The 72089-nt window shown below is 39.7% G+C and overlaps 1 protein-coding gene and 1 long non-coding RNA gene across 2 annotated transcripts; one reads left to right on the forward strand and one right to left on the reverse strand.

Moving 5' to 3' along the window:
• The first annotated feature begins 3106 nt into the window (after positions 1-3106).
• On the forward strand, positions 3107-21713 carry KCTD7 (potassium channel tetramerization domain containing 7). Its single transcript, XM_075198077.1, has 4 exons — positions 3107-3552; positions 12186-12355; positions 17013-17191; positions 20917-21713. Exons 1-4 carry the CDS (start codon positions 3403-3405, stop codon positions 21291-21293), a joined length of 876 nt encoding a protein of 291 aa, XP_075054178.1. The 5' UTR covers positions 3107-3402; the 3' UTR covers positions 21294-21713.
• A 33905-nt stretch (positions 21714-55618) lies between these two features.
• Positions 55619-63894, reverse strand: LOC142140254 (uncharacterized). The gene is made up of 3 exons (XR_012688358.1): positions 63706-63894; positions 58141-58252; positions 55619-56094 (listed from the first exon to the last, which is right to left on the reverse strand). It is a non-coding gene; the product is annotated as an uncharacterized LOC142140254 (long non-coding RNA).
• Between the last annotated feature and the right edge of the window lie 8195 nt (positions 63895-72089).

Here is a 72089-nt window from a genome sequence, read left to right on the forward strand (position 1 = left end):
GATGAACATATGTAAGGGCTATGCTTACATGCGTTCACATGATATAATTGTTTTGAGGGGTTTTGGGAGGTAAGGGAGAAAAATGGTTTAAAAAGGGAGTGAAATATGTTGTAAATTTAAATTTTTGTGATCAGTCTGCTACTGAGAAATTATGCAAACCGTTAGGCCTTCTCCTAGGCTGCAGATAATGCAAACAGGGTACTGAAAATGGCAAAGAGGTGTCACTAGAGATAATGCCCCAGTTAGATCTGATTATCTGCTGAATGGCACAGAGTGACAGGTGAAAGGTAGATTTGAAAAAAACTGACTGGTTTGGAGGCTGGTGAAGGCTTCTGTAAACTAATCTCTTATACCGCTTTCATACTGCCGCCCTGGCAATATCCCGGGTTTTTCAAGCCGGGTTTTTGCCGGGGCTCGGAGCGTCCCGGCTCAGAAACACCATTCATACTGCACCTCGGACCCGGAAATTTTCCGGGTTGACCCCATTCATACTGCACAAGTCTGTGCCCTGGCAATTTGTGGGAGTCATCACCAGAGCAGTTTTCATTGGCTGAAAAATGGTGATGTCATTGAAAGGTGACTGGTTTTTTGACGCATAAAGATGATGCAAAAGTGGGTGGTGATTGTTCGAATCTTCCACGGGCTCCCACTGATGACATCATCCTCCAGAGACAGGCAGACAGCCAATCAGCTTGTTTTCTGTGCAACCCGGGTTGAAAAACCCGGGTTGCACCATTCATAGTGCAAGCAACCCGGGTCCGACCCGGGAATTACCCCTCGATAAATCCCGGGTTGAAGACCCGGATTTTTAGACCCGGGATTTTTGACTTGTACCATCCATACTGCACCAAGACCCGGGTCGTTTGAGCTCACCCCGGCAAAAACCCGGGATTTTGGTGCAGTATGAATGGGGTATTATTTTATCCAGGGCCTGGAGTAAGTGGTGCTATATAATAAGAGTTTAAATAGCCTTTTTCTTTAAAAGGCTACACCATGCCTCCCATTTGAGATTTAGCTTTGCTCAGGTCAGGTATACATACTCAGCAGTTGGCATATAGCATGCCTTAAGAAGGTGCACAAGGTGGAAACTGGCAGTATGAGGTCTTGCAGTCAGTGTCACTGTGAATGTTGCCGCCATTATACCCCATTCAGAGATATAACTAGCTCGGTACAGTTTGGGCTATTTGATCAAATTGACTCTTAGGGGCATATTCAATTCCAATCCGAACGCGCGTTACCGCGGAAAATGCGCAGTAGTGCCGGTAATATGGTACCGCAATAACGCGGATTTTCGTACGCAGCCCTATGGGCCGCGAACGAAAATCCACGTTATTGCGGATTAGGTTTGCGGCCGTTCCGGCGCGATACCGCGGATCGGAATTGAATATGCCCCTTATAGTGTATCTCACTGATGTACATTTTTTAAGTGTACATATCTATAAATTAACGGGGTCAGTGGTGGATCTACCATTGGTGCAGCAGGTGCGGTGCACCGGGGCCCTTGAAGATAATAGGGCCAGTTGCACAGGGAACTAGCGAGCTGTGGGTCCCGTTTCCTTCCTCCTCACTTCTCTGCACCAGGGCCCACAGCTCGCTAGCTAACACAAGTTTTAAATACACATAAGTTGGATATTTCTTTACATAGTATTTGTATTTTTAAAACAAAAATATCTTCTCTTCTTTTAAACATAATATGAAACGAGTACAAAATTAATACAGATTTACAAAATTGTGTTTGCTTTGGTCATTATATTAGAAAAAGTGCATAAGACTACTCCTTCTTTTGTGGAAGGACAAACGAATTAAGTAATACATTTAGGGGTGAATTTTATTGACCGCGTTACTGTAACAAGTAACGCGGCCTGTGCACTATTACTAATGTTACTGTAACAGTGCGCGTAATTACAGTTAATACGGTAATCTTCGATGCTGGTTTTTGCTTGCAGCTCACAGAGCTGCAGACAGAAATCAGGGTTAAAATTACTGTATTAATGGTAACAGATTTAGCGCTGCGTTACTCGCGGCAGAATTATATTCCCCTCTTAGCATACTAAAAGACAAGAGAGCAATATAAACATAAAAATAGTAACAAATGGTATCAACATTTCCCCTCGTCAAAATAATGTACATAACTAAAGAAGCATTGAAAAATGTTGGAATAAAAAAATGGGAACAAGGTTGAAAGGGTATACGAGAAGAGATAACTGCGTTATTCTGGGAATAACGCGGCCTGCACACTATTACCATTACTACGGTAAAAGTGCGCAGTATTACCATTAGTTCGGTAATTTTAACGCTGATTTTTGCTCGCAGCTGCGAACAAAGATCCGGGTCAAAATTACTGTATTATCGGTAATACTTTCAGCGCTGCGCTATTCCTAGAATAACGTAGCCAAATTGAATCAGCCCCACAGAATAATAGTTTTATAGGCTTTAATATATATCATACTTGCCAACTCTCCCGGAATGTCCGGGAGACTCCCGCATTTCGGGTTGGTCTCCCGGGAGAGTGTGGCATACTTCCGCATCTGCCCGAATTAGTGCCAAAATGCCGCGATTCTCCGGGAATCGCGGCATTTGGCCCCGGCCCTGCTGTCAAATGACGCGATTTGCATCATTACGTCACTGGGACGGGGCCAAAATGACGTGATTTTGGCGCCCCGCCCCCACCTGCCACAGAGAGTCTCCCGGACACCAACTGAAAAAAGTTGGTAAGTATGATATATATGTATAAATTATGAATTTTTTACATATATAAATGTATATCATCAGCAATTTATATAGCGCCACTAATTCCGCAGCACTGTCTAGAACTCACTAACATCACTCCCTGTTTATTGGAGCTTACAGTCTAAATTCCCTAACATACATACGAAGTCAGAATAAGGTACATTTTTAATAGCAGCCAATTAACCGACTAGTATGTTTTGTTGTAGAGTGGGAGGAAACCAAAGCACCGGAGCACTCAGAAGAAACCCACACAAACACATGGAGAACGTACAAACTCCACATAGCTAAGGATATGCTCAGGAATAGAACTCATGACACAGTGACAATGCCACAGAGAAATAAATAAGTGCCACGTGATTTACAGGGGAGAATGAGATCCCACCCCTGTGATGTCACATCAGTTTTGAAGCTGGGAACCTCTGGGATGATGTGACAGATGCAATTGGATAATAGCACAGAGAGGTAACTTGCCTGCAAACAAAGTGTACATTATTTATCTCGACACTCCACCATACAAATCCTCCCTCTTCCTGGACTCATTGCAGTAGCTGCACACACACACACATACATACACCATGAGTCTATGGTAGCTGTGACCTAGCAGTGTCCGGATCACTGCACAGCCCTTCCCATCTCTGGCAAGTGCGGTCCCTGGCAGAGACACTCAGAGGTATGGTGGTAGTCTCGGTGCCGTTTGAAGACAGAGGGAACGCGGATGATGCCATGTCGAGCTCTGATGCTGAAGATGAGCTGATCGAGCCAGCCACGCCCACCCCGAGCAACGCCACTTTCTCCCTGCACGGCAGTCTGCACCCGCTGCAGGTAGGTGCTGTGCCAGCAGTGTGCGCAGGGCAGCCGTCCTCTGTGTGCAACCTGGCCCGTTACTATTTCAGGTGGAGAAGAGTAAACGTCAGGTCTCCCCCAGCAGCCTCCTCCAGCCCTCCTACTGCTTGCACTCATTGGTTGTAGACATTGTTTGCATACAGGGATTGGTGCGTTTGTCTGCCCATCAGCTAGTCTCCTGAAGGACATTGTGCATAGAGCGATGTGCCACTGCCACTTGTTACTGCAAGGACGGTGCACATACATAGTATTATTATATATGTCCTGGTGATTGTGCATAGAGTGATGTGCCACTGCCACTTGTTACTGCAAGGACGGTGCACATACATAGTATTATTATATATGTCCTGGTGATTGTGCATAGAGTGATGTGCCACTGCCACTTGTTACTGCAAGGACGGTGCACATACATAGTATTATTATATATGTCCTGGTGATTGTGCATAGAGTGATGTGCCACTGCCACTTGTTACTGCAAGGACGGTGCACATACATAGTATTATTATATATGTCCTGGTGATTGTGCATAGAGTGATGTGCCACTGCCACTTGTTACTGAAGGACGGTGCACATACATAGTATTATTATATATGTCCTGGTGATTGTGCATAGAGTGATGTGCCACTGCCACTTGTTACTGAAGGACGGTGCACATACATAGTATTATTATATATGTCCTGGTGATTGTGCATAGAGTGATGTGCCACTGCCACTTGTTACTGCAAGGACGGTGCACATACATACTATTATTATATATGTTCTGGTGATTGTGCATAGAGCGATGTGCCTCTGCCACTTGTTACTGCAAGGACGGTGCACATACATAGTATTATTATATATGTTCTGGTGACTACAGACATGTGTATATGCGGGTTGTGTGGTTTACTAAACACTGATTATTGAACATTTGTTGCACTACATTTAAAAACCAAAAATACAGCTCTCTATGTGAACACACTGACCATTCTCGTTTGTTTCTTATAAATACATTATTACCTTAGGGTGGGGACTTTTTTTTTTGGATGGGTTGAAAATCACATTGATTAGTTCTAGTTAAGTTTTCAATTAATAATTTGCTTTTGATTATTGCTCTCTACATAGTAAGTATATTAGGCTACATATGCAACAAATAGGAAGATAGGGACATGTAGAAAATAAAAATAAAACAATAATGTCATTCATAAAATTGTAATAGTGCACAATAGATTTTTAAAGAAAGAATCAACAGCTTCAAATGCAACAATGGTAGGGTTAGATCCTGTACCTACTGGCCTTAAATGTTGCATTTGATTTATGTTTTTGTCTTGACCAACATTCTTATTATTGTAAGACAGATAAAAGATTACACGTCTTACAAGTTTTGTGTTCATAAACTTTCAACAGAATTCACAAAAGTGGATAAACTAATATTGACAGGGAGAGGGGAGAGAAAAGAAGGGGATGGGTATCCTTGAGTATTTTGGAAGGCAAAATCCTTATTAACTGAAATCAAAAGGACATTGACATGAATTGACCATTGACATGATTGTTAATTGTTTTCCCCCCAATATCAATTAATATATATTTATGTATTATCAAAGCAGGGAGTCTCTAGGACTCCCCTCATCGTCAACCAATCACACAGCAGCTAGCATAGAAAGCGTTTTTTGAATGGTTGAGTTGCTTAAAAGAGTCTAGGACAATTCTGATCTGTTTAGCTTGAGACTGGTTTCCATTCAAGCGAGGGATCACTCCAGATCTTGTCCTTCTGTTTTAGTGGAAACCAGTCCAAGGGGTAGTAGGAGCTGTTCTGTACGTTTTGTTTTGTTTTATGTGTGGAGAGTCTCACATTCATTTCTATAGCCCTTTCATTTTGATGGAGTTTTTATATGTAGGGCAAATACTGGCAACAACCTTGAAATTAATGGGCAATTGAATTGAATGGACAAAGCGTACTACTTGCGTTCTAGACACGTTCACAAATGCATGTGCACATGTCCAGCCCATTTTAACTGCATGTAAACATATCTGTAGGAAAATGTAGATTTTTGTTTAAGTAGGTCTATTGCAAGTTGAGTAAAGTGCATCCATGTTGCAGATTATTTTTTATTAACTAGATCTGTGAACCTGTATATGCTGCTGTATTATTATTATTATTATTATTATTATTATTATTATTTTATACATGCTGATATACATATATTTAATTCTATGATTTTGTTATTTTATAAATAGAAATATGTATTTGTTATTACAGTGCATCTGTGCTTTTTACCATTATGATGGATTACTTATGTAACTCCATTCCTCTCTTTGGATAGAAATATTAGGAGTACTTTTACTCCACCGAAAAAAATATAATGGGACCACTGCTCTGTGGGATATTATAAGTGCCACATTTTATAATGTCTCCCCCTGTTTGGTGCTTTTCAACAATTGCTTTTCTATAACTGATTTTTATTATGACTTTGTATGACTTTATCTTCTTGATAAAGTTTATTATTGGAACTGTGTTAACCAACTGTGGGTTATTTTTCAAACAATTGAAACGCCTTGGTTCAATGCAGGTCAACTCCAATCAATGAATTATGCGAACTCAAGAGAGCTGATTTGACTAGGACTTATTAAATGTATCTTAACAAAAGGGGTAAATACTTATGTAATCCATTATTGTCTATTTTCATTTGCAGTTAATTCAGGAAATGCTTTAGACTTGTTATTTTATTTTTTTGCAGAATATTTTGTTTTGATCATGTATAAAAATTACTAAATAAATTTTGATTCCATGATGTAAGAAGAAGAGTATAGAATGTAATAACATGTCAGATGTGGAGAAAACTTGTTTATAGCCACAGTATACTGAGCTGTACAGGTAATTGCAATTTTATATGTGTATGTGGATATTACACATATGCTGTGTAAATATAAAAAATGTAATGTGATAGTTGTGAGAAAGCAAGGATGGAATCATGTCAAATAAATCCCATTTAATGTATGCCTTTTATGTAATACATTCAGCAATCCCTCCTAACAGTGTGCATGGCAAGGGATCATTATTGTATTTTTATATGCCATATAATTCTTATTAATAAATATATAGGAATAGCAATATATTTCTTAGTCTAGTGTCCCTGACTCTACTAAAAACTATCATACATCGTCCACCGCATTCTCACCATCGCCAGACGTATATGCACAGGATGTCCTGGAAGCTCAGCCTGTGGAATTCATTCCAATAAAAACAGGCAGGAACAATATTCCTGGCCTTCTACTGATAACGTTTTCACAGACAGCTGTAGTTACAGGGCATCTTCCAGGCTGCTGACCTGGATGAAAGATGCACTGCTAGGCATTTCTCTTCACTCGATGAAGAGATATTACATTTAAAATGGAAAATATTGAAGGTGACATTAGAAATGCAAAGTGGTTAGCTTCCTGTAAATGTCAGTAATGTTTTTTTAATACTACCTTGCAATTCAGCAAGACTTTTCTGTACTCGGTACATAGCTAAAAATTTAAATGCTTAATGCTTCAGACAACAGAAGTGTATTGAATTAGTATGTTTATTGAATGCAAATGGTAGCATTAAAATTAATATAATTTTGGGGGTATGTTTACTAAACTGCAGGTTCGAGAAAGTGGAGATGTTGCCTATAGAAATCAATCAGATTCTAGCTGTCATCTTGTAGACTGTACTAAATAAGTGAAAACTAGAATCTGATTGGTTGCTATAGGCAACATCTCCACTTTTTCAAACCCGAAGTTTAATAAATATACCCCTTGGTCTCTTTAATAGACACGTTTTCAGTGCTATTTCATTAAAGGCTTAATAAAAATCAATTTACTAAAACATATATATGGCCTGCCCAAACAAGCACCTTTTTCACCATTGTGGCAACCAGGGTAAGGCTGGGCCGGTCAGCAAATTTTTTATTTTGGGCCAGTGGACTGACCGGCCCATCTCGCTAATACTTGGTGGCTGACGCCTCCTCCGGTGGGACCAACCACCTTCCATATTGACCACGGATCCTCCTGATCCGTCCCCCCTCCCCTGCATGTGGCCTATCAGTGAGAGCCCAGCTGTCACATGGGACATGCACCACATGACAGGTGCTGTCCAATGTGTGAAGTGCTGCAGACAGGAGTGCGGAGGGAACAAGGTGAGCGTTGGAGGCATAGTTGCCAATTCCGCTTATAACAAGCGGAATTGGGCTTCTTTTTTTCCCGAGTTGCAGGTTTTTTTAGGCTGCCGCTTGTTGCTTCTTTTTGGGCTTGGACACACTACCTACACATGGTCTCCTCAGACTGCATATTTTTTTTTATTCTTTGGTCTGTTTACATTTAGTGATTGGGGCAATCACTAAATGTTTTGTTTTATGGGCAAGTGTAGCGATATTCCTCCAATAAAGTGGCATTTTTGTTTGTTGGTGGACGGAGTCAGAGGAGGACATGGAATAAATCACAGGAAGACAGATCTGCAACAACCTGCTGAGATAAGTGCTATGTCTGTACTATTGCTGCACTTATAGCAGTTAACACTGCTATATACCACCCCCTCCCATTCAGTAAGCTGCTCATGTCATATGACTGCTTTCAGAGCATTATTTTATACTGTTACATCAGTTCTTGTATATGTTGTGAATCTTGCCTTTTTCACTTGCCGGGCGATGCTGTGGTGTAATTATGGTTAATAAGAATCTGTGTGTATTTGGGGATGATTAATGAATCTGCAGCCATGTCAGTTTCCCCCATTTCAGAAGGGTAATTTACTGCATTTGCTTCTTGTTTTGCCATATCAGTGTAGAAATGTGTCCTCTTGTGTTTATAAAGGTTTACTAAATGGAGATTGAGTGTAGAAATTAGTGTTCTAGAAAAGGACGATCCCTTGTAAGTTGGGCTTCTTTTTGGGCTTTTTAGGATTGGTTTGGGCTTGTTTTGGGCTTGTTTTTCACTAAACGGTTGCTTGTTTTTCATTTCAGAGTTGGCAACCCTGGTTGGAGGGGATGTTAATATATAGTGTGTATGTAGTATGTTAATATTGTGTGTGCAGTATGTTAATATAGTGTGAGTGGGGGCCAGTGTGTTAATATAGTGTGTGAGTGGGGGCCAGTGTGTTAATATAGTGTGTGAGTGGGGACCAGTGTGCTAATATAGTGTGTGTGTGAGTGGGGGCCAGTGTGTTAATATCGTGTGTGAGTGGGGGCTAGTGTGTTAATATAGTGTCTGTGTTAGTGCGGGCCAGTGTGTTAACTTAGTGTGTGTGTGTGTGTGTGGGTGGGTGGGTGGTGTGAGGGCCAGTGTGTTAATATAATATGTGAGGGAAGGGGGGTCTTAATATAGTGTAGGAGGAAGGCTATTTGAGTGCAGGTGGGGGCTAATTTTTTGTGGGGTGATGGGGCTATTTAATTTAATAGTGGGGCCTATTAATTTAAGGTTAGGTGATGGGACCTTTAATTTAATGCTAGGGTGGTTTGGCGATATTAATTGAATATGGGGCTGATTTTGGGGAGGAGGGTTATTTATTAAATGCGAATATAAATTATTTAATGTCGGGTAGGTTAGAGGAAAATAGATCTATTTAGCAAATGTGAATATTATCATTGTAATGCTGGGGCTAGAGGGAGGCCTAATTATAAAACATGGGAGCTATTGATTTAACACAGGGACTGGTTGGAGTTATCTACATTTTATGTACTCATTTTTTTTTACAAATAGGGCATCCAATATTCCAGGATCCAGACAACCAGCAAATGAGCTAAAGAAAGCAGCAGCCACAAGTGGTGACAAGAACAAGTAAGAGAGAGCAGGACAGTCTTCCAACTGTCCTTAATCTGGTGGGACAGTCCTGAATTGGGTGACTCTTTCGCTTAGGACAGTTGGGAGGTATGTCCTGCTTCACAGTGTACTGTGAAGGCAGAACTGTGTGCACCTAACAGTAGTGCACACAGTATAGCCTGTGCATATGTCTAAAATGATAACCATGTTACATCATAGAGGGTTACCCTGTCTAAAGTGCCCTAGGCCCCCCAGAACCTTAACCCAGCTCTGGGCCAGGGTGTCAGATTGACACTTAGTGCTCTACTCCTCCCAGTACCAGCCCTAATATTATTTGGTTTATGCAACCCTAAAACAATTAATAACCCTGTTAGTATATAGGGCAATGCAAAAGCAAGCCCTTTTGCTGGCAAACCATCAGGTTTTTAAAGCAAACAGGTTTTTTGCCTTTTGAGAAATCCCGTTATAATTATCCAGGTATGTAAAAAAAGAAAAAAAAAAAACCTGTATGGAATAGGATCATATAAAATAAAATGTAATATAAAGTGAAGTTTGCTTTTTTGTTGCATTATTTATTTTTATAATTTAAGATTTATCATTTATAATTCTTAAGTATCGCTGAATTAAGCAACACTAAAATAGCCTCTTTTTATATTGATAAATATATATTGTACCGAAAACCACTCTTTAAGAATGGGACGCTACTTATGGGCCAGTGCTGTGTGCTTGCCCCCTGGGCTAAAGTCTGCCAGCCAACCCCTGGTGGCAACAACTGCTAGTCTATAGTGTATGACACAAATGTTCCTATGCCAGGTGTGCACCTCTGTAGTGGGGCTTCTGCCAAATTGAGAGGAAGCAAAGCTGAAGAAACTGTAAATGATTAAAGTTCATACTTCAAACTATTGTAGACAGGCAGTGACTGTTGTCCTTAAGTGTCAATCTGTGCATTTTTGATTTGCACGTATGCATTATATATATATATGGCGCTGCATCAAAGATAAGCTCTGGCATATAGGTGTGGCTGTAGTAAAGATATGCCATTTATCATCCACTTGATCCTGATAAATGCCATATCTTTGGTGTTAAAAAGCCCCTATAACTTAAAAAATGTAAAAACTGGCACCTCGCCCCACCCCTAAATGAGTAGCCAACACCAGTGCTATAGCTGGGGCTGTTTACCCCTAAATCAGGAGAACAACAAGAGTGCAGACCTCCTGCAAAAACAGTAAGCAGTGCCAGGTAGCCAGAGCCCGCTGGTACATATAGTTCCATAATAGTATCTAATACACACACTATGAATAAAACATTTTAATTACAATAAAAACATCCCCAAACCACTTGTTTACTTTTTTATTATGCACTTAATTCCAAAGGGAATCTTTTTATAGAAAATAAAATAGCATGTAAGATTGCAACTTGCAACAAAAATGAATTAATTTAATTGGCCTTGAGGGTTCAATACATGCAGCTAATCAAAGTGGTTTTATCATGCTCCATCCAATCAGATGTAAGCCGCTCTATTTGGTTGAGTGTGTATCGACCACTTCATTCATTCATTCTGCTCGCAGCTTCGCTACAAGCAAGTTGCAGTCATCCTACATGGTTTTATATTTAATTTCCCTATGGAGGAAAACAAGAATTATTGTTATTAAAATGTTTTTTACTACAGTGTCTTTTTTGCTATTAAATACTAATGTGCCACTACATTTCCCAGTGAACCCTGGCTACCATGGCATGCTAGTGCTTGTAGTTCCACAAGCTAAAGCATACTCTGGCAGCCATTGGCATGTTGGCACTTGTAGTTCCACATGCACCAGCAGTCAGTTCCCTATTACAATGGAACACACTGTACAGGGGGTGTCAAGAATAGCCCCACTACTATTCAGTATGATATATCGAGATGGGAGAGTGGCCACATCCAGGGGGCATGTCTAGCAAGCGCTAGTCTGCTCAGTGCACACGGCATCTGTTCACTGCTGCTCTGCAGTCATGGACAGAATGCCTTCAAGACTTCCCACCAATCAGGACAAAACTGATAGTGGGGCAGAGCCCTCATATCAGGCATCCCTGCCCACATCGGGTTGCTTGGAAGCTATGGTATAAAATAACCATATTAGAAGTCACTCAGGAGTTCCGTGACCATAGAATAGTGCATTTATACAGCACTTCTGATATATTTAATATTTATGGTAGGGATTATATTATTCCTTATAATACATAACTTTTAGTTACAAAAATCAGCTATGTTACACCCCTGTACATGCTGACTCTGGCACACTGTGACCGACTGATACGCAGACGACCCACAATAACAGACTGACACACCCAGACTCAAACTGACATACAGATCCACAATGGCAGTGACTGCCACACAACAGTAGTGACTAACACACAGCATGCCCTTACAGAGAAGACTGTACGTAGACAATTGAGGACCAAGAAGGCCTATGTAGTATCTTCCAATGAGGCCAGTAGGGTAAAGTAGATTGGCCTCCTGTTCACAAATTACTGGTTAATTTGTTAAGAATTATTTATTAGTTATTGTTAAAGTTCAAACTAGGCTGCTTTAAAACTTGATAGTTTTAGTCAATTTTGCTTTAATTGTTATATCATTTAAAATGAAAAGCAATGCACTCGCACACAGTCGGCTCCCTCTGTTTTTATGTAATTGTGGCTGAAAGTCTGAACGCTGCTCAAGTGTAAAGCAGACACACATATGTGTATTAACTATATACTTTCAGAGTTCCATAGTTATTTTATTATTGCTTAAGTTCAAAACATTCTCATAAAAATGCTTCATTTTAAACCTCAGTGCAATTAGTGGTTGAAGAAGTACAGTATTGTTTATGCTTCCGCAGCTTCCTGAAGTAATTCCACTTAATGTGGGTGGGATGTACTTCACCACCAGACTGTCAACACTTCAGAGGTATGAGGACACCATGTTGGCTGCCATGTTTAGCGGACGTCATAACATTCCAACAGATGCCGAGGGGAGATACTTCATTGACAGAGATGGAACATACTTTGGGTAAGACCAAACAGCCCAATAGGCAGGGTGCCATTTTGGGGCCCCCACTTGTGATCTCCTTACTACCTCCGTACTTCATCATGCCAGCACTGTGCCCTTATGATTATTCCACTGTGATTACACAGGCCAATTCGCGTTGAAAGCAGGTTTACCATCTCAAGAACCAGTTTGAAGAAACTACTGTTCTATGGCTAAATATGAATAACGTATAGGTCACATGAACCCTTTTTAATAACTTTGTAATAAATATTCAATTAATGCAAAAATACACAGCTAATTACAATTGACACATCATATTTAGCATATTAGGTATATTACAATCATCATAGAAAATACCATTTAATTTAAGATATTGTAAAGTATCTTTTTACAAAATGTATGTTTAGCTCCCTCTTCTGTTCCTGCTCAGAAGAGAAGAGCGAGGGCCTCTGGGAGTTTATCCAGCAATGCAGTGCCCCATTTACCTCCTGTCCTCTTAGCGGTTGCACCCCCTGCAGGGGATGTAGTTCTGCCATTGGTGCTGAATCAATAAGCCATGTTGCACAGAACAACATTGTCATCCATCCACTTTGCACAAATCCCATTGCACAGACATTCTTCACAGACCTTTATAGACCATATTGCCTGCTACTTTGTCCAGACCCTTATTCATTGGAAGACATTTTTTGAAAGGCTGTATCTCAGAAATGCTTGTATTTTCAGAAGTGATTCCTTTGTAAAGCAGTACAGTTAAAAAAAAAAATCCCTTTTAATGGCTCAAATCAATGACCCAGGTTTGGAACAGAGTTGTCTGAGCTCAGATTTCATGCGTTCATGGATAAAGGTACTGTTATTAACAAGGCTAATAAAAAGCTAACAACACATAATTTCGTGACTCCCATGATACTTTGCACCAGTGTGTGCATGTTTTATGGAGTAAAAGCTATGACTATTTGAAGGGCTGTCAGTTATCATGCAAGTATCAAACGATCATGTTTTTTCGTGTGATAGCAAATACTATCATCACACACACACACACCTATGTATATTTAGAGGATAATGTACTTTCATCAATTACGAGCTTTATTTTTAAGTTGTTTCTGATAAAGTGTTTAGTTTTGGTGCAATTCTCCCAGGCCAGCTTTATTCTTAATTGTTACATAGTTACAGGAATAAACAGACCTGTCAGGACTTGCAGATGTTTCTTTAGCAGTTCATAATCTCTGGGGCCTATAGAGCAGGCAAATTCAAGTTCAGGTGATGCCGAGAGTCAAACTGACTGCAGGAAGACTCGCACACCACTTGGACCTGTTACCATCTATTTCTGGTGACGTGCACTAATTTTTTGTTGACCAGCTCAGCTGACAACTATTTGAAATCATTCTATTATTTATGTCTTCCAAGAGGAAAACAAACAACACAGTAGAAGAATGAAAAGTTAGAAAAAAACTACTACATATTTTAAATTACACATGTTCTCTTTTCTGACTTCCTGACCATTTTTGTTGAACAAAACAATAATGTATTACTTGTAGGGCTAAAAACAGCATATTTGAATAAACAGTAAAACAAATTACAGTGTTTAATGCTCTGAGTTCCATAGACTTAATATTTATATTTCTGCTCCTCCACTTTCAGAAGGCTGCAAAAATCAATTTCACAGCATTGTAGCCCCTCGGGCCATACATTTAAACAGTATTATTTAAGAACATTGGTGAGCCGGGAAGATTACATGCATCATACGATTGGGTGTCCCACTTGATCCTTATAAGATTCCCCTCTTCTGTAACACCAAAGGCACTTTTTGGAGCTGTTTGAAACACTTAGAGATTTGTGGTCTTTGACATTGCTCCGTGTGTGGTACCATGCTATAACATAGAATGTGGAGGTCTTGGACATATGTCCTGGTTTTTATATGCTATTGTAAAACTTAAATGAATACAAATTAAAAAAAGTCTTTGCCTATAGTGGATCAAATCATAAAGTAAAATAAAATTAGAAAACGCACAGATAAAATGATAAACTTCAATTAATATGAGTTATTTTCCAAACAGTACTGGTGGTCAAGAGATTGGACAGCAGGACATAGTGCAATAATGTTTATTATTGATAAATGGAAGTATATATATATATATATATATATATATATATATATATATATATATATATATATATGAAAATATATAAGATCTTATGCAATCAATATACACTTGGCACCATCACACAAAACATATATTGGCTAAAAACAAATCAACAATTATTATCCAAGGAAGTCCATAACTATAACTCTCAATAAAGATAAAAGGGTGGCAGACATCTAAAAGTCCTGTTGCTATCCTGATAAGGTACTTGATAATAGCTTATCAAATAACAGCTAGAGTGTTTTTTCTTGATTTCTGGGTAGTGGACATATCTGATTGCTGAACTGTTTCTAAGGTGGTGATGTAGGACAATTTTTCATTACCCCCACACTCATGAATGAATAAGAGTAATTAACCTCAGGTATATAAGGAACATGTAAAGTAACACACAATAGTGTAGTCTACTATATAAATGCCTAGTGGCGTGTGTGGGGAAAAAAAACCAAGCTGCAGCGCCACCTGCTGGGCAGAGTTATACACTGACCTATATATTTCTTGAAGGAGAAGTGACAGTTGGGAGTGGTTGGTGGTTGCCGGGGGTGACAGTGGGGAGTTTTTAACACCTTAAGTAGCTTGATGAAGGATGTGGCGATGAAGATGAAGGATGAGGTGATGGAGAAAAATGATGAGGTGGTGACATGTGGACAAAACCACGTTAAAAAAGGGCGCTTGCATCGGGAAGTAACGCTCTTCCCCTGAGGAGGCCTGGGCTAGGCCCAAATGCATGACAAGAACCTTTTTAACACCTTAAGTAGCTTGATTTGACTAGAATGCATGAGTATCATGCACGGGTTAACTTGTATTTATATAAAATGAATACATTTAATACGGTATTAATTGGCTTATATATGATTTTAATCCTGTCACAATAATGCTCTCGCAAAAACTGTCATGCTCCCAGCTAATTCCATTCCCCAAAACGGTAAAAATCACCTTTGCAGGAATCAAACCAGTGAAATCTGAATTGCAGCAGTGAAGTCTTAGTGCAGTGAACCATAGCTCAATTCGTAACCTGTGCATTACATCTTGCTAAACTGTATCAGAGACGATCTAATGACCTCTTACTGATGATCAATTATTAACACCTAAGGCTAGTTGCCACAGGCCTATATAAACAGCTTCCTGAAACCAACAAACTGGGAGCTTATTGAACTAGTCTTCTTTGAACCTGTGCTTGTGGAATATATCATGGATTAATTTAATGTGCATGACTCTGGCTCTGGACAACAAACCTTTCTTTCACCAGATAATAACTATTCTCAACTCAATTACATAATTTCCAGTCCAACACTCCAGGTTTTGCCTTTGATAACATTACCATTTTAAATCCTGTGACAAAAATCAAAGAAAATCTGCAATTTAAAAAAATAATGATGCTTGATAATTGATGTTCCATGTCTGCTGGTAAATTTGCACACCTCAGTTCTGATAGCAGCACATCCCCCCTTCTAACAACGAAATGGGAGGTGAGGTTTGCTGCTATCCTATATGTATTATTGGTACTAAGACTTATCATGCACTGACTTTCAGATACCTTTTTAGAGTGGTGCATTTTGGGCAAGAAAACTATCACTATACGAAAGAATCTAAACTTGGACCTTTACCAGAATCGCAGATGAGTCTTTGTTTTTTTTACAATTAATATATGCATTTTTATACTGGGTCAAATACATTTTGAATTGTAAAAAATACTACACTATCATGTGCTACATTACATGTTCATAATATATTTGAGGTTAACTATGCTTACTCATGTGTTAGTTTGTGTGGATTGAAGAATTGTGAATGTTCTACAGCACTTATCAAGGGCCACCTTAGATGTAGTTGAGTAATCAGCTGATATATCCTCTACCCAGGATTCAAGGAAGAACACGCTACATCAGGATATTTGAAAAGCTATTATCCAGTACCCTAGTCGGTACGTAGTTTATTTGTCTTAATTCATCACAGGGTGCCTCCTGTTTCTCTTTATTCATCACAAAGTAATACCTTTATTTACCTGTTTATTTTGCTTGGTTTTTTTTTATCAAGCAGTGGTTTAATTCATTTAACAAAGCAGTGGACTGATCATTACTGGAGATCTATATTTTTACCAAACACAATTACAATAAGCGTTCAGCAGTGTTTGTGTTTTGTTTGTTTCATTATTATTTATGACCCACACTTTTACATCAAGTAGCTAATAAAGCACACATATTTAGTATGGCTATAACCTTTACAAGTTACAGAATAAAATCGGGATATTGTGTCCCATTTTTCCTATATAAAGCCCAGAAATTAAAAATATATATATTTCCTCAACAATCTGTCCTGGAAATAAAACCCAATATGAAATTCATTTGGGTGGAGAAAAAAATTCCATAGGTCAAAAGAAGAATAACTTCAGACACCGCATTGTGCTAATAAAAACAAAATTCAAAAAAGTTTTAAAAGTAACTTTTAGTGCAGGTGTTTCTCCTTCAATTAGTAATATTTTTAAGAAATTGTGATCAGACATTTGTGTTATCATTAATATTAATGAATGTTTGTGTTTTCAGGGACATTCTAAACTTTTTGCGCTGTAGTGAACTTCCTTCACGAGATCGTGTGAAAATGGTGCACAAGGAGGCTCAGTACTACTCAATTGGGCCTCTGCTTGACCTTTTAGACAAAATGCAGCCTCTTACTGGAGAAAAAGTGAGGCAAGCTTTTCTGGACTTAATGCCTTATTATAAAGGTAAGGAAAGCTATAGATCCTCATAGGCAATATTGCATTTTCAGCTGTCACGTTGACATTTTCCACACTGTTCCCTGTGATTTCAGTCTCTTATATACATTTTACATGTGAAATATTTTACTTTTATTTACTAAATGCAAATCATGCCTCTTTTGCTCCTAATCTTTAATGATCTTTTGTACTCCAGAACAAGGCCATCTCCACTTCTTTCTCTTGTTTTGTGATGGAATGTGTATTTGAATATGGCTTGTACCTCAATAGCTACAGCTATTGTCTCTTAAAAAATCTATTAAGCTGAACCTTCAATATATTTGTTTTGCAGTACAATCCCACTCTTTTACCTACCAGATTCCCATAATTAGATGACACGAGGAGGTTGTGGTACAACTACACTTTCAGCAGTCACACCACTCTAAAGACACACCACTCTGCTCCGCTGAGCGACTGTGACTGATAATGCATAAAGAGAGTGGGTGGCAGATGCGACAGTGAATTGACTGCATCTTCTATCCATCCCTTTCATGTAGTAACAGTCACAGTGGAGGTTGGAGATAAAATGAGTGAAGGAACAGGTTGAGAACCCTTAGGCTGCCCTCAAGGGCCAGTCACTCCAAGGCATAGAACTAATTCTGCATAAATTATCCTTATAAGTAACTTTGGAGATCTGACATCGGCAAAACTGGAAAAGCCTAATTTTAGTGGATAGTGATTTTATATTAACATTTTGCAGTTAGTGTTGAAGCAGTACTTCCATGTTCCATAGGTCAGAAGACCTTTGGGTCTTGTGACATCCCAGCATGTATACAAATGGTAATATTAACATTTGATGTGCATAAAACAAAGATGAAGCTGGATAGGAAGGAATGAAACTGCATATAATTGTCAAATAGAAATCAATTGTCTATTTCTTTTAGCCTGGCCAATGCAAAATAATCACCAAGAGGTGGTTCACTCAGTCTAGGTTGTCTATTTACTAAGCGGCGCTTTTGACAAACTCAGCGGTTTGCTGTTGGGTTTTGTCTTTAATAAAATTGGTGTTCATTAATGTCGTAACCAAAGCTTAGTAAATATGTCCCATAGATTTCTTTGCTGCATGTGAATTTCTTCCTGCACCACAATGTGGCTCAATGGGCAGCACGGTGGCTCAGTGGTTAGCACTTCTGCCTCACAGCACTGGGGTCATGAGTTCAATTCCCGACCATGGCCTTATCTGTGTGGAGTTTGTATGTTCTCCCCATGTTTGCGTGGGTTTCCTCCGAGTGCTCCGGTTTCCTCCCACACTCCAAAAACATACTAGTAGGTTAATTGGCTGCTATCAAAATTGACCCTAGTCTCTCTCTCTCTCTCTCTCTCTCTCTCTCTCTCTGTCTGTGTGTGTGTATGTTAGGGAATTTAGACTGTAAGCTCCAATGGGACTGATGTGAGTGAGTTCTCTGTACAGCACTGCGGAATTAGTGGCGCTATATAAATAAATGATGATGATGAATGTGCAAGCTATATAATAGGTCCTTCAACATACAGCACACCCCACCAATAGCTAAATCGTATAATGTCATAAGCTATTTTTCTCTAGAATGCGACAGATGTAGCAAGCATTAAATTGTCTCCTAACACCAGGTGGTTTTGTTAATCATTGCATTGCCTCAAGTATGTTTCCCAAAGCATGATATTGAAATTTCCTGCATTACATTTCTCTACCACCAGATGGCACCTTGACAAAATTGTGCTATGTATGTCCGATGAATGAAAACTGTGCAGTGCTTTCATACTGTGCATTGTGAATCAAATTAGTATGTTCACTTAACAGCTTAAATTAATGCATGGGCAGTATCTGGAGTCTGAATGCAGGAAAATGCGCAGATGAGCATCAGAGAATTGGAAGTATTCCTAAGACACCTGCCCATTATACCAAGAGTAAAAAAATAGCACACACAATTTTAAAACAAGGTTTAAGTGAATAAAGAATCCTCAAAACTCTCTCTCGTCGCTTTATTAAATATAAAATAAAAATTTAGTAAACATTTCTTTCTTCATCTAATGTAGTTCAAAACTAAAAAAATGCAAACTCATAAAAATCAACATTAAAATAATAACCCACCCACTCACTTACAAAGGACTGTTGCTCAAGTGATTACAGCCGTGGTTTCACAGGACTTCTCTTCACCACCAACGAAGCAGCCAGAATGGGAAACCACTGAGAGTCCCCATTATTCATGATCATAGTCATTTCACATCTTTTCTTGGCTCTGAGCATGAGTCATTTTCTATGTTGTTGTTTTTGTCAATTCCATTGCATTAAGAAAAAGATTGTATTTTATATTTAATAACGTTTCTAAAAGGATATTGGAGAGTTCTTATTCAATTAAACTTTATTTTAAAATTGTTATTTATTAGTGCTTTTTTGGGGTATAATGAACAGGGGTCTTAGGGACTCCTATCCCATATATGTTAATTTCCCCAGCCCCCACAGCCAATGTGGGTCAGGATGAGTCTCACTGCCTTTTATCGCTGAGTCAGTAACCTCTTCTCCATATAATCACCAACTCTGCACTTACCAGCCTGAGGCAGTTTTTCACAATGACAGTCCCCATCATGTTTGTGGTCTCCCTCTTGTAGAGCAAACCAGACCAGTCTATTTTGTACTGCTGCCCATTTTTATTTTTTATTACATTGTGCAGCATCTGTGGTCTAAGCAGAGGTACAGTAAATGTCCATCACTTGCAGTCCACCACTATTCAGCAACGTGCGCTTAGTTTTATTGACTGCTTTTTAAAACTTTGCTGTTTATTATGGTACAGAAAATACATTATTTTCAAAACAGCTGTTACACATAGAATTGCTGCTTTAAGCAGTCTGGTAGCTGAAGGTATTCAGTCAGGTGCTATTAGTAAACATTGACAATGTGCTGGTAAGTTACTGTTAGACAAAATAATAACAAAACAAGGCTCAGCTAGAAGAGAAATATAGCATTCTATGGATGTGTCATGCTCATTAAAGGTTTATAATAAAAGTTCATCTGGTGTGTCTGATCCCTCCAAGCTACAATATACCAGCCTATGGTCCGTTTAATCTGCCAGTTCTGCATCTTCCAGCAGCTTGTGCAACACAGGCATCATCAATGTCGCTCACACCAAAGACGCTGCCGATTCATTCATTTAAAATTAAATTAAGTGTTTTTATTATTTACAGCATCTGTCATTTAGTCATTATTATTATTATTATCATTTATTTGTTAGGCGCCACAAGATTTCCGCAGCGCCGTACACAGTACAAACAGTAGACTATACAGGGTGAAACAGTACAGAACAATAAACAAAAATACCAATACTTCAGAACTCCAGTCATCAGTGCAACCTCATTAATTTATAATGATTCAACTATGAACCATATGGTATTGTTAGTAAAAGTTTTCAATGGTTTGATGTTTTACGTTAATATGAGGAGTGAAATTGTACTTCATCAGCTACGGGTTGGCAACAGAATAACCAAGCATTAGAAGACAATTTGATGCATGCTACATCTGTTGGTATGGTTTTGTTTTTTTTGTTTTTTTTTTAAAAAAAACCCAACACATTTCAATTAGGTTTTACAATTAGATTTTCCAGATCTGCACAACAGGTGCACTTTAAAAAAAATGCTTAGTTAATGTGCTCAAAGCTGAGTGATAAATATACAAATGTCAATTAATTTTTCTCTACCATTTTCACCACAACTGTTCTTTAAAGATCACCTGGAGCGCATTATTGAGATTGGGAAACTTCGGGCGATCCAGAGGAAGGCACGCTTTGCCAAATTGAAGGTATGTGTCTTCAAGGAAGAGATGCCCATCACTCCCTATGAGTGCCCACAATTCAACACACTACGTTTTGAAAGGAGTGAAAATGAATCCAAGCAATTTGAGCACCACTGCGAGGTGGATGTGTCTTTTGGACCCTGGGAAGCAGTGGCTGATGTGTACGATCTTCTGCACTGCATAGTTACCGATCTGTCAGAGAGAGGCATCACTGTGGAGCACCAGTGCATCGGAGTGTGTGACAAACATCTTGTAAATCACTATTATTGCAAGCGCCCTATTTATGAATTCAAGATCACTTGGTGGTGACATGCTGCTGACACTAACAGGAAAGAAACAGGACCAAGTTAGTATTAAAATGTTATGAAGACCAAAAAATGTCTGAAGTGCACTGGAAGTGCAGCTCACAGACTGTTAAAAGTGCCAACACTCAATCATGGCATAAGAACAAGGTATATAACATTGTTCCATAGCTGCACTCTCCAAAGTTACTAAGCTTGGAAGAGTTGATTGCACTTATATGCCACAATTTGGGTTTGATAGTAAAGTCTCCTTTTTTTTTTATCAATGTCAGTGACTAAATCAGACATATCACATACTGTGGAGTAACTGGGTGTTGGAGGACCAATCAATTTGCATCACCCAAACAAGTTATACAATTGAAAGTATTTAAAAAATGAAATACTGTGGCAACTGTTTTCATCTGGCGTATCATTAGGCCAATACAACATGTATAATATATAATAAAATATTTAATGATATAATAATGTATAATATTAAATGAGAACTATAATCCAGGAAAGGAAAAAAATACATGTATACAACTTGAAATAGAATGCAGGTATTATAAGATTCTAAAAATATTGCTGCTTTGCTATCCCTTCTCCCTGTTATTTACTTTCTATTTATTTAGAATTTTTAAATAATGATTATATATCTTGCAGCAGATTTAAACTTGTTTTTTTTAATCAGTGCATATATGTTTATATTATGGTTAGTATTGTCTTCAATCATTGGACATTGCAAAAGCATATAAATAAACAGTACAATGGTATGTTATTATTTAATACTCTGTAGGTGAGAGATTAATATTAGCGACATGTCAGATAGCTAAAATTACAGATGCCGGAAAAGAGGAAGATAGTGACAGTGGGTACAGTGGGCAGAAGATTATAAAGACATTGAGGCTCATTTGTGAGCTGCACACAATCTAGAGTTACACTGCTACTCTGTATGTGTTGGTCTACCTATTTGTCCGCTTACAGAGGTTCAAGGTACGTGCCCAGTTTCTGGTCCTTGAAAATGTCCCTGAAAAATCCATCTGCTTCTAGCTGCAGGTATACCTGAAAACGTGCATGGTGGAAACATTACTTCAAGTCTAACCTGCTGCCACTTTAGGACTAGTCCTTTATATATTTACTCTCTTCCATTCTTCTCCTAAAAATACTGCCCGGTTTAACTTCATTTATGTCTTAAATGAATCATGCGAGTGAAGGGATTTGAAGACTGTCTTTTGTTACATGTGTTACTTCTGTGTGTTTTATTACATTGGTGGAAATATTCCTAGAAATACACTTTTCCACAAAAATGAACATGAAGTTCCATAAAAGGATAAGACGAGACTCACTCTGTCATCATCAGAAGAAGGGGGGGGGATGAAAAGTTCTTTTGGGGATAAAGGGCTGTGTGCCCTCCTAAAAAGTAAAAGACACCCTGCAAAATGCACCCTCATTATCACTTTCTCATTTAAATAATCTAGAAAACAGTCTAATTTTTGCACCTAGGTGCCCTCATGTACTCCTCCAGTTGGACTATGTAAACATTTATGCTAACGTAGACTTATCCCAAAAGTAGGTACATAACGTCACAGCAAAAGGATTTGCGCTGTGGGTTTGCACTTAATACACTTTTACAGTTGCTCTTGATTGCAAAGACATGTTCTAGCAAACATATGTGACCGTCATCATTATCACTCGGCACTTACACCTGACCTGAAACTGGTGCAAGTGATACTGCTGAAAATTACATAACTTAGAGATGGCCAAAGCTTGCGTCAGATGCTGGTGCTTCCACTTGCCCTTGCCACACCCTTACTGTACATTGACTATGACGCCCCCTTCCTCCGCCATTCCCCCCATAAAATCATAGGCTGTGAGAGGTGTCCTTTGTGTGCAAAGATGAAGTGGATATTGTTGTGTTCACTGGCGTATGGTGCATTTCTGGGCATGTGCACTGCAATTTAACGCAAAATACGCCATGTGTCGGCATTTACATTCCTTAATGAATCAGGCCCACATTGTACAGGAATTCTCCTGAAGTGCTTGTCACATATTGCACACAAGTTCTCATTGGACTGGACAGGAGAGAAGCAAACGTAAAGATCAGTGCTGAAAATCCTTCAAAATTGAAATATCAGTAGGATGTCATTTTATTCCTGGTGAGCATCTTCAGCAAAACACGTTTTCTTTAGCTAATTAGTTTGAGAGTCACAAATTATGGAAATGTACATATTGTTTCCTCATCTATAGTTACTAACAGACTTATCATTTGTTAGTGGGTCAAGTGGTCTTAAGAGTTATAAAGCAGTCGCACTTCATGTTCTTGCTTTAGCAGCGCAGCAAATACAGCATTTTTCTTATGTTAGAGACATAACTTTGTGAATAAATAAACATACATTGATGCCAACATGTGAATCTGACACAAAAGATGACTACATGCGAGCAGCTGTTTGGGTCTTTGTTAAACCCTATCTATAGAACCTGTCCCTGGGGATCATATGTACTGGAAGAAGAATACTCCAAACAGAGGCTGGTTTTCACTTTCTTTCCATTTTTTTTCCAGCAAACCACATTGGAGATGTGTCAGATTCAGACCCAAAAAGATAAGCTTTTTATTATCTTTCCTAAGTACACAGTTTGAAATTAATTTAATTTAGGTCATGTTAATCTTTGCCCCTGAAGCTTGCCGTCTAAATTCCTTACCACACAAGCAAACGCTATGGTTAATTTTGTTAGAAGCTAATCTTCATTTCTTTCTTAGTTCTTGATTTGTCATGGTCCAATGAAGGAGAGCCTTCATTGGACCATACTAGAAATGCCTGCTTGATCAAAGTAGGGTAGCCCCAAGACTCCCTTAAACCTCCAACCAATCACAGTGGTTTTCCACAGTGACTTTGTGACTGGCAAGCAGTTAGGAGAGTTCTGGGGACTCCCTGCTTTGATCCCACATTAATAGAGACTACTTGAATCTAAATTGATGTTGCTAAAAACACAATTGACAATGCCGTGGCACTTCATTCATGTTAGTGTGAACATTCCTTGCGGTGGGGTTTCTACATGTAGCGCGCACACTGGAAACACCTTGAAATGAATGAGCAGTTGAAATGAATGGCAAAAGAGTGATTTTTCAAGCAGTTCTGCTAAATCACATTTTTGGATATTGATTAAAATTGTCATAATTTGCTTGATAGAAAAACTCATCCGGTAATCTTAAAGCTGTACATCTAGTTAGTGCTGCTAGTGCAATTTTTTTAAAAAATGACACCTTAAAGTGGGTGTGTTTGCATGGACCAATAGTAATCAAGAATCTCTGTGCTTGTGGCTTCATATTGGTCCACACACCACACAGGGAGATAGAGGGGAGCAGTGGTTAGGTTTATTTTCTACTCTACCCGAGAATATAAGTTCAAGTGTTCGTTTACGGCCATTTAAACTATTTAGATATGCATAACAGTACTGGCAATAAATCCTCAGTTTCAGTAAAAAGCATACAATTTTATTGTTAGCAATATTTAACAATACTTTTAAGAAGAAGAAGATGTAGAAGTGAAAATACTGAGTCAGTAAATAATTAAAAATAGCAGAGAACAATAAATAGAATACATTGCTTGGTTGTTTACTATAATTAGCCATAAATAAAGAATCAAATCGCATTTCTGATAGGAATAATATTTACATGTGAAAGTATAGTTGTGCATATCTTACACAATAAGTGATGCAAACCAAATTCATGATACTATTGTTAATATTATTGTTATTATTAACCTCTATATAGCTTCAACATACTGTAATCTACAACTGTACATTTTATTCGTATGTTCTCAAATCTTATTCAATGAAATTAGTGTGGAGCAGTGTTAGAAAAGCATGTGAAAAACAAAACAACATATTCAACAAAGTGCAGATATTCAGCATATTGGTTATTGTTTTGCTATGGCACTTTGTGGTTTAGTAGCTTGTTGTTTTTGTCCATTTCTTCTATCAAATTCTTTGATAGCTTTAAGAACATTCTTAGCTGTAGCATTAGCACAGACATTCCCTGTTTTTGTTTTTGTTTCCACACTAAAAGATAAATAAGATGTTATTTATTTTTGGGCAGTAAGTAACAGATTCTGAAAGTATAACAATAAATGAGGACATTTATTAGTTGTATATTTAACCCAGGGCCGTAACTAGGGCTGTGCGACAGGGGCGACCGCCCAGAGCGCAACGCTGAAGGGGGGTGCAATTTAGGAATATTTTAGGTTAATTTGGTTAAAATTGAGGGCTAGGGGGGCGGCATTTGTCTTTCTCGCCCAGGGCGCTAGAGTTCTAAGTTACAGCTCCGGTTTAACCCCTTTGCCGCTGAGCTTATTTTTGGGCTGGTCACATTTCAACGTCAATATCAGTAAATTGTTTGTGCGGTACCAACACAAATTATACCTTGTTTTTGTATCTTTAAATTATCAGAAAATATCATGAATCATGAATATCAATTTATGTGAACCTACTCTCATTGCAAAAAAGGAAAAAAGAATGGTATGCATAAAATGTGTAGGAACAATATGGGTAGCCCAACAAGGCATACCATTATGAAAACTAGACAACCTATCGCATAAAATGAGGTTGTCTCTTGAGTTTATAGAATTCAGAATCGAGAACATGTGGCCAATATAACTCTGCCCCCTCTCTAGACTTCTTAACGCTTTCTGTAGTGTAAGTTATTGTTTGGTGACCAGACTACTAAGGGAGCACCTTATATGATGGAAAGGATTCCCCTCTATCAAACAAGAGTGCCTCTGTGACTTTAGGTGTCAGGGCAAGGTAGATATGTGCATTACAATAGCCCTTCCTCATCCTGGGCACCTTAATGTTTTCTGTAGTGTAACTGTCTGATAATCATATCAAGCAATAACTTCTAAGGGGCCATATTATCTGAAAGAGGGAACTCCCTTCTTTCAAATTAGGGAGCCCCTGAATTTTTTAAGCCAGGATGGGGAGATCTGTGCCCTGCTCCCCCATCCCTTGAAATCTTAATTTTTCTGTAGTGTAGGGTCTTATTCACTGGTAATCATCAGATAATAATCGCTAAGGTGAATCTGATTTGAAAGGGGGACGCCTCTCTTTATTTTTACTTTATTTTGGCTCTTCATTATTTTTCTATAGGCACTGTGCGAAGAGGTGGGGCTTAATGATGTCATTGCACTCCTCCCCTATCGGCCACCAATTGGAAATTGCTGTGGGGGACAGATAAGTATAATTTTAACTTCTTTAAACACCCTGGGGGGAATTCAATTGTAAAAAAATCCCCAAGTCTGGGAGAGGAACTAGTGTTACCAATACAGTGCTTTAAAATAGATATTTTCAACAGATATACACACAGCAAGATAACCATCAACAGTATTGCCTCATGGTAACTAAAGCATTGAGATAACATACGTCTTGGGGCTGTAGCCCTTTCTTAACCCAGGGCAAAAAACGGTCCTAAGTGGGCTTGACCTTTATTCTTAGGCCTGATCCCCATCTATCTCTACATAACCTCACAATTTTATTTCAATGGAAGTGAGGTGGGCTTAAACACAAATGGTGTGATTGTATGTTCTCCCCGTGTTTGCGTGGATTTCTTCGGGGTGCTCCGGTTTCCTCCCACACTCCAAAAACACTGGTAGGTTAATTGGCTGTTAACGAATTGACCCTAGTCTGTGTGTGTGTGTGTGTGTGTGTGTATGTTAGGGAATTTAGACTGTAAGCCCCAATGGGGCAGGGACTGATGTGAGTGAGTTCTCTGTACAGCGCTGCGGAATTAGTGGCGCTATATAAATAAATGGTGATGATGATGATTAATGCGCTGTGTGACAGGAACAATTACGCCATTTTTTTTGAAAGGCTTGCACTCCATCTATAAATCTTGCAAAGTATAAAGAATGTGATCAACTTAAAACCAACACTTGCAGTCTTATTTTTTTATCCCCCTTTTTTTCCACACTAGTACTTTTGTGAACTTCTCTTTCCTGGGATCCCCATCATTTGCTCAATTCAGAAAGGGTCTAGACCGGCGGTTCCCAAACTGTGCGCCGCGGCTCCCAGGGGTGCCGCGGCGCTGTCACTGGGGTGCCGCGGGCCAGCCATAAAAAAAAAGAACACATAAACTTACCAATCCGCCGGCGCCGGGACCCAGCAGCCTCCTCTCTCCCGCAGCTGTCACTGAATATCGACGTCAGTGACAGCTGTGGGAGAGAGAAGGCTGCTGGGTCCCGGCGCCCGGCGGATTGGTAAGTTTATGTGTTCTTTTTTTTTTTATGGCTGACGCGGGGCAGAGGAGGGGGACAGAGAGCAGAGGATGGGGACAGAGCAGAGGAGGGAGACAGAGAGCAGAGGATGGGGACAGAGAGCAGAGGATGGTGACAGCGGGGCAGAGGAGGGGGACTGAGGGCAGAGGAGGGGGACAGAGAGCAGAGGATGGCGACAGCGGATCAGAGAAGGGGGACAGAGAGCAGAGGAGGGTGACAGAGAGCAGAGGATGGGGACAGAGAGCAGAGGATGGTGACAGCGGGGCAGAGGAGAGGGACAGAGAGCAGAGGATGGTGACAGTGGGGCAGAGGAGGGGGACAGAGAGCAGAGGATGGCGACAGCGGGGCAGAGGAGGAGGACAGAGAGCAGAGGAGGGGGACAGAGAGCAGAGGATGGTGACAGCGGGGCATAGGAGGGGGACAGAGAGCAGAGGATGGCGACAGCGGGACAGAGGAGGGGGACAGAGAGCAGATGATGGTGACAGCGGGGCAGAGGAGGGGGACAGAGAGCAGAGGATGGGGACAGAGAGCAAAGGATGGTGACAGAGGGCAGAGGAGGGGGACAGAGAGCAGAGGATGGTGACAGCGGGGCAGAGGATGGGGACAGAGAGCAGAGGAGGGGGACAGAGGGCAGAGGATGGGGACAGAGAGCAGAGGATGGTGACAGCGGGGCAGAGGATGGTGTCAGAGAGCAGAGGATGGGGACAGATGGCAGAGGATGGTGACAGCGGGGCAGAGGATGGGGACAGAGAGCAGAGGATGGTGACAGCGGGGCAGAGGAGGGGGACAGAGAGCAGAGGATGGTGACAGCGGGGCAGAGGATGGGGACAGAGCAGAGGAGGGGGACAGAGAGCAGAGGAGGTGGACAGAGAGCAGAGGATGGTGACAGCGAGGCAGAGGATGGGGACAGAGCAGAGGATGGGGACAGAGAGCAGAGGATGGTGACAGAGAGCAGAGGATAGGGACAGCGGGGCAGAGGAGGGGGACAGAGAGCAGAGGATGGTGACAGCGGGGCAGAGGAGGGGGACAGAGAGCAGAGGGTGATGACAGCTGGGCAGAGGATGGTGACAGCGGGGCAGAGAAGGTGGACAGAGAGCAGATGATGGTGACAGCGGGGCAGAGGATGGGGAAAGAGAGCAGAGGAGGGGGACAGAGAGAGGATGGGGACAGCGGGGCAGAGAAGGGGGACAGAGCAGAGGAGAGGGACAGCGGGGCAGAGGAGGGGCACAGCGTGAGAGGGGCAGTGGAGGGGGACACAGCGTGAGAGGGGCAGTGGAGGGGTACACAATGTGAGAGGGGCAGTGGAGGGGGACACTGAGAGGGCAGAGGAGGGGACAGCGTGTGAGAGGGCAGAGGAGGGGGACAGCTTGAGAGAGGGCAGAGGAGCAGGGCAGCGTGTAAGAGGGCAGAGGAGGGGACAGCGTGTGAGAGGGCAGAGGAGGGGGACATTTTGAGAGAGGGCAAAGAAGGGGGGACAGCGTGACAGAGCAGAGGAGGGGGGACAGCGTGAGAGAGGGCAGTGTGTCTGGATGCAGAGGGGGCAGTGTGTCTGGATGCAGAGGGGGCAGTGTGTTTGGATGCAGAGGGGGCAGTGTGTCTGGATGCAGAGTGCCTGAGGGCAGAGTGTCTGGATGCAGAGGGGGCATTTTTGCACACAACTAAATAAGTATTTCTGTCCTGACCTAAATACTTATTACAATTTTTTGACCCAACTACTTCTAAAACATTACTGCTCAATAATTATTTTGGAGGGGTGCCTTGAAAAAATTTGGAGACTCTAAGGGTGCCGGCGAACTGCAAAAGTTTGGGAACCACTGGTCTAGACACTATATTTACTGTTATTGGGAACCTCTGCTCGCCAGTCTCATTAATGATCTCTGAAGGCCTGAAGAGCCTACTCATAGCTAGATATGGTAGCTGGTTCTTGATTGGATGACTGTAGAACTCTTTAAGACAGAAGCCAGCTGTCATTTCTAGTTGTGCATTGTGTCCAAAATCATTATGGAGGCTGGTGAGTGGAAGAACCCCAACCAAATTACTAATATCGGGTAAAGGTGTAAGATGAAAAATAATTCATGGAAGATGAGACATAGTCTAAGACCATACTTACATGTATGCATTGTATTTGCATTCTATACCAGTCGGCTTATAGCTAATAATATTTTTCCAGTTCAAATAATTGCATTTTGGTTCACAACATTCTGTTAGCTCATTGGATTTATCTGAAATGTAATAAATATAATAGATTAAATGAACAAAAAAGATATAACACAATTGTATTATTCCTAACATAAGCAGAATATATGTTTTTTTAATTTTTTAAATGTTTGAGGTTTGTATTACAAATATAAAGTAACATAAAATAAATATGAAAAGGTGATTTAAGTGGTCAGAGGGTTTCTATGTGCATTTACAGCATGTTATTTCCTTGACACTTACAGATAGAGCTGTAAGCCTATACTACGTATACAGATGTAAATGCATATGCATGGATAATACTTATTTTACTATGTTTTGGAAAGTTTATTCACCACTCTTCTATATGATTGAAGGTGAGACAGTTGTGAGGACAGGTCACACCAGAAAAGAACTAGCTGTTTCATTATTAGTGAAGGAAGTGACAGATTGGATGGCTAAGAATGGATAAGTAATGGATGAGTGGGAATGTTTACATTACCTCCATATATAATGGAAATATATAAGATACATAAAGCATATATTCAGACACGTATGCAAGGCATGTTGTATTGCTTCAGTATGACCAGCACAGCACTTAACAGGAAGTTAGTTTTTACATGCAGTATTTTTAGATTGAGTCTGGTAGGTTTGAATGCAGAACTGAAAGCTCTCAAGTGAGTATCTGAATTATGATTTCACTTTTTAAGCACTTTTATTGACTTTTTAACAATAATAATTTGGTCAGCATTGTATGTAGGACCAGTGCAGCCAAGTTTAGTCATGTGTATATTAATTGGCTGGGTGTGCTACCTTATGACATTGAGGGGTAGTAACATTAACATTAAGAATGTAGCATTGTGCAATAAATTTATATATACATGAAAATATCTAATAAAATCTGCACTGATATAACAATGGATGTCATGGCTCTTAACAACAGGTTTGCAGATTTTGCTATTGTTGTGTTCTCTGCATCTATTTATGTCTTTGAAAACAATATATAGGTAATATTTATTGACTCATCAATTCCACAATCACAAACTATGATTATCTGGAGATAAAATATTGCCTCTCTTGAGGTTATCTTCTTGTGCCATTTAGAAATGATTGGTTCAAGATATGGGCACCCAATCACAATAAACATAGCGTTTAATATGAACACTGTATCTCCCAATGAGGAACCAGTGCTTCTGCATTAAGGTTTCCACAGAAAGATCCTTAGGGGCAGCTGCATAAAAGGCAATCCAGCTCTCCCCTGCATCCCTGCATTAATAGATCACTAGTATGCCAGGTAGCATTAAATCACTATTACAAAAAGAAATAAAAAGAAAGCAGTAGAATACTAAAATGTTTCCTGTCTCCCTGAAGTCCTTTTCAATCCATCAAAATGATGTTATCCATTTCTGTAACACTGAAGTCTAAGGGCTAGATTTACTAAGCTGCGGGTTTGAAAATGTGGGGATGTTGCCTATGGCAACCAATCAGATTCCGGCTGTCATTTTGTAGAGAGTACTAAATAAAAGAAAGCTAGAATCCGATTGGTTGCTATAGGCAACATCCCCACTTTTTCAAACCCGCAGTTTAGTAAATATACCCCTAAATGTCATTCCAAAAACAAAGTTCCAAACCTACAAAAAGAAACCTTCACCCCCAATTAGTGTACGCACAATCCTGGCCCTACATAACTTCATCAGACCTTATGCAAAGTACACATATTTGATGCCCATATTCTCTGGACAACTAGCTGGGTAAGTTTTGGCATACATTTCTGAGGTTTCACTCATTATGTGAAAATGTAGCTTTGGAAAGAGTTGTGTGACTATTTTACCCTACATAAGAACTATAAAATAAAATATATTTTTTCCAATGTGCTTTGGCAGACTGAATATAGAAAAGATATTCTCTATGAATTTGAAGTAGCTCCAACCCATACATTCTCAATTAAAACAGCCACTAAACCTTAGAAAAGATATTAATCTTATGGTAAAATGCATCTCTAAACATTCAGAAATATATATGTAAAATCCCAATACTATGACACGACATAAGAGATTACACACTGTGTGCGTGTGCAAAACAACACACATACTGGTCCTCAATAGCATCATCCATGAACTGTTTTCTAGATATACTTACATATACTACTGCAGGACACCTCCAGCACTAACACCACAAGTACAGCAAGGCAGGCAGCTTTCATGATGACTATTACAGTGACCAGGAAGGCAATAGCTTCTTTGGTACATTTTACCTCAGATTTTATACTTTTCTTCAAACTATATGTAGTATGTAAACCTTATGGAATATAGGAGGAGGATTCAAGGAAAGCCACCAACCAAACTAAATTTAATTGTGAAATTCCCCGATGTAGGTAGTGTTATAAAATAAGTGTATGATGCATAGGAAAAAAGGAACATCCTGTGGACACAACAGGAAATATATTGAATGTTGTTCTCAAAGGTCACTAAGATCCATGTCTGTCCTTTAATAGATACATTACAGATATTATCTTGAATTGTATATATTGTATATATTGAAGGATCAACTGAGATACATTAATTTTGATAATAAATTAACATGATGAATAGTACACACACACACACACACACTGGCTTGCAAAAGTATTCAGCCCACTAAAAAGTGAATGTATTTGTCTGTATTACAGAAGTTATTTACACAAATTGTTTCAGACAGTATTTGTATTGTGACCCAATAGGCTCTTAAAAAACATTTTCAAACTCATAATTCATTATTTGTCTGCAGATTTTTTAAAAATAAAAAGTGAAAAATACTGTATATGTGATTAAGTAACTATAACTGCCGACAGTAGTAATATCAACAGTGACAATGTCGACTATCAAAGGGCAATCCCGGCAATATAGCCGACGAGTCCGGAACAAAGTAAGTAATTTAAAAAAATATATATACACATTTTTCCGATGGTCTGTGGTTGGCTCAAAAGAAAACCTCTTAAAAATAATCCAATGGTCAGTGGTTCTGTATTGTGCCGGGTAATGTGTTTTTTTTTTTTTGGGGGGGGGGGGGGGGGCTTAATGTTTTTGTGCTTTTTTCCTCAATATTAACTGTTTTGTGGCAGACCTGCGTGTTGTGTTGCCCCAGGGAAAAGCCCCAGTGGCTTTTCCCTTGGGGGAGGGGCACATTTTTTTTGCAGGCCTGATTGCACTAGAGATTTCAGCCCCAATGCTCAACAGGCTGCCACTGTGTCCTACTATGACAAGCACACGCCTGTCATAGGTACGCCATGCTGTCTGCCATTACCCCTTCATTAATGGTAACAAGCCCAGGCTATCGAGCGCTGGTACTTGGTTCATTTACGGGGGGATGCATTTTTTTTCCAGTGGACCATTTCTGCCGCACCAATTTTATGTGTGTTAAGTTTTGGATGCAAACTCTAAGTGACCCCTTATACCTTTTTATGTTACAATATGTGTGTGACACATTTCACACACTGCTGTCCATGGTAGTTTAATTACATTAAGCTAAGTGGGGCCAGAGAAGGCTTAGGCATCTATCGGTGAATTGGTATGTGCAGCATATGATACATTTTTCCTCATGATGCAGCCATATGCCAACATCTACAATACAGTAGTGACAGTATGTCTTTTATGTTACATCATGTGTATAACACATTTTACATACTAGCTATACATGATAGCTAAATCACTTTGAACTGAATGGAGCCAGAGAATGACTCAGGAGGTATGGCTCTATAATACCCTGCATGTGTCACAGTAAGTTTTTTCTTTGTCACTCTGCTTGCTCTTAACTTTGTACAGGTTCTAGACTACACCCAACTTGTGTGTTGCAGGTTCACACACTTTCTAGACTTCAGCAAAAATATATTTGGGTTTTCTTTCTTAACCCCTTATTTTCCAGTCTTACTGAACCCATCTGCTTTGAACAAAACTCATTCCATAAAAACACTTGATTTCTTTGCAGAGCAAACTTTTTTTTAACTGCTGCTGAATGGTTTTGCAAACACATTTACTCTCTTTTGTTATTCCAACACAGAAATATCCACTTTACACTGACACAATTTAACTCCTCTTAAATCTTAATGCATGCAGCAAGCACTCTCTTTAAACATTACTTCATAGCTGGATTTGTCACTCACATCCACGTAGTTCTCCGCTTCCCACTGTTGCTGTGCACAAACAACCCAGTTTTTAGTTGCTGTTATCCACATAACATGCACAGATCTTCAAATGCAAATCTTTCTCCACTGTGTCTGTCATTTTAATTTTTTTCTTGCACACGCAGACCTGCTTCCTGCAGACTTATCAAGGTTGTTGCTACTCTCAATATGTGCAGATCTAATGCTCGCATTCTCCACCATATTGTAACCGGGTTAGGGGAGCAGGTGCCATCTCCTGGGTTAGATGGTAGTGTATAGCAGCAGAGATGTCACACAAGTCCATGGTACAATTGGCCTCAACCAGTTTTATTGAGCAGAAAAATAAAGAAAACGTCAAAATAAAACAGGAAATTGTCACTCTATTGTGGATGACATATCTAGGCTATACGTCAAACTGCAATATAAACGGGGCCGGCGTCTATGTATCTTATACTAAATAAGCATCTGCTTGCATTTATTAAGTCGTTTCTTAGTGTATTTATAATAGTATCTAATTTTACCAAGTAGACTTTCTCAGCAGGTCAGTTATAACTTACTGATATAAGAACTCAGATGATTAAAGAAGAAAGAAGTGTGGCTGTCCATAGTTTAAGGAGCTGGGAGCAACACTGTAATACTTACACTTCGCAATGCTCTACTTAGTCATATACACATTCAAAAAGTAGTGACACCTTCCATGGTTGTGTCAAGACCTTCGGATTGTGACAGGTTGCATGATATGATATGGTAGGTGACATTTCAGAACCCTGGCCTGAAATGTCAAAGAGAACATTTTGAAATTAGACTTTATTACAAACTTGCAGACAATAAGATTTTTTGCACAGTTTATTTTCCATCCTTCACACATTTTCTCCAGCGATAAGTCTTCACCTAAAAGTCAGTTCTGGTGTGCTAGGACACCAACTGTGCTGGACGAACCCTACAAAAACAAGAAGTTGATACAATAGTAACAGAGGTGAAAGCCTTTAAAACAAACGGAAAGTCAAAAGATACTAAAACCTCTTTGTCTTTTATAGGAAAAAGTGATGAAAATTCCAAAGGTTGTAAAAAAAGAGAGTAGGATAAAAAAAAAAAGATAATGATCAAGAGAAAAGGAGAAACTACTGATAGTAGACTTTTTTGAAAAAAAAAGAAAAAAAAAAGGCACCAGGTATCAGATTAGCGCTGGCTAGTATTAGGAGAAAATTCATGTGTACTGAATTTATCCACTTAGCTTGAATGGAAACTAATTTCAATTGCTACTATAGAGATCTCCCTTTATAAAAGTTGCTTCTGCTACACTATTTGTTTCTATTATATATTTCAAATTGCCTATTTATTCTTGAATGGAATATATAACGTGTCCTATCAGTGGAATCTGATCTGCTACAGTTCTGGTGTTCGTGCCGATTACTACCGATGACAGTCGCGTATACAAGCTAGAACATGTACTTGCAATCAGAAACAAGTGCAAAAGTGCATTTAATGTACAGTAGACATTCATAACATAAATGTATTTTACGGGGGGAAAAAAAAAAAAACTTTTTCATTTTCTAAGGTTTTGTCATTGACTATATTATTAACAGGTGACATTAATTGCATTTTTTTTTCTCTGCGTTCTTTTGGGACTTTTGTAATCCAAATATATATTATACGTATCTTGCAGTGTATTGTCTGTTAGAGCAGAGCGGACTTAGATCCGTATTCAACAGGCGCACCTTTACACCTGCTTCCTGAATATGGACATGCGTGTACCTGATTTGCATACGTTTAAACAAAAACGCACAATATGTTAATTTTGCTTTCCTCAATTAAATGCTTACACATATATGATCATTTAAGCCATTGCTCATTTTTCCCTTTTACTCATAGATTGTCCACTCTTAATGGAATTCTGTGTTCTTATAGCATTGAGGGTCATTTACGGACACAGCAAAGTATGAAAAAGAAAAGCTGTTACTGCTTTTTCACGTTTTATGCCTTTCATTATTGCATTGCTCCTGTTTTTATTGAAGCATTCATTAATGTGGCAAAGAGCTATTGATTACGCGTTGAGCAACCACTTGCTCAAGATGGTTAATGAATCTTGCGAGGCATAAGCAGAAGGGAGCATTCACCGTATGAAGTGAGATATCCACAATGCTGAACTTGGTTTTTTGCAATAATACAAAGATCAGATTTAATTTTCCAAAAACTATATTGTAATGAACTTCAGGGGCTGGAGGCGGCATATATTTTGAGGCATTCCCACAAGGCTCTGTTCTTGGCCATTTACTATTGTCACTGTACACCTAGAACTAATTCGCTCATTCTGCCTCCAGTCCCACCTCTATGCTAGCGACACCCAAATCTATATCTCTTCCCCTGACCTCTCCCCTTCTCTACTGTTTTCTGTAACCAACTATCTTTCTGCTATCTCCACATGGATGTCCCAACGCTACCTAAAGCTCAACATGTCCAAAACAGAATGTATCATCTTCCCTTCTGTCAGAGTCACCACCTTCCCTCAAATCTCCCTCACTGTCCATAACACCACAATTTCCTCAGTCTCCCAAGCCCGCTGTCTTGGTGTCACACTTGACTCCACCCTCTGCTTTATTCCTCACATCCAGACTCTCCCCCAGTCCTGTCGGTTCCACCTCAAAAACATTGCCAGAATATGCCCTTTTCTTTCTCAACATACTACCAAAACTCTTATCCATTCTCTCATCATCTCCCATCTTGACTACTGCAACCTCCTGCTATCTGGCATTCCCGGCACCCATATATCCACACTTCAATCCATCCTAAAATCAAGACTGTTCCGCCAATATCGAGAAAGTTGGGAGGTATGAATAAGAGCAGCCCTGATATTCCCTTATTGGTACATATAATGTAAATTATATGTAAAAGAAAAATTTAAAACGGGTTGGGGAATTGGCAGGGTGTTCCAAATGTGAAGGCATTTAGTACTGTGAGGTAGACTTTTAACTTTTGAAAAGGACAATTAAGCAAATTGTGTAGTGCATCTGCTGAATGGAGCATAAATATGATGGACCAGAGTTTACCCCTCTATTTTTACTGTATTTTAAAAAAAATGTTAAAATTGTGTTTAAATACATTTGTTGTGCATCCACATATTCTCCATTTTGTACATGACCACCAGTGTGTAATTACAATGATTTGTTTCTTCATTACTATGTTTTTCTTCTATACATCTATTTTCTCTATGAGCAAACTTCAGTTTTCTATAGCTATATGCTGTACAGTATTATTTATCGAAGAATAAAAACATTTTTAGTAAAATGATTGCATAAGGTTCACATACAGCTGAACTATTCCTTCAAGTGTAGACTTTACCTTGATTTTACAGCATGGTCTATCTTGCTTCTCTTTGTTATTATTTGATAGGTATTGCAAATTATTGAGAAAGCTGTAATGTATTCAAGACATTATGCACTAAAGGAATTAATAAGAATGTAATTTACTGCTAGTTTCTAGACCACAACCTAGATATGGTGGCTGTAGTATTAATATGTAGTACATTGTACCTGATGCACTTTCACATCAGTTTTGGATTGTTTAAAAAAAAAAATGTCCATTATGTAAAACAAACAAACAATGTAGCTGTCATAGCCTACAGTAGTTGTTGTTCCTTATTTTTAATGGATAATTAGAAGAAGAGAAAATTGTATATTTTTATTCAATCCATTCGTGTGTTCCGAAAAAATTACTCGTCATGGAGAAGAAATGTATTCAGTGGACACTATATTTACATTTTAAGTGTTTTCCATTTGCAGTGAGTGAAACTGTTGTACCTACTCACACATGTTCCTTCCCACATAACCACATCCACTGTAGTCTTGCAAATGACTAGATTGTAATTGAAGGAGTGATGTAAGTGGGCTGAAAATTAATGACCTTATACTGAATATTAATTTGTTTTATATTATAAACATGATGTCTATTATGTGGCTGTTATGGTGGTTTTCACAAGTTTTATTTTTTTGCCTTGGCATCAGTAGACTATAGACTATCTATGGAAGGCAGAAGACTATAGTATCTAATTTTAACAAGTCTTTCTCAATATCTTTTTTAAAATCATTTTCTGTTTTAATAAATACACCAGGTGATATCACAGTGTACTATTTACAGCTTTCATGCAAATAGCTGTAATGACAAGTAAGTAAATTAGTTTGTTTTATGCTAGTCAGTGTGTTTTAACTGGTTAAGATCACAATGAATTGCTAGTGCATGTCAACCCCTATAGGCTATGGTGCATTTTAACAAATACACTGCTTGATATATCAAGGGGGCTCATTTACAGTTGGACATACATCTGTTTTTAGCATAAGATATGTACTGAACATGTGCACCTAAAATATTTATGCATAGATCCGTACACACATTTTTGTCTATCTTTGACTTCAGTTTTCCTACGTCTTAATAGGTGGAACATGGACTGGCCAACTTAGGACGAGTATATAAAGGGTGTGTTTGCGTAATAGTGACACAATTAGACATATGGAGATACACCTTTTAGGTGGAGTATTTTTTGCGGGTGCTGGGCGGCAGGTGGAAGGAAACGCTATGCTGCTGATGACTTTCAGCAGGACTATCTAGCAGCTATTGTGTTTGATCTGGACACACCTTGAAATGCGTCCAACTGAACAAGTGCAAACGTGTGCAAATATATATGCTTTTTTATGTGTGCATCATTTCCTATGTATGTTTGAAGTGCAAATGCAATTCTAAATGAGTCCCAATGTATATTTGTTTTTCTAAATCTGTATAGATAATGATAGGTACAGAAAAAAATTGTTTTGCTCCAGTAAGGAAACACTTGTGTTTTACAGTGATCACTGTGTTGTAAAACGGTAAAAAAAGAAAGAAAATGAAGATTAATCAGCCAAAGATGCAGCGCTCTAAACAGCTATGGAGCAAATACAGTGCTCACCAGGGCCGGACTGGCCATCTGGCACTTCTGGCAAATGCCAGAAGGGCCGATGGGCAGATGGGCCGGTCCGGTCCCTGGCAGTCGGTGCACGGTGTACTGACAGCGTACACCATGCACTGACACAGCGTGCATTGACAGCGTGGTGGCTGGCTCCTCCCCAGGAACCAGCCACCAGATCACATGGGCAGCGCTGCGCGCTGCACTGTCGAGTCGGCCGGGTCTGAGGAGCGTGGAACAGAAGAAGAAAGAAGACAGAAACAGGAGGAGAAAAGAAGATGAAAAGGTAAGTACAGTAAAACGGGGGGGGGGGGGGAGATAGCGGGTGACGGATGCCACACAGAAAGCAGGAAAAGAGGGAAGAGAATGGCACACAGAAAGCAGGAAAAGGGGGAAGAGAATGGCACACAGAAAGCAGGAAAAGGGGGAAGAGAATGGCACACAGAAAGCAGGAAAAGGGGGAAGAGAATGGCACACAGAAAGCAGGAAAAGGGGGAAGAGAATGGCAGACAGAAAGCAGGAAAAGAGGGAAGAGAATGGCAGACAGAAAGCAGGAAAAGGGGGAGGAGAACGGCACACAGAAAGCAGGAAAAGGGGGAAGAGAATGGCACACAGAAAGCTGGAAAAGGGGGAAGAGAATGGCACACAGAAAGCAGGAAAAGGGGGAAGAGAATGGCACACAGAAAGCAGGAAAAGGGGGAAGAGAATGGCACACAGAAAGCTGGAAAAGAGGGAAGAGAATGGTACACAGAAAGCTGGAAAAGAGGGAAGAGAATGGCACACAGAAAGCTGGAAAAGAGGGAAGAGAATGGCACACAGAAAGCAGGAAAAGGGGGAAGAGAATGGCACACAGAAAGCAGGAAAAGGGGGAAGAGAATGGCACACAGAAAGCTGGAAAAGAGGGAAGAGAATGGCACACAGAAAGCTGGAAAAGAGGGAAGAGAATGGCACACAGAAAGCTGGAAAAGAGGGAAGAGAATGGCACACAGAAAGCTGGAAAAGAGGGAAGAGAATGGCACACAGAAAGCTGGAAAAGAGGGAAGAGAATGGCACACAGAAAGCAGGAAAAGGGGGAAGAGAATGGCACACAGAAAGCTGGAAAAGAGGGAAGAGAATGGCACACAGAAAGCAGGAAAAGGGGGAAGAGAATGGCACACAGAAAGCAGGAAAAGAGGGAAGAGAATGGCACACAGAAAGCTGGAAAAGAGGGAAGAGAATGGCACACAGAAAGCAGGAAAAGGGGGAAGAGAATGGCACACAGAAAGCAGGAAAAGGGGGAAGAGAATGGCACACAGAAAGCAGGAAAAGAGGGAAGAGAATGGCACACAGAAAGCTGGAAAAGAGGGAAGAGAATGGCACACAGAAAGCTGGAAAAGAGGGAAGAGAATGGCACACAGAAAGCTGGAAAAGAGGGAAGAGAATGGCACACAGAAAGCAGGAAAAGGGGGAAGAGAATGGCACACAGAAAGCTGGAAAAGAGGGAAGAGAATGGCACACAGAAAGCAGGAAAAGGGGGAAGAGAATGGCACACAGAAAGCAGGAAAAGAGGGAAGAGAATGGCACACAGAAAGCTGGAAAAGAGGGAAGAGAATGGCACACAGAAAGCTGGAAAAGAGGGAAGAGAATGGCACACAGAAAGCTGGAAAAGAGGGAAGAGAATGGCACACAGAAAGCAGGAAAAGGGGGAAGAGAATGGCACACAGAAAGCAGGAAAAGGGGGAAGAGAATGGCACACAGAAAGCTGGAAAAGAGGGAAGAGAATGGCACACAGAAAGCTGGAAAAGAGGGAAGAGAATGGCACACAGAAAGCTGGAAAAGAGGGAAGAGAATGGCACACAGAAAGCTGGAAAAGAGGGAAGAGAATGGCACACAGAAAGCTGGAAAAGAGGGAAGAGAATGGCACACAGAAAGCAGGAAAAGGGGGAAGAGAATGGCACACAGAAAGCTGGAAAAGAGGGAAGAGAATGGCACACAGAAAGCAGGAAAAGGGGGAAGAGAATGGCACACAGAAAGCAGGAAAAGAGGGAAGAGAATGGCACACAGAAAGCTGGAAAAGAGGGAAGAGAATGGCACACAGAAAGCAGGAAAAGGGGGAAGAGAATGGCACACAGAAAGCAGGAAAAGGGGGAAGAGAATGGCACACAGAAAGCAGGAAAAGAGGGAAGAGAATGGCACACAGAAAGCTGGAAAAGAGGGAAGAGAATGGCACACAGAAAGCAGGAAAAGGGGGAAGAGAACGGCACACAGAAAGCAGGAAAAGAGGGAAGAGAATGGCACACAGAAAGCTGGAAAAGAGGGAAGAGAATGGCACACAGAAAGCAGGAAAAGGGGGAAGAGAACGGCACACAGAAAGCAGGAAAAGGGGGAAGAGAATGGCACACATAAAGCAGGAAAAGGGGGAAGAGAATGGCACACAGAAAGCAGGAAAAGGGGGAAGAGAACGGCACACAGAAAGCAGGAAAAGAGGGAAGAGAATGGCACACAGAAAGCTGGAAAAGAGGGAAGAGAATGGCACACAGAAAGCTGGAAAAGGGGGAAGAGAATGGCACACAGAAAGCAGGGGGGGGGAGAAAAGTGAGGATGCCACACGGGGGAGGGGGGGGGAGCTGTATATTCCTACTGGATATTTATATAACCTCAGATTTTATGTAAATGTAATTTAGTGTTGTTAATATGTTTACTTTGTGGCATAATATGATTTGGGGCACTACTGTATGGCATAATATCATTTGGGGCACTACTGTATGGCATAATATGATTTGGGGCACTACTGTATGGCATAATATGATTTGGGGGCACTATTGAGGTATAATATTAACCGGGGGCAGTATTGTGGTATAAAATAATTTGGGGGCACTATTGTACGAACTGGGGCACTATTGTGGCATAATATGATTTGGGGGCTATTAATTGAAAGTGGGGCCGTTTGGGGAAAAAATAACGTCTATTTATTAAATGTGAATAGGAATTATTTAATGGCATTGATGGTTGGGGGAAATAGGTATATTTCTTAAACGTAAATGCGATTTAATTTATTGCTTGAAGGGAGGTATATAGGTTTATTTATTAAACGTGAATACTACAATTTTAATGCTGAGGCTGGAGGGAGGCCTAATTATAAAACATGGGTTGCATTGATTAAACACCAGGGCTGGTTGGAGGTTTCTAAATTACATGTACCCATTTTTTTTTTCCAAATAGGGCCTCCAGCATTCGAGGATCCAGACAAGCAGCAACTAAAGACACCAGCAGCCACAGGTGGTGTAAGTGACAAGAACACAGGTGGGGAAGTCCCGAATTTTGATGACTGTCTCGTTTAGTGAGATTTGATCAGACTACAAGGACAGTTGGGAGGTAAGTCCCACTTCACACTGTACTGCTTGTGAAGGCAAAGCTGCGGGCACCTAACAGTATTGCACACAGTATTGCTTGTGTATTTGTCTAACATTGTGTCTAATATGATAACCATGTTACATAATAGGGGCCCCCTGTCTTAAATAACCCAGGCCCCCCGAGCGTTAATCCAGCTCTGGTTAGCAGGAGGAATCTGATAGTTGCTCCCAGTCCCTGGACAGGACACAGCCTGCAGAGCAAGCCGAGGAGCTCTAGGTCTCACAAGATTTGGTAATCTTGTGAGACTAAGAGCTTCCCTGTTCACTCTACAGGAAGTTCCCACCCTGATGGATGTCAGCAGCATAGATAAGTACAGTGGGCTGGGGGTGTCATAATGTGCCTGGGGGGATGGCGTGATGTGGCTGGGAGGGCATGATAAATGTAATGTTTTATTATAATGTATGTATTAATGCCCCATGTTGGCCACGCCCTTTTTGGCGCCGCCGCTGCGCGACCGCTCACGATTTTTTTCCTTCTGGACCTGAGGTGGGCCTGTGTACTTTAAATGCCAGGGCTGATTTTTAGTCCCAGTCCAGCCCTGGTGCTCACATAAGTATACAGTAGTCTGTGCTTCTAATAGTTACAATCCCAGAGAGCATCTACAGAAATATTTTCCTAGCTAAGGACACATTGTGATATGGCACAAAAAGTAACTTTCACATTCAAAAGTCTGAGATTTATCAGACACAGTAATAGATATCATCAACATTTATTTATATAGCACCAGCATATGTCGTAGTGTTTTACAACTGGGAACAAACACAGTAATAAAACAATACTGGGTAATGCCGACAGACAGAGAGATAAGAGGAGAATCTATAGGACAATGGGAGATACAGGAGGTTAAGCACTACATATTGCATATTGTTCTATTGCATATTGTTCTGATCAGACTGAAATGTAAACAGTGATTAGTGGGCTATATCATCCAGTCATAGAGCAATGCTGGGCAGAGGCTTGTTGTCTTGTGTGAACTTATAAAGAGTTGTAATAGGGTACCCTAGGGAAGTTAAGAGGGTGGTTGAGGAATCTGATAAGTGATCTTGAAGAGGAATGTTTTGTTGTGCGTGTCACGAACACGCTCTAAGTTGCCGTGACTTTGGGGTGTTTGTTGTGTGAGGTTACACACGATTCCAGCCCGCAGTCTCTCTCTACCTATCACACAGGTTATAGACCTACTGAATCGACCCCACACACTTCAGGTTTGCTACCACCTATTGAATACGGGCAATAGGACCCCAATATACTGTCCCACACTGGCACACAAGGCTTCTGGCTACCCACAGGCTAGCAAGGCCAACACCATCATCAAAGGGTTGTCAAAGTCGTATAATTGGATGAACGAAAGTATATTGGTTAATATTGTTTTAACATGTGGCATGGCGCAATCACGCGTTTAAATACGCATACACTCGCACTCTTACATTTAGTTATTTATATATTTCATATTTATATTGGTTCCATTCCACAGTTATTTATGAGCAGATAGTATTTAGTTTATTATTTAGTTTATATATTAAGTTTATATGTACACTTTAGTGTTATTTGAGGTTCAGGTTGAGGGAACTGTGTCATGTTTAGTATCATTTTAATCCCCTATTTATCAGCAGCTGTCCGGTTCATTTGCCAAAGAGATCGCTCATAGCATACTCTAGTTATTGATGTTAGGGAATAAATGTTTAAAGTGATACCAACTGTAATATGCTAATAGACTAGTTGAAACTGGATTCTTGGCGGGAAAGTCGGAGCACATCCACTGGAGAGATGACCCCCACCTTTGGATATTTTGGTTTGAACTGGCCTATGACCTGCAGACACTGGGGACCTAGTGTTATTGTACTTCCCTTCTATGGACCTTCCTCCCCTTAATTCGAGGACCTCAGAGACATTTAATGGGAACGGCACTAGTCCTATGTTATGCTGTCCCTGAGGCACATGAGAGCACACCCAGCACTCAGTTTGGTTTAGGACCTTACCCACTAAGGAGTGATAATCCTCCAGAGGATGCCCGCCCATGTCCAGATTATTATTGGACTGGCATCACTGGATACACTTCTCTTCAACTAGGGAGTCACAGTACTTACAGTATTCATCAGACAATAGCCCCTCACACTGTCTCCGAGTTCCAGAGCTAGCAGACCTTTTCATAACCCCTGGACCAAGATTGGTAATGGGCTGCTCTGTGTATTCTAATAACTTTTCCTCGAAATCCATTTCATCAGTATCACTACCAGATCCTGCCTCTGTCCTCCTCTCTCCTTCACAAAAATAGGGTGTCCTATAAAAAATGAAAACAAGAAAAATCCTGGAACAGAAGAAAAACAAAAATCGCCACTCCATTGCTGGGAAGATAGTCTGGGCAACGTCCTTGGCTCAGGTGTCTTGACTGCAGGCTTTAGGTCTCCCGGAACAGGTTTACGAGTGACAGATTGGTGTCGTCAGTCTCAGATTTATCTCGCACTTTCTCCGGGTTACTGACTTTCCTGCAGTGAGTGGAATGGACTTAAGTGTCTCTTTCTGCAACCTTCAGTGATGTGGTACTGGTCAGCAGCACTTGGTACGGGCCTTCCCAACAGTCTGTTAAACAAGCTGAGCATAAGAAATTGCGGATCATAACATATTCCTCAGGTTTAACATCATGACAGTTCGTTTCTGGCATACCAGGTGACAGCATTTTTAGTTATCGTTGTTGTTGTTTTAGCTGTCTGCTCATTTTTATAAGATATTGCACAGTCACTTCATTATTACACTTCAAGTCGTCTTGGGGACTCATGATGAAATGAGGTTGTCGGCCGAACAGTATCTCAAAGGGACAGATTAAGAGGAGGTCTGGGAGTGGTTCGGATGCTATGGAGGACTAGTGGCAAAGCTTCAGGCCACGCCAACCCAGTTTCAGCCATTATCTTACCAAGCTTGTTCTTAATAGTACCATTTACTCTTTCCACCTTACCACTGGCTTGTGGTCGGTAAGGGGTGTGAAGTCTGCTACTGATTCCCATGAGCTTACACATGTTCTGGAAGATATCACCAGTAAAGTGGGTACCCCTATCACTTTCTATGATTCTAGGAATACCGAACCTACACACAAACTCCTGAACAATTTTCTTTGCAGTGAACACAACAGTATTAGTGGCTGCTGGATATGCTTCTACCCAACCAGAAAACACATCAATACATACTAACACATATTTGAATTTCCTGCAAGGTGGTAATTGATTATAGTCAATTTGTATTACTTGAAAAGGTCCGTCTGTAGGAGGGATATGGGATGGCTCAGTTGGTATAGTTTTCCCGACATTTTTCCTCAAACAAGTAAGACATGACATTGCCTTCTTACCAGCCTGAGAGGAAAATCTCAGTCAGGCTTGGGTAGTATGTTTTGGGAGCCACAGGCTTACCTTGTCCATCTCTCCAGAGTCCTGAGGACTTTTGGCCACATCCCTTCACCTTCCAGACTGCCTTTTCCTGCAGGGAACACAAATCTTGCATTTCAAATAATTTCTGCGGGTCTAATGTCTGAAAAACCATCATAGTCTCGGTCGATACAGTCATAGGTTGCTCTGCTGCCCATTTAGCAGTTTCATCCGCCCTGTTGTTGCCCAATGACAGCGGGTCTTCAGAAGTGTGGGCTATACATTTTATGACGGCTACTATCTTGGGTAACTGTATCGCTGTTAAAAGTCCTTTTATGTGTTGTGAGTGTGCCACTGGCAGACCTGCTGCTGTCGTAAAGTTTCTAAGACGCCAAGGTCCCCAAAATCGTACACTACCCCGAAGGCGTACCTAGAGCCAGTATATACATATATATATTAGCTGACTTACCCTTTGACAACTCACACGCTCTCCTTAATGCTACTAGTTCAGCCACTTGAGCTGAGTAAGGTGGGCTAAGGGGTCCAGATTCTACAACAGCATATCCAGTACATAGTTCTCCCTTCTCTGTCTGTCTATGACAGCTCCCGTTTGTATAAAACGTAAAATCGACATTTTCTAAGGGGGTGTCTCTTATGTCGGGCCTTGCAGTAAAGGTCTGGTTCAGATATTCCATACAATTATGCGTATCAGTATTCTTGCAAAACTCATCACCAACCAGGGTCTCCTCACCTCCCACCCTTTGTGTCTCTCGAGACACATATGGAAGGTATGTAGCTGGATTTAAGGTGCTACATTGTTTGATGGTGATGTTTGAGGGTGCCATTAGAGCTAGTTCCCATTTTGTGAACCTAGCTGAAGAGACATGTCTGGTTTGAGCTGAATTCAACAGAGCTGATACTGCATGGGGTGTATAGACAGTTGAATCATGTCCTAATACTACATCCTCGCTCTTACCAGAAGAGCAGTCACTGCTACACTTCTTAGACATGTTGGGAGTGATCTTGCCACAGTGTCCAATTATGCTCTGTAGTATGCTACCGGTCTGTTAGCGTCACCATGTTTCTGAGTGAGGACACCTGCTGCACAACCATCAGCTTCTGTACAGTATAGCTCAAAGGGCTCAAAGGATATTCCCAATGCAGGTGCTCTAGTCAGAAGGCATAGAATCTAATTCTGCATAAATTATCCTTAAAGGTTTGGATGTAACTTTGGAGATCTGACGTCTGCAAAACTGGAAAAGCCTAATTTTAGTGGATAGTGATTTTATATTAACATTTTGCAGTTAGTGTTGAAGCAGTACTTCCATGTTCCATAGGTCAGAAGACCTTTGGTTCTTGTGACATCCCAGCATGTATACAAATGGTAATATTAACATTTGATATGCATAAAACAAAGTTGAAGCTGGATAGGAAGGAATGGAACTGCATATAATTGTCAATTAGAAATCAATTGTCTATTTCTTTTAGCCTGGCCAATGCAAAATAATCACCAAGAGGTGATTCACTCAGTCTAGGTTGTCTATTTACTAAGCGGCGGTTTTGACAAACTCAGCGGTTTGCTGGTGGGTTTTGTCTTTAATAAAATTGGTGTTCATTAATGTCGGAACCAAAGCTTAGTAAATATGTCCCTTAGACTTCTTTGCTGCATGTGAATTTCTTCCTGCACCACAATGTGCAAGCTATATAATAGGTCCTTCAACATACAGCACACCCCACCAATAGCTAAATTGTATAATATCATAAGCTATTTTTCTCTAGAATGCGACAGATGTAGCAAGCATTAAATTGTCTCCTAACACCAGGTGGTTTTGTTAATTATTGCATTGTCTCAAGTATGTTTCCCAAAGCATGATATTGAAATTTCCTGCATTACATTTCTCTACCACCAGATGGCACCTTGACAAAATAGTGCTCTGTATGCCCGATCAATGAAAACAGTGCAGTGCTTGCATACTGTGCTTTTTGAATCAAATTAGTATGTTCGCTTAACAGCTTAAATTAATGCATGGGCAGTATCTGGAGTCTGAATGGAGGTAACTTTCTGTCACTTGCAGGAAAATGCACGGATGAGCAGCAGAGAATTGGAAATAATGCTAAGACACCTGCCCATTATACCAAGAGTAAAAAAAAAAGCACACACAATTTTAAAACAATGTTTAATTGAATAAAGACTCCTCAAAACTCTCACTCATCGCTTTATTAAATATAAAATAAAAATGTAGTAAACATTTTTTTCTTCATCTAATGTAGTTCAAACCGAAAAAAAATCAAACAACCCACAAAAATCACCATTAAAATAATGACCCACCCACTCACTTACAAAGGACTGTTGCTCATGTGATCAAAGCCATGGTTTCACAGGACTTCCCTTCACCACCAACGAATCAGACAAAATGGGAAACCACTGAGAGTCCCCATTATTCATATATAATAAATAAATAATAATAATAATAATATATATTAAATAAATATTTTCTTAACATGTCAGATTATTCAGAGAATCTTAAGACCTTCATATTAGAAGGGATTTCCTTTATATTGAAGAATAACTATTTCTATTTTTTGGGTAATTATCTCCAGAAGAAGGGAATTGCTATGGGTACCAGGTTTGCCCTTAGCTATGCCAATTTATTTATGTCTTATTGGGAACATCAATATATTAGCTTGGGGGCAGAACTGGTATCCTGGCAGAAATATATAGATGATGTCTTATTTTTGTGGAAGGGCAATTTAAATTCATTAAATCATTTTTGTTCTCAATTAAACGAAAATGATTGGAACATTCAATACACCTTTGAAGTTAGCAACTCTTCAGTCCATTGTTTGGATTTAGAAATGTATGTACATCAAAATAGGATTCATACCAAATGCTTCAGGAAACCCACAGACATCAATTCTTATATATTTAGAAATAGTCAACATCATGATAGGTGGTTGGAAAGTATACCATATAGTCAGTTTTTAAGACTGAGGAGAATTTGTACAGAACAAGAAGTGTTTTTAGAACAGCTAGAAAAAAATGAAACACAACTTCTCAGTTAGAGGATATAACATCAAATCCTTAGATGATGCCCAAGAAAAAGTATCTGGAATAGCTAGGGTTGAACGGATTCATTCCAAAAATAAGATTAGAACATTGAATAAACAAAATGATATATTTTTCATCACCAAATGCAATCATAATCATAAACAAATTGAGAAAGTGATTCGTAAACATTGGGGTATCCTATTGAAGGACCGTATTTTGGCGGAATTTCTGCCTGAAAAATCTAAATTTGTGTTTAAAAGATCATCCAATTTGAAGGATCACTTGGTGAGGGGTGCTCTTCAAGAACAGAAAACCAATGTGAACAAAAATAAAGGTTAATTCAGATGCGGCATTTGTTCGGCATAAAAGAATACCGCCAAAAATGATCCCAAGAATAGGATTACAGAATTTATGGTGAATGGCCAAAAGTTCACTATTAATAGTTTCATCACATATAATTCCACGAATGTTATTTACATTTTGGAATGAAAATGTGGATTATATTATGTGGGTAAAATTACTAGAACATTAAAGAAAAGAATAGGTGAACATTTTGGCAATATTAAAAGAGGGTTGGAAACACACTCAGTATTAGCCTATTTTAAATCTCACCAGTTATGTAATGGAAAAAATATTGTCAATTTCTTGGGGATTGATTCTGTGAAACCAACATAGAAATCTAGAAATATTGATAAAAGATTGTCACAAATGGAAATGCAATGGATTTATTCTTTGGATTGTTTAATTCCAAAGGGTCTGAACAAAGACTTTGAAATTAAGTGTTTTCTTTGATATAGTTTTTATAGATGGATCTGTTATACCATTTGATGAATTATTACATACCTGGGAGTGATATAGTTCAATGGATGAATTATGTATACACTTAGGCATTTATTGGGTCCTTTGAGTGATAGTGGATTTATTGTTCATATCAGATATTTAGACATCAGGGGGTAAATGTATCAAGCTGAGAGTTTTTCGGCGAGTTTGAAAAGTGGAGATGTTGCCTATAGCGACCAATCAGATTCTAGCTATCATTGTGTAGAATGGACTAAATAAATGATAGCTAGAATCTGATTGGTTTTTCAAACCCGCTGGAAAACTCTCAGCTTGATACATTTACCCCCAAGAGTGATGTTATTTTTGGAGGACACATGGCTCAACTAACTATTACAACTTAATAGATCATCTTGTAGTGATATGATACATTTGGAGAGTATATTCCTTTTTCCCGTCATAGGGATAAAGGTTTTTTTATGCGATATGTCATTTCCGGGCATTTCCGTATCCTAGTAACCAGTGGATGTGATTGACTCTATTTCCGGTGGATGGTGTTACGTCACATCCGGGTTTTCTGTATCTCACTTCGGTGAATAGCGATACGTCATATCCGGGACTTTCACTTTATTTTATTTTGTTTAAAGGACTATTTTTTAAGTTTTGTAAATTTAAAATTTTTATCTAGATATGTATGATAATACCAAGTTGCACTGAAAATGTTTTTAACCATTTTTATAATGACTCACGTATACCGGAACTCCGATTGGATGTATCCGGTATAAATGGGCTCTCTGTTTGTTAATCAGTCTGACCTCCTTGATAAAGACCGTATTAACGGTTGAAACGCGTCGGAGCCCAGACTGATTTGTGAATTCACTTCAATATTTGCTGATGATAGAGAGTGAGATTGGGTGCTGACTTATCTGTTGGATATACGATATGCGCTTATACATTGGCTTATGGTAGGAGTAATTCTACATAAACGTTATTGAAGATTTTTATTGCTGGAATAATTTTTATGCTATTTTTGTCACATGTTTATGGGACATAATAAAAGTTCCCCTTTTGAAACTATATCACGCTAGATCTGCATATTTTTTTGTTTCCATGGTTCTAATGTTTGAGAGTTACAACGAGGAAGGAAACAATAAATAGCAAAGATATTTATGGTGATTCAAGAGGAGACGGAGAAAGAAACAGAGAATTTACTACATGCCTACTATCTAACATCTTCTGGTAGGAATTCATTTCTTACTTTTTACACGGAGGTGACAGTGAGGTGTAAGTCACAGATAACAACTACCTTTGTCCCACAAGTGAAAATTTGATGCATATCCAGCATAGAACGGATTACATATGATGAACTGATTATAGATGGTTAATGTACCACTTGGATATCTTCTTTTTATATATTGTATTATTGTTGGTTATTTTTTATTTTCTATTTTTCATTTGTCCATTATTCATGATTGATTGTATATGCAATACATTGAATGATTTCTATAAGACCCTTGGGTACAATTTAGCGCTGATAATCTGGAAATTTGACTGTCTACATTGTAATTTTATAGGTCTGTGTACCCTATTTATCTATGATATTCGGCAGCTTTATTGATCATTGAGCGCTGACAGTTTTTTTGTCTTATTTTATTTAGGTTTCTAAAAGGATATTGGAGAGTTCTTATTCAATTAAACTTTATTTTAAAATTGTTATTTATTAGTGCTTTTTTTGGGTATAATGAACAGGGGTCTTAGGGACTCCTATGCCATATATGTTAATTTCCTTAGCCCCCACAGCCCATGTGGGTCAGGAAGAATCTCACTGCCATACCAGCCTGAGGCAGTTTTTCACAATGACAGTCCCCATCATGTTTGTGGTCTCCCTGTTGTAGAGCAAACCAGACCAGTCTGTTTTGTACTGCTGCCCATTTTTATTTTATATTACATAGTGCAGCATCTGTGGTCTAAGCAGAGGTACAGAGGTCCATCACTTGCATTTCTCCACTATTCAGCAACATGCGCTTAGTTTTATTGACTGCTTTTTAAAACTTTGCTGTTTATTATGGTACAGAAAATACATTGATTTCAAAACAGCTGTTACACATAGAATTGCTGCTCTAAGCAGTCTGGTAGCTGAAGGTATTCAGTCAGGTGCTATTAGTAAACATTGACAATGTGCTGGTAAGTTACTGTTAGACAAAATAGTAACAAAACAAGGCTCAGCTAGGAGAGAAATATAGCATTCTATGGATGTGTCATGCTCATTAAAGGCTTATAATAAAAGTTCATCTGGTGTGTCTGATCCCTCCAAGCTACAATCTACCAGCCTATGATCCGTTATATCTGCCAGTTCTGCATCTTCCAGCAGCTTGTGCAACACAGGCATCATCAATGTCGCTCACAACAAAGACGCTGCCGATTCATTCATTTAAAATTAAATTAAGTGTTTTTATTATTTATTATTTACAGCATCTGTCATTTGGTCATCAGTGCAACCTAATATATTTATAATGATTCAACTGTGAACCATGTGGTTAGTCATCATAATGTTAATAAAAGTTTTCAATGGTTTGGTATTTTACGTTAATATGAGGAGTGAAACGGATTGGCAGCAGAATGACCAAGCATTAAAAGACAATTTGATGCATGCTACATCTGTTGGTATGTTTTTTTTAAAAAAAACACATTTCAATCGGTTTTACAATTTTCAATTACATTTTACAGATGTGCACAACAGCTGCACTTTATAAAAATGCTTAGTTAATGTGCTCAAAGCTGAGTGATAAATATACAAATGTCAATTAATTTTTCTCTACCATTTTCACCACAACTGTTCTTTAAAGATCACCTGGAGCGCATTATTGAGATTGGGAAACTTCGAGCGATCCAGAGGAAGGCACGCTTTGCCAAATTGAAGGTCTGTGTCTTCAAGGAAGAGATGCCCATCACTCCCTATGAGTGCCCACAATTCAACACACTACGTTTTGAAAGGAGTGAAAATGAATCCAAGCAATTTGAGCACCACTGCGAGGTGGATGTGTCTTTTGGACCCTGGGAAGCAGTGGCTGATGTGTACGATCTTCTGCACTGCATAGTTACCGATCTGTCAGAGAGAGGCATCACTGTGGAGCACCAGTGCATCGGAGTGTGTGACAAACATCTTGTTAATCACTATTATTGCAAGCGCCCTTTTTATGAATTCAAGATCACTTGGTGGTGACATGCTGCTGACACTAACAGGAAAGAAACAGGACCAAATTAATATTAAAATATTATTAAGACCCAAAAAAATGTCTGAAGTGCACTGGAAGTGCAACTCACAGACTGTTAAAAGTGCAAACACTCAATCATGGCATAAGAACAAGGTATATAACATTGTTCCATAGCTGCACTCTCCAAAGTTACTAAGCTTGGAAGAGTTGATTGCACTTATATGCCACAATTTGGGTTTGATAGTAAAGTCTCCTTTTTTTTTTTATCAATGTCAGTGACTAAATCAGACATATCACATGCTGTGGAGTAACTGGGTGTTGGAGGACCAATCAATTTGCATCACCCAAACAAGTTATACAATTGAAAGTATTTAAAAAATGAAATACTGTGGCAACTGTTTTCATCTGGCGTATCATTAGGCCAATACAACATGTTGTATAATATATAATAAAATATTTAATGATAATAATAATGTATAATATTAAATGAGAACTATAATCCAGGAAAGGAAAAAAAAAACATGTATACAACTTGAAATAGAATGCAGGTATTATAAGATTCTAAAAATATTGCTGCTTTATTATCCCTTCTCCCTGTTATTTACTTTCTATTTATTTAGAATTTTTAAATAATGATTATATATCTTGCAGCAGATTTAAACTTGTTTTTTTTAATCAGTGCATATATGTTTATATTATGGTTAGTATTGTCTGCAAGCATTGGAGATTGCAAAAGCATATAAATAAACAGTACAATGGTATGTTATTATTTAATACTCTGTAGGTGAGAGGTTAATACTAGCGACATGTCAGATAGCTAAAATGACAGATGCCGGAAAAGAGGAAGATAGTGACAGTGGGTACACTGGGTAGAAGATTATAAAGACATTGAGGCTCATTTGTGAGCTGCACACAATCTAGAGTTACACTGCTACTCTGTATGTGTTGGTCTGCCTATTTGTCCGCTTACAGAGGTTCAAGGTGTGTGCTCAGTTTCTGGTCCTTCAAAATGTCCCTGAAAAATCCATCTGCTTCTAGCTGCAGGTATACCTGAAAACGTGCATGGTGGAAACATTACTTCAAGTCTAACCTGCTGCCACTTTAGGACTAGGCCTTTATATATTTATTCTTTTTCATTCTTCTCTGAAAATACTGCCCGGTTTAACTTCATTTATGCCTTAAATGAATCAAGAGAGTGAAGGGATTTGAAGACTGTCTTTTGTTACATTTGTTACTTCTGTGTGTTTTCATTACACTGGTGGAAATATTCATAGAAATACACTTTTCCACAAAAATGAACATGACGTTCCATAAAAGGATAAGCCAAGATTCACTCTGTCACCACCAGAAGTAGGGGGGGGGGGGGGGGGGGATGAAAAGTTATTTTGGGGATAAAGGGCTGTGTGCCCTCCTAAAAAGTAAAAGACACCCTGCAAAATGCACCCTCATTATCACTTTTTGATTTACATGATCTACAAAACAGTCTAATTTTTGCACCTAGGTGCCCTCATGTACTCCTCCGGTTGGACTATGTAAACATTTATGCTAACGTAGACTTACCCCATAAGTAGGCACATAACGTCACAGCAAAAGGATTTGCGCTGTGGGTTTGCACTTAATACACTTTTACAGTTGCTCTTGATTGCAGAGACATGTTCTAGCATACATATGTGACCGTCATCATTATCACTCGGCACTTACACCTGACCTGAAACTGGTGCAAGTGATACTGCTGAAAATCACATAACTTAGAGATGGCCAAAGCTTGCGTCAGATGCTGTTGCTTGCACTTGTCCTTGCCACACCCTTACTGTACATTGACTATGACGCCCCCTCCCTCCGCCATTCCACACATAAAATCATAGGCTGTCAGAGGTGTCCTGTGTGTTCAAAGATGAAGTGGTAATTCTTGTGTTCACTGCCGTATGGTGCATTTCTGCAAAATACTCCATGTGTCGGAAGAAGAATACTCCAAACTGAGGCTGTTTTTCACTTTCTTTCCACTTTTTTTCCAGCAAACCACATTGGAGATGTTGCAGAATCAGACCCAAAAAGATAAACGTTTGAATTATCTTTCTTAAGTACACAGTTTGAACTTATTTAATTTAGTTCATATTAATCTTTGCCCCTGAAGCTTGCCATCTAAATTCCTTCATTTATTTCTTTGTTTTTGATTTGTCATAGTCCAATGAAGGGGAGCCATGAGAAAAAATGATGCATCCGCATACTAGAAAACCTGCTTGATCAAAGTAGGGTAGCCCCGAGACTCCCTTAAACCTCCAACCAATCACAGGTGGTTTTCCACAATGACTTTGTGACTGACAGGCAGTTAGGAGAGTTCCGGGGACTCCCTGCTTTAATCCCACATTAGACTACTTGAATCTAAATTCATGTTGCTAAAAACACAATTGACAATGCCGTGGCACTTCATTCATGTCAGTGTGAACATTCCTTGCGGTGGGGTTTCTACATGTAGCGCAGACACTGGAAACACCTTGAAATGAATGAGCAGCTGAAATGAATGGCAAAAGAGTGATTTTTCAAGCAATCCTGGTAAATCACATTTTTGGATATCAATTAAAATTGTCATAATTTGCTTGATAGAAAAACTCATCCGGTAATCTTAAAGCTGTACATCTAGTTAGTGCTGCTAGTGCAAATTTTTAAAAAATGGCACCTTAAAGTGGGTGTGTTTGCACGGACCAATAGGAATCCGGAAGCTCTCTGCTTGTGGCTTCATATTGGTCCACACACCACACACCACACAGGGAGATGAACAATGTATCAGGAAAAATGACCGTATAGAGGGGAGCAGTGGGGAGGTTTATTTTCCACTCTACCCGAGAATATAACTTCAAGTGTTCCTTTATGGCCATTTAAACTATTTAGATATGCATAACAGTACTGGCAATAAATCCACAATTTCAGTAAAAAGCATACAATTTTATTGTTAGCAAAATTTAACAATACTTTTAAGAAGAAGAAGATGAAGAAGTGAAAATACAAACTGTCAGTTAATTATAAAAATTAGCAGAGAAAAAAGAATAGAATACATTGCTTGGTTGTTTACTATAATTAGCCATAAATAAAGAATCAAATCACATTTCTGATGGGAATAATATTTACATGTGAAAGTATAGTTTTGCATATCTTACACAAAAAGTGATGCAAAGCACATTCATGATACTATTGTTAATATTATTGTTATTATTATTAGCCTTTGTATATAGCTTCAACATACTGTAATCTACAACTGTACATTTTATTTGTATGTTCTCAAATCTTATTTAATGAAATTAGTGTGGAGCAGTGTTAGAAAATTATGGGTAAAACAAGACACCATATTCAGCACAGTGCAGATATTCAGCATATTGGTTATTGTTTTGCTATGGCACTTTGTGGTTTAGTAGCTTGTTGTTTTTTTTCCATTTCTTCTTTTATCAAATTCTTGGATAGCTTTATCATTCTTAGCTGTAGCATTAGCACAGACATTCTGTGTTTTTGTTTTTGTTTTTGTTTTTGTTTCCACACTAAAAGATAAACAAGATGTTATTTATTTTTGTGCAGTAAGTAACAGATTCTGAAAGTATAACAATAAATGAGGACATTTATTAGTTGTATGTTTAACCCCTTTGCCGCTGAGCTTATTTTTGGGCTGGTCACATTCCAACGGCAATATCACTAAATTGTTTGTGCGGTACCAGCACAAATTATACCTTGTTTTTGTATCTTTAAATTATCAGAAAATATCATGAGTTTATGTGAACCTACTGTCATTGCAAAAATAGGAAAAACAGAATAAAATGCATAAAATGTGTAGGAACAATACGGTAGCCCAACAAGGCATACCATTATGAAAACTAGACAACCTACCGCATAATATGAGGTTGTCTCTTGAGTTTATAGAATTCATAATCGAGAACATGTAGGCAATATAACTCCGCCCCCTCTCTAGACTTCTTAATGCTTTCTGTAGTGTAAGTTATTGATTGGTGACCAGGCTACTAAGCAGGGGCGGATCTAGAGAATTCTTCTACCCGGGGTGATTTAGGGGGGGCGATTTAGGCCCTGCCCCCTTTTTTACATCTGAGGCTGCCGGCGGCTGCATACTATGTGCAGGTCCGTTCAGCAGTGACAGGTAGGGACAGTGTGCTGCCCGGCCGCTCTGATTGTGTTTAAAACACAATCAGAGCGGCCGGGCAGCACACTGTCCCTGCCTGTCACTGCTGAACGGACCTGCACATAGTGTGCGGCCGCCGGCAGCAAGCCCCTGCTAGGGGGGGGGGGCAATTGCCCCCCCTGGATCCGCCACTGCTACTAAGGGGGCACCTTATATGATGGAAAGGATTCCCCAATCAAACAAGAGTGCCTCTGTGCCTTTAGGTGCCAGGACAAGGTAGATATGTGCATTACATTAGCCATTCCCCATCTGGTGATCAAATCAAACAATAACTTCTAAGAGGCCATATTATGTGAAAGAGGGAACTCCCTTTCAAATTAGGGAGCCCCTGATTTTTTTAAGCTAGGGTGGTGAGATCTGTGCCCTGCTCCCCCATCCCTTGAAATCTTAATTGTTTCTGTAGTATAGAGGTTTATTCTCTGGTAATCACCAGATAATAATTGCTAAGGTGAATCTGATTTGAAAGGGGGACGCCTCTCTTTATTTATTTAATTATTTTTCTGTAGGCACTGTGCGAAGAGGTGGGGCTTAATGATGTCTTCGACCACCAATTGAAAATTGTTGTGGGGGACAGATAAGTATAATTTGAACTTCCTTGAACACCCTGGGGGGAATTCAATTGTAAAAAAATCTACTGTTACCAATACAGTGCTTTAAAATAGATATTTTTAACAGATATAAACGCAGCAAGATGACCATCAACAGTATTGCCTCATGGTAACTAAAGCAGTGAGATAACATACGTCTTGGGGCTGTAGCCCTTTCTTAACCCAAGGCAAAATATGGTCCTAAGTGGGCTTGACCTTTATTATTAGGCCTGATCCCCATCTTGCACCACATATCCTCACAATTTTATTTCAATTGAAGTAAGGTGGGCTTAAACGCAAATGAAGTGATTAATGCGCTGTGTGACAGGAACTCAATTCTGCCATTATTTTTAAAGACTTGCACTCCATCTATAAATCTTGCAAAGTATAAAGAATGTGATGAACTTAAAACCAACACTGCAGTCTTATTTATTTTTTTCCCCCTTTTTCTCCACACTAGTACTTTGGTGAACTTCTCTTTCCTGGGATCCTCATCATTTGCTCGATTCAGAAAGGGTCTAGGCACTATATTTACTTTTAGTGGGAACCTCTGCTCGCCAGCCTCATTAATGATCTCTGAAGGTCTGGAGAGCCTACTCATAGCTAGATATGGTAGCTGGTTCTTGATTGGATGACTGTAGAACTCTTTAAGACAGAAGCCAGCTGTCATTTCTAGTTGTACATTGTGTCCAAAATCATTATGGAGGCTGGTGAGTGGAAGAACCCCAACCAAATTACTAATGTGGGGTAAAGGTGTAAGATGAAAAATAAATCATGGAAGATGAGACATAGTCTAAGACCATACTTACATGTATGCGTTGTATTTGCATTCTTTACCAGTCGGCTTATAGCTAATAATATTTTTCGACTTCAAGTTACGGAAAGTTGGTTCACAACATTCTGTTAGGTCATAGGATTTATCTGAAATGTAATAAGTACAATAGCTTAAATAAATAAAATAGATGTAACACTATTGTATTATTCCTAACATAAGCAGAATATATATTTTTTGAATTTTTAAATGTTTGAGGTTAGTCTTACAAATATAATGTAACATGATATAAATATGAACAGGTGATTTAAGTGGGTCTAGGGTTTCTATAGGCATTTACAGCATGGTATTTCCTTGACACTTACAGATAGAGCTATGACTTTCTAACATTCTACCCATAGCTCAATTTATATATATAATATATAGTCAGATTTATTGACCTTTCAGACTATGCATTTTTACACATTTGATTTAGTTTTTAGGTGGCTGGATAGATAAGCCTATCCTACGTATACAGATGTAAATGCATATGCATGGATAATACTTATTTTACTATGTTTTGGAAAGTTTATTCACCACTCTTCTATATGATTGAAGGTGAGACAGTTGTGAGGACAGGTCCCACCAGAAAGGGCTAGCTGTTTCATTATTAGTGAAGGAAGTGACAGATTGGATGGCTAAGAATGGATAAGTAATGGATGAGTGGGAATGTTTACATTACCTCTATATATTTAAAAATTGTCTTTAAAGTGTTGTTGTTTCAAAGATTCAAAGATGAAATACAGTGAATCTCATGAAGTCAGCAATCTTTCACAGTGTTTTCCTGCAAATAGCAGATTCTGGAAAGGGAAGGTCATGTTAACTACATTTTTACCTATGAAATTATGTTCCTGCTCTCAAACGTTGAGTCATCGCTAGAGAATTTGTTAAACAAAAATAGTAATTTTCCTAATCTCAGTTTGTTCCTAACTCTAGTTTTGAAAATATGATCCTGTATGTGTAATACAAACTGCATATGCACACACTGTGCAGCCCTTTTGTAATAAAGCATGCGCCTAGTTTATGCTCCACAGTTGGCTGGCTGTACCATGGTATTGATGAACAGTGCTGGGATGCATATAGTCAGGTGCTGAGCGGATTCTCATTGCAGAGATTACTGAACACCCTACCACAACTGCTCAGTTGTGAGTCATACTCGCTCTCTAGGGGAAACTGCTCTTGCTTCCGGTTCAAACACAGAAACAAGTAGGAAGCTCTGTTATTAGTCATAGCATTATGATGGGGCTTCCTAGCTTAGGAATACCCTTGCACTGCCCAGCTCTGCCCTTCCTTGGCAGCAGGTCAAAAATTCTCAAGAGGCTTCTGCTGAACAAAACTGTTTGCAGCTTAATATCTCATGGAATCTAATTTCTATTTGTTGCAGAAAATGTTCTTTCTTCCAAATCAGTGTAACAGGGACAGAAAGGGTGGTTAAATTTAGGGCTTATCCATCGTTGATTCATTTCTAACATATTACACACGGTGGAAAACAGTTTGTTTTTCAGTTACAATACCATCAGCAACACTGAACATTCAGGCATTACACTATGGCATGTATTATTATATTATTATTATCATTATTAGGTGTAAGTGTTAGGGCAATGGAGGTATGCTACTATCATTGGATGTCCACAGAACTGGATGGCTCTCATCCTCGTTTTGAGAAACATAACATCTGCGCTTTATTCCATTACAATAGCTTTTTTTTGGTTTGTTAATAGACCTTCTTTTTCTGATGGGGAGTTTTGGTTGACAGGTTATTTAATTTCAGTATTACTTTCATTAAAGCTGACACGTGGGATCACAATGACACATACATGGACATATTTCCACTTCTTGCTGCATGTATGATTGAAGAGGTTGTACATTTACTAACAATGCTTGGTGCAAAATATGTGTATAAATTGGATTACTAAGGAAAAATTCTAATAACCTCATCACAATTACTCAATCGCGTAAGCATTTTCATATGCTACAAAAATATGTAAATTTTCTGCTTGTACCATTTAACAAACACACAAGTTGAGATCACAATTAATTATTGGTGTTTCTACACTAACATAGGTAATGGCGCTAATGACACATACAGGAAACATTTTTGCATTGGGTGCATAGCTCACACAACTGTGTATCTAATATCTAATCACATGCTCCGTGCACTGTCATGGCCTGCTCCTTCAGTCAACATTATTTATTGTTCCAATTTCGGGCAAGTTGTGGATAATTTGAAAATTAATCTGCCAATGGAGAAACGCTGTCATTTCAGGATCCTCTGAATCAATTTGCCCATCTCATATAATACGTTGGGTCTATATTTGGTGGAGATGGATCTATGTAATATGCTGGAAATTGTTCTGAATGTAGGGTAATATATCATGTTGGAAACAAAAAGAGCTGTCTGTGCTGGACATTGTGCTGTATATGCTGGATGTCAGAGCATATAAAATGCTGGACATTGGGCTGAGTATTTATGACATTAAGGTATAACATATGTTGTATATGCTGAAAATTGGACTATAATGTATAACATGATGAAAATAATGTTGTATCTAATATGATGAAAATGATGTTGCATATCTAATATATAAATGCTTAGTGGCGTCTGTCTGTCTGTGTGTGAAAAAAAAAAAACCAAGTTGCAGCGCCACCTGCTGGGCAGAGTTATACACTGACCTACTAAATTCTTAGTGTGTGTGGGGAAAAAAATTCAAAAAGGGCTGAAATTTGGTAGGGCTCAAACTCATTTTCGTGAGGTAATTTTACCTCATGAACACACATGTGTAGAGGCATGCGTTAGTGTGTGTGTGTGTGTGTGTGTGTGTGTGAAAAAAACTATTTTCTCAGAAAGGGCTCATCCAATTGACCTGAAATTTGGTATACTGACATTATTTGACAAAAAAATTAGAATAGTCAAGTCAGTTAACTTCCATCATCCCCCCTTCCCCCCGTGGGAGGGGTAGTAAAGGCTAAATTTACGAGTTGAGGGGTCAAACTCATTTTCGTGAGGTAATTTTACCTCATGAACACACATTAAAAAGGGCGCTTGCGTCGGGAAGTAACGATCTTCCCCTGATGAGGCCTGGGCTAGGCCCAAATGCATGACAAGAACCTTTTTAAGACCTTAAGTATCTTGATTTGACTAGAATGCATGAGTATCATGCACGGGTTAACTTGTAATATATATGCATGGATACGGGGCTCTGTACATTGAACATGGAACTGTACAGTAAGTTGGCTATATAATATTTCCTTTTTTTCTGTGTGCTCTATGTATTACATTTTTCTCTATAACATTTTGTTTTTTTAACTTGCAGAATTGGAAATTGATTTCCATGTGAAATACTTAGCACATACAGGGAGCTGCACTGCACTTCTTTGCAAGGCTTTTATTTTTTTCATTGTAGTACATAGCATTAAGTTCTTTGTACTATACATTATTTACTCTATTTATTTATTTTATTTTTTATTGTGTGCACTATATACTACATTTCTCTTTATACTATTTCGGGTGTGCTAAGTTTCCCATGGAAATCAACTGATGTTATGAATAAAATGTGCAAATTTCCAGTCTGTAAAAGTGTTTTATAAACCATTTGTACAGAAAAAAATAGCCATTAACTATACTTTGATCATAGATAGTTAATGTGAACATCTCAAAGTAATCATCACTAACCACTTTTCACCTATTTTAGATAAATGATTGCTGCTACCTCATGCTTGGCAGTAGAACCTAATCTCAAACAATTGAACATGGAAGTAATATTACCTCTCCCAAAATACACGTTTCTTTGCTTTAGCTAAAATGTGTATGTATATATATATATATATATATATATATATATATATATATATATATATATATTTATTATGGAACTATATAAAATACATATATTCAGACACGTATGCAAGGCATGTTGTATTGCTTCAGTATGACCAGCACAGCACTTAACAGGAAGTTAGTTTTTACATGCAGTATTTTTAGATTGAGTCTGGTAGGTTTGAATGCAGAACTGAAAGCTCTCAAGTGAGTATCTGAATTATGATTTCACTTTTTAAGCACTTTTATTGACTTTTTAACAATAATAATTTGGTCAGCATTGTATGTAGGACCAGTGCAGCCAAGTTTAGTCATGTGTATATTAATTGGCTGGGTGTGCTACCTTATGACATTGAGGGGTAGTAACATTAACATTAAGAATGTCTTTACTAATAGCAGCTGAATAGCATTGTTGTGCAATAGTCATCAATGCCCACATATCACAGCCCGAGACTTGTTTGTGGCTGCTACCTTCCCTGACAACCCCTGTAGACTTTGTTGCAATGCATTATTTCTAATCTTCAGCACACAAGCATATAGTTATAATTATAACATTAATATGACCATTTGCATATACATAATTGGGAAGCACTGTGCAATAAATTTATATATACATGAAAATATCTAATACAATCTGCACTGATATAACAATGGATGTCATGGCTCTTAACAACAGGTTTGCAGATTTTGCTATTGTTGAGTTCTCTGCATCTATTTATGGTTTTGAAAACAATATATAGGTAATATTTACTGACTCTCATTAATTTCACAATCACAAACTATAATTGTCCGGAGATTAAATATTGCCTCTCTTGAGGTTATCTTCTTGTGCCATTTAGAAATGATTGGTTCAAGATATGGGCACCCAATCACAATAAACATAGCGTTTAATATGAACACTGTATCTCCCAATGAGGAACCAGTGCTACTGCATTATGGTTTCCACAGAAAGATCCTTAGGCGCAGCTGTATCAAAGGCAATCCAGCTCTCCTCTGCATCCCTGCATTAATAGATCACTAGTATGCCAGGTAGCATTAAATCACTATTACAACCAGAAATTAAAAGAAAGCAGTAGAATGTTTCCTGTCTCCCCGAAGTCCTTTTCAATCCATCAAATGATGTTATCCATTTCTGTAACTCTGAAGTCTAAATGTCATTCCAAAAACATAAAGTTCCAAACCTACAAAAAGAACCTTCACCCCAATTAGTGTACGCACAATACTGGCCCTACATAACTTCATCAGACCTTATGCAAAGTACACATATTTGGTGCCCGTATTCTCTGGACAACTAGCTGGGTAAGTTTTGGCATACATTTCTGAGGTTTCACTCATTATGTGAAAATGTAGCTTTGGAAAGAGTTGTGGAAAGTTATATTTTTCATACTTTTGGCTATTTTACTCTACATAAGAACTATAAAATAAAATATATTTTTTCCAATATGCTACCAAAAGAAATCCCAAAAAACGAGATTAAAATTTGTTTTGGCAGACTGAATATACAAAAGGTATTCTCTATGAATTCGAGTATCTAAAACAATAAATTCTCAATGAAAACAGCCACTAAACCTAAGAAAAGATATTAATCTCATGGTAAAATGCATCACTAAACATTCGGAAATATATATGTAAAATCCCAATACTATGACACGACATAAGAGATTACACACTGTGTGTGTGTGCAAAACAACACACATACTGGTCCTCAATAGCATTATCCATGAACTGTTTTCTAGAGATACTTACATATACTACTGCAGGACACCTCCAGCACTAACACCACAAGTACAGCAAGGCAGGCAGCTCTCATGATGACTATTACAGTGACCAGGAAGGCAATGGCTTCTTTGGTGCGTTTTACCTCAGATTTTATACTTTTCTTCAAACTATATGTAGTATGTAAACCTTATGGAATATAGGAGGAGGATTCTAGGAAAGCCACCAACCAAACTATTTTTAATTGTGAAATTCCCCTATGTAGGTAGTGTTATAAAATAAGTGTATGATGCATAGGAAAAAAGGAACATTATGTGGACACAACAGGAAATGTATTGAATGTTGTTTTCAAAGGTCACTAAGATCCATGTCTGTCCTTTAATAGATAAATTACAGATATTATCTAGAAATTTTTATATTGTATACATTAAAGGATCAACTGAGATAAATTGTTTCAGACAGTATTTGTATTGTGACCCAATAAGCTCTTAAAAAACATTTTCAAACTCATAATTCATTATTTGCAAATTTTTTAAAAATAAAAACTCAAAAATACTGTATATGTGATTAAGTAACTACAACTGTCGACATGTTTAAAATGTTGACATTGCGACTGCCGATAGTAGTAATATCGACAGTGAGTATGTCGACTATCAAAGGGCAATGCCAGTGACAGCCAGCTGACCCGGTGGCTGCAATCCCGGCAATACAGCCAACGGGTCCGGCACAAAATAATTAATATAAAAAAAAATATACACATTATTCCAATGGTCTGTGGTTGGCTCCAAAGAAAACCTCTTAAAAATAATCCAATGGTCAGTGGTTCTGTATTGTGCCAGGTAATGTGTTTGGGGGTGGGGGGTTAATGTTTTTGTGCTTTTTTTCCCAATATTAACTGTTTTGTGCGAGACCTGCGTGCTGTATTGGGGGGAGGGGGGCACATTTTTTTGCAGGCCTGATTGCACTAGGGCAGCGGTTCCCAAAGTGTGCGCCTCAGCTTCCAGGGGTGCTGCGGCGCTGTCACAAGGGTGACTTGGGCCAGCCATAGAAAAAACAAACAACACAAAAACCTACCAATCCGCGCGGCGCCGGGACCAAGCATCCTCCTATCTCACGCAGCTGTCGCTGCGCGAGAGAGGAGGGGGACAGCGTGACAGAGAAGGAGGACAGCATGAGTGGGACAGTGGAGGGGGACACAAAGTGTGACAGCTTGGCAGAGGAGGGGGACAGCGTGAGACAGGGCAGAGGGGACAACATGAGAGAGGGCAGAGGAGGGGGGACACCGTGGCAGAGGAGGGGGACAGCGTGAGAGAGGGCAGAGGGGGCAGCATGAGAGAGGGCAGAGTGTCTGGATGCAGAGGGAGCAGAGTGTCTGGGGCATAGGGGGCAGAGTGTCTGGGGGCAGAGAGGGTAGAGTGTCTAGGGGCAGAAAGGGTAGAGTGTCTGGGGGCAGAAAGGGTAGAGTGTCTAGGGGCAGAAAGGGTAGAGTGTCTGGGGGCAGAATGTCTGGGGGCAGAGGGGGCAGAGTGTCTGGATGCAGAGGGGGCATTTTTGCATACAACTAAATAAGTATTTTTGTCCTGACCTAAATACTTATTACAATTTTTTGACCCAACTAAAACAGGACTGCTCAGTAATTATTTTGGAGGGGTGCCTTGAAAAAATTATGGAGACTGTAAGGGTGCCGCGAACTGCAAAAGTTTGGGAACCACTGACCTAGGGATTTCAACCCCATTCTGAACAGGCTGCTACTGTGTCCTACTATGACAAGCACCGGCACTGACACTGGCGGTCATAGCCTAGTGCTTTTTACAGTTTTGAAGGAGGTACGCCATCACCCCTTCATTAGTGGTAACAAGCCCAGGCTACCGAGCGCTTGTACTTGGTTCATTTACTGGGGGTTGCATTTTTTCCAGATTATACATTAAAACGCCAGTCAACATCTTGTTGATGATGACTGGCATCTCTAGTATACGGCTGTATTATAATATGCTTAAAGAAAACCAGTTTTATTGAGCAGAAAAATAAAGAAAATGTCAAAATAAAACAGGAAATTGTCACTTTATCATGGATGACATATCTAGGCTATAAGTGAAACTGCGATATAAGTGGGGCTAGAGTCTAAGTATCTTATACTAAATAATCGTCTGCTTGTATTTATTAAGTCATTACCTAGTGTATATATAATAGTATCTAATTTTACCCGCAGGTCAGTTATAACTTACTGATATAAGAACTCAGATGATTAAAGAAGAAAGAAGTGTGGCTGTCCATAGTTTAAGGAGCTGAGAGCAACACTGTAATACTGACACTTTGCAGTGCTCTTCTTAGTCATAAACAAGTTCAAAAAGTAGTGACACCTCCCATAGTTTCAGAACCCTGGCCTGAAATGTCAAAGAGAACATTTTGAAATTAGACTTTATTACAATCTTACAGACAATAAGTTTATTTTCCATCCTTCATACGTTTTCTCCAGCTATAAAAGTCTGCACCTAAAAGTCAGTTCTGGGGGTAAATGTATCAAGGTGAGAGTTTTCCGGCGGGTTTGAAAAGTGGAGATGTTGCCTATAGCAACCAATCAGATTCTAGCTTTCATTTTGTAGAAGGCACTAAATAAATGATAGCTAGAATCTGATTGTTTTTTCAAACCCGCCGGAAAACTCTCAGCTTGATACATTTACCCCCTGGTGTGCTAAGACAGCAACTGTGCTGGACGAACCCTACAAAAAAACAAGAAGTTGATAAAATAGTAACAGAGGTGAAACCCTTTAAAACAAATGGAAAGTCAAGAGATGTTAAAACCTCCTTGTTTTTTATTGGCAAAAAATTTCAACTGATCAAGGAAACCATTATACTTTTGAAAAAAAAATGACTGAAAAAGTGATGAAAATTCCAAAGCTTGTAAAAAAAAGAACAGAGTAGGATAAAAAAAATAATAATGATCAAGAGAAAAAGAGAAAACACTGTTAGTAGACTCTTTTGAAAAAAAGGCACCAGGGGGTAAATGTATCAAAGTCCGTTTTTTTCATCTCGCGGGAGATCGGCCTCTCTGCAGCTAAAATTTAAAGGGGCGATGGCTTGTAAAGGCAAGTTTGCCTTTACAAGCCATCGCCCCTTTAAATTTTAGCTGCAGAGACGCCGATCTCCCGCGAGATGAAAAAAAACGGACTTTGATACATTTACCCCCAGGTATCAGATTAGCGCTGGCTAGTATTAGGAGAAAATTCATGTGTACTGAATTTATCCACTTAACTTGAATGGAAACTGTAATTTCAATTGCTACTATAGAGATCTCCCTTTATAAAAATTGCTTCTGCTACACTATTTGTTTCTATTATATATTTCAAATTGCCTATTTATCCTTGAATGGAATATATAACGTGTCCTATCAGTGCAATCTGATCTGCTACAGGTCTGGTGCTTGTGCCGATTACTACCGATGACAGTCGTATATGTAATCTAAAACATGTACTTGCAATCAGAAACAAGTACAAAAATGCATTTAATGTACAGTAGACATTCATAACATAAATGTATTTTATGGGGAAAAAGAAATAAAACTTATTTATTTTTTAATGTTTTGTCATTGACTATATTATTAACAGGTTACATTAATTGCATTTTTTTTTCTGCGTTCTTTTGGGACTTTTGTATTCCAAATATATATTGTACGTATCTTGCAGTGTATTGTATGTTAGAGCAGACCCGTATTCATCAACAGGCGCACCTTTACACCTGCTCCTTGAATATGGACATGCGTGTACCTGATTTGCATACGTTTAAACAAAAACGCACAATATGTTAATTTTGCTTTCCTCAATTAAATGCTTACACATATATGACTCAGATCATTTAAACCATTGCTCATTTTTCCCCTTTACTCATAGATTGTCCACTCTTAATGGAATTCTGTGTTCTTATAGCATTGAGGGTCATTTACGGACACAGCAAAGTATGAAACAGAAAAGCTGTTATTGCTTTTTCACGTTTTATGCCTTTTCTTTATTGCATTGCTCCTGTTTTTATTGAAGCATTCATTAATGTGGCAAAAAGCTATTGATTACGGGATGAGCAACTACTCGCTCAAGATGGTTAATGAATCTTGCGAGGCATAAGCAGAAGGGAGCATTCACTGTATGAAGTGAGATATCCACAATGCTGGACTTGGTTTTTTGCAATAATATAAAGATCAGATTTAATTTTCCCAAAAATATATTGTAATGAACTTCAGGGGCTGGAGGCGGCATATATTTTGAGGCATTCCCACAAGGCTCTGTTCTTGGCCATTTACTATTGTCACTGTACACCTCTTCTTTTTGGAACTAATTTGCTAATTCTGCCTCCAGTCCCACCTTTATGCTAGCGACACCCAAATCTATATATCTTTTCCTGACCTCTCCCCTTCTCTACTGTTTTGTGTAACCAACTATCTTTCTGCTATCTCCACATGGATGTCCCAACGCTACCTAAAGCTCAACATGTCCAAAACAGAATGTATCATCTTCCTTTCTGTCAGAGTCGCCACCTCCCCTCAAATCTCCCTCACTGTCCATAACACCACAATTTCCTCAGTCTCCCAAGCCCGCTTTCTTGGTGTCACACTTGACTCCATGTCACTCACCGGACCGTGAGTGCCTCTTCCCGGACATTTAGGAACCGTGGCCGTCCACCATCCTGAGGGTCTGCGCATGCGCAGCCCTTTTCTATACTTCAGTGTATACCCCTTTAACTTAATTGGCAGATCAGGCAACCTCCCTATATTAAGCACCTGTGGTCACCACCACGTTGCCTGATCTTGGAGTCTCATTCCTCATGAGTCTCTGAAGGTGTTCCTGTATTACTCTTGTATTCAGCGCTGCTGATTCCTGTGGTTTCCAAACCACTTCTACTACTGTGGTTCCATACCACTTCTATCATCAACTGTATCATCATGACTGTTTGCTGATTCCTATCCGCTGCCTCCGTGCACTACAGTCTTCTATACCACTTCTACGTTATTTTATATCAATGTGACTGTTTGTTCATCGCTATCCGCTGCCTCCGTGCACTCCAGCTTTTACCTCACTCACCTGCTTCTCATCAAGTCTGTTTGCTGATTCCTGTCCGCTGCCTCCGTGCACTACAGTCTCCTGCTTGCAACTCGCCTGTGTTCAACATCGTGACTGCCAGCTGACTACTATCCGCTGCCTCTGTGCACTACAGTCTCCTGCTTGCAACTCGCCTGTGTTCAACATCGTGACTGCCAGCTGACTACTATCCGCTGCCTCTGTGCACTACAGTCTCCTGCTTGCAACTCGCCTGTGTTCAACATCGTGACTGCCAGCTGATTACTATCCGCTGCCTCCGTGCACTATTGCCTCATCTCATCTTTGCTGTGGCTTCCTCGAGACTGCCGCTTTCATTACCATCTGCTACACTTCGTGATCAACAGCTCCTGCCCTGCGCTGCACTCCTGTTTCCCATCGCTGTTGGTTCCTGTGGTCGCTACTGGTTACCCCCGTGTGCCGCTGAGTCCTGCTGCGGTGGTCAACGCTATCGTCCATCTCCTGCTGATCCACTCTCCACGCCTTCACGTGTTCCACTGGTCTCTACCCTCCTGTCAGCATTGGATTTGTATCTCATCTACTACCCTCTGCTGGATCATCTCCATTCTCCTGGGTCCCCTATGAGTCCAGTTCCACGTGTTGCTGACTCCTGTGGATTCGTGTCCCTGTTGGTCTACTCACCTGTGCGCTGCACCTGCTAGACCGCTGCTTCACCTATCCAGGGACTTCCTATCCAGTCGGCCTCCAGCCGCTCAGGTACCGCTGCAATCCCATCTGACTGCTACTGCTGAACCACGGTATGCATACTTCTCATTGACTGTGCTGTGTATTGCATATCTTGCTGGACTGTGTTTGGTTCTCTCTGGAGTCTGCTGTCCGCTGAGTCTATTGCCATCATTGACTGTGTTATCATTGTGCTGGACTACTTCAAGAGACTTTCTAGATTGCAGACCTGATCAGTCATTTATATATATATATATCTATATTGTGCATATTACTGTGGATCGTGTATAAGGTGCCTGTGTATATCCTGTGTTGCAGTCTTCCCCCGTGCACCTCCTCACATATATATTCAGTGGTACAACTTGCTGATGTCAGACCACTGATCCCTCTTTCCGGTATCACCTGTTCCATTATCCTCTCACATAGCAGTGGTACAACTTGCTACCGCAGACCACTGACTACCTGGATACCTCCACTTGGATTCCATTCCTTCACTCAGACAGCGGTACAACTTGCTACCCGCAGACCGCTGACTCTCATCACCTCCTTGTTTCTGTTGGACATTCCTCCTCACTATAGCAGTGGTACAACTTGCTATCGCAGACCACTGACTACCTTCACGTGTCCTTGTCCATACAGTTCCTTGTGTATCATTACCTCATTATTACCAGTGTTGCTAGTCATAGACTTTCCTGAGCATCTCATCGGCCATCATTTCATGTTCCGTGATCACCCAGCTACCAGAGTACCCTATTACCATCTACATTGCTCTGGTAAGCCTACCATCTGGTGATCCCTGGGTAAAGACTCCTAGTGCCCGTGACAGTAAGATCAGGCCATGACAGACCCAGATGTGGAACCTACCGCCAAAGAGATGCTGCAACATCTGGTTAGCCGTGTGGAGCAACAGGATGCCCGCCAACAGCTGTTACTTCAGTGTTATCAGTCATTAACCTCCCAAGGAACATCTGGACAGACTGTGACAGCTACTACTGAAGCTCCTGTGCTTTCCTCCGTTTCCCCATTGCCATCCCAGGTGTCTATAGCTTCCACGCTTCACCTGCCTACTCCGTCAAAGTACGATGGAGACCCCAAAACTTGTAGGGGTTTCCTTAACCAATGTTCAGTCCATTTTGAGCTCCAACCTCAAAATTTTTCTACCCATCGTTCCAGAGTGGCCTATCTTATCTATTTGTTTTCAGGACAAGCCCTGGCTTGGGCCTCCCCTCTGTGGGAGAGGAACGATCCAATATTACAAGATAGTGCCAAATTCATTTCTACATTCCGAAGTGTGTTCGATGAACCAGGTCGTGTGACCTCCGCTGCTTCCAGCATCCTCCGTCTGCGACAAGGATCTCATACTGTTGGCCAGTACGTCATTCAATTTAGGATCTTAGCCTCTGAACTTCAGTGGAACACTGAAGCCCTAGTTGCCGCCTTCTGGCAGGGGCTTTCCGATAAAATTAAAGATGCACTGACTACCCAAGAGCTTCCTTCGTCACTTGAAGATTTGATCTCTCTATGCCATCGTGTTGATATGAGATTTCGTGAAAGAGAGGCTGAGAAAACGACTTCTGCTAAAGCACCTTTTCGCTCTAACCCTCAATTTCGTCCAGTGTCACCCGCTGTGATTCCCATGGAGATAGGACGTTCCAAGTTATCTTCTGAGGAGAGGAAACGAAGAGTCAAGAATAGACTCTGTATCTATTGTGCTGATTCCACTCATGTCCTCAGCTCCTGCCCTAAGAGATCGGGAAATGCCAGGCCCTAACTAGTTCTGGAGAGGTGAAGTTAGGGTCCCTGGAGTCCTCTCCATCGTCTATGAAATCTAAAGTCTGCGCTTTTGATGTGACTATTTCCTTTGCTACCAAAACCTTTGAGTCACAGGCATTGATTGATTCCGGAGCAGCAGGAAATTTTATTTCCAAATCGTTAGTTAATCAATGGTCTCTACCAATGATTACCTTAAAAACTCCCATTACTGTGACGGCTATCGATGGATCACGTCTCATCAACGGTCTCATCACCCAGAGTACGTCTCCAGTAACCCTTCAGATTGGTGCTCTGCATCATGAAGAGATATCGTTTTTAATTCTTCCTGTTACGACAAGTCCGATTGTCCTAGGCCTTCCATGGCTTCAGTGTCACTCTCCCCAGATTGACTGGCGCACCCCTCAAGTCACGTCTTGGGGGCCTGAATGTCACCATCATTGCCTTTCCCAAGTCATTCCTCTCAAGGTACAGCAAGCTTCCATCTCAGCTATTTCACCGGGACTCCCTCCTCAATATGCTTCATTTACCGATGTTTTTGATAAAGCTCAGTCTGAACGTCTTCCTCCTCATCGTTCTTGGGATTGTCCGATTGATCTTCTTCCTGGCAAGACTCCTCCCAGGGGCCGGGTCTATCCACTCTCGTTACCTGAAACTCAAGCTACATCTGAATATATACGGGAGAACCTCCAGCGTGGGTTCATTCGACCTTCCACCTCGCCCGCTGGAGCTGGGTTCTTCTTTGTCAAAAAGAAGGATGGATCATTACGCCCTTGTATAGATTTTCGTGGACTCAATGCCATTACTATCAAGAATCGGTATCCCATTCCGTTGATCACTGAGCTATTTGACCGCATCAAGGGAGCCCGTATTTTT

This window comes from Mixophyes fleayi, chromosome 2 (assembly GCF_038048845.1).
Source record: "Mixophyes fleayi isolate aMixFle1 chromosome 2, aMixFle1.hap1, whole genome shotgun sequence".
In the NCBI taxonomy this organism is placed as follows: Eukaryota; Metazoa; Chordata; class Amphibia; order Anura; family Limnodynastidae; genus Mixophyes; species Mixophyes fleayi.

Bases quoted from the DNA above. Each gene is read 5' to 3' on its own strand.
- KCTD7 (XM_075198077.1), top strand. From the start codon at position 3,403: ATGGTGGTAGTCTCGGTGCCGTTTGAAGACAGAGGGAACGCGGATGAT. The intron at 12,356-17,012 runs GTAAGACCAAAC...TTGTGTTTTCAG, and splicing joins AGAGATGGAACATACTTTGG to GGACATTCTAAACTTTTTGC. The intron at 17,192-20,916 runs GTAAGGAAAGCT...TGTTCTTTAAAG, and splicing joins CTTAATGCCTTATTATAAAG to ATCACCTGGAGCGCATTATT.